This window comes from Populus trichocarpa, chromosome 16 (genome assembly GCF_000002775.5).
Source record: "Populus trichocarpa isolate Nisqually-1 chromosome 16, P.trichocarpa_v4.1, whole genome shotgun sequence".
Taxonomy (NCBI): Eukaryota; Viridiplantae; Streptophyta; class Magnoliopsida; order Malpighiales; family Salicaceae; genus Populus; species Populus trichocarpa.
In genome coordinates this window covers 14537947-14608310 of record NC_037300.2, presented here as the reverse complement: position 1 = coordinate 14608310, position 70364 = coordinate 14537947, and the positions used below count along the sequence as shown (strand labels likewise).

At 35.1% G+C, this 70364-nt stretch overlaps 7 protein-coding genes across 11 annotated transcripts in view; 4 read left to right on the top strand and 3 right to left on the bottom strand.

Moving 5' to 3' along the window:
• The window catches only part of LOC7472510 (uncharacterized), a 10747-nt gene extending 8108 nt beyond the window's left edge, over window positions 1–2639 (top strand). Inside the window, exons 10-14 of the mRNA XM_002323667.4 lie at window positions 67–306; window positions 648–814; window positions 963–1077; window positions 1425–1505; window positions 2016–2639. Coding sequence (XP_002323703.4) covers window positions 67–306; window positions 648–814; window positions 963–1077; window positions 1425–1505; window positions 2016–2219 — 807 coding nt within the window. The 3' untranslated portion in view covers window positions 2220–2639. The remainder of the gene's footprint in view (window positions 1–66; window positions 307–647; window positions 815–962; window positions 1078–1424; window positions 1506–2015) is intronic.
• Window positions 2640–3381: 742 nt separating this feature from the next.
• Window positions 3382–8771, top strand: LOC7472509 (leucine-rich repeat receptor protein kinase HPCA1). Its single transcript, XM_002323666.4, has 19 exons — window positions 3382–3688; window positions 3910–4033; window positions 4162–4233; window positions 4410–4484; window positions 4570–4641; window positions 4743–4904; window positions 5030–5104; window positions 5189–5260; window positions 5356–5427; window positions 5529–5597; window positions 5688–5762; window positions 5856–5927; window positions 6014–6148; window positions 6246–6715; window positions 6809–6961; window positions 7077–7216; window positions 7333–7552; window positions 7735–7970; window positions 8085–8771. The coding sequence occupies exons 1-19, from the start codon at window positions 3592–3594 to the stop codon at window positions 8628–8630; spliced, it is 2937 nt and encodes a 978-aa protein (XP_002323702.2). The 5' UTR covers window positions 3382–3591; the 3' UTR covers window positions 8631–8771.
• An 8660-nt stretch (window positions 8772–17431) lies between these two features.
• LOC112324535 (probable galacturonosyltransferase 7) lies at window positions 17432–25409 on the top strand. Its single transcript, XM_024587940.2, has 9 exons — window positions 17432–17992; window positions 18226–18263; window positions 18389–18457; window positions 20592–20643; window positions 20768–20817; window positions 20906–21204; window positions 23014–23371; window positions 23458–24003; window positions 24431–25409. Exons 1-9 carry the CDS (start codon window positions 17848–17850, stop codon window positions 24707–24709), a joined length of 1836 nt encoding a protein of 611 aa, XP_024443708.2. The 5' UTR covers window positions 17432–17847; the 3' UTR covers window positions 24710–25409.
• A 1780-nt stretch (window positions 25410–27189) lies between these two features.
• Window positions 27190–31605, bottom strand: LOC7472508 (protein SCARECROW-like). Its single transcript, XM_024587528.2, has 2 exons — window positions 28456–31605; window positions 27190–27847 (listed from the first exon to the last, which is right to left on the bottom strand). Exons 1-2 carry the CDS (start codon window positions 30402–30404, stop codon window positions 27328–27330), a joined length of 2469 nt encoding a protein of 822 aa, XP_024443296.2. The 5' UTR covers window positions 30405–31605; the 3' UTR covers window positions 27190–27327.
• Window positions 31606–51251: 19646 nt separating this feature from the next.
• On the bottom strand, window positions 51252–58749 carry LOC7472506 (uncharacterized). Of its 2 annotated transcripts, XM_002323075.4 has the most exons (15): window positions 58349–58747; window positions 58124–58251; window positions 57918–58035; window positions 56707–56863; window positions 56349–56427; window positions 55653–55693; window positions 55385–55501; window positions 55148–55228; window positions 54013–54075; window positions 53885–53936; window positions 53403–53477; window positions 52181–52228; window positions 51924–51959; window positions 51739–51813; window positions 51252–51547 (listed from the first exon to the last, which is right to left on the bottom strand). In XM_002323075.4, exons 1-15 carry the CDS (start codon window positions 58509–58511, stop codon window positions 51473–51475), a joined length of 1308 nt encoding a protein of 435 aa, XP_002323111.4. In that variant the 5' UTR covers window positions 58512–58747; the 3' UTR covers window positions 51252–51472. The 2 variants fall into 2 exon arrangements, with proteins under 2 accessions (XP_002323111.4, XP_024443223.2); XM_024587455.2 differs by lacking the exon at window positions 53403–53477 and having other exon boundaries at window positions 58349–58749.
• A 344-nt stretch (window positions 58750–59093) lies between these two features.
• Window positions 59094–67358, top strand: LOC7482627 (ethanolamine-phosphate cytidylyltransferase). Of its 4 annotated transcripts, none has more exons than XR_002978360.2 (8): window positions 59094–59791; window positions 59930–60111; window positions 60589–60660; window positions 62484–62551; window positions 65330–65450; window positions 66481–66546; window positions 66636–66766; window positions 66915–66941. XR_002978360.2 is itself a non-coding variant. In XM_002323663.4 (8 exons), exons 1-8 carry the CDS (start codon window positions 59212–59214, stop codon window positions 66984–66986), a joined length of 1284 nt encoding a protein of 427 aa, XP_002323699.2. In that variant the 5' UTR covers window positions 59119–59211; the 3' UTR covers window positions 66987–67358. The 4 variants fall into 4 exon arrangements, 1 of the variants encoding a protein (XP_002323699.2); XR_002978361.2 differs by lacking the exon at window positions 66915–66941 and adding an exon at window positions 65740–65894 and having other exon boundaries at window positions 59096–59791; window positions 66644–66724; XR_002978362.2 differs by lacking the exon at window positions 66915–66941 and adding an exon at window positions 65740–65894 and having other exon boundaries at window positions 59096–59791; window positions 66636–66704.
• A 730-nt stretch (window positions 67359–68088) lies between these two features.
• On the bottom strand, window positions 68089–69343 carry LOC7482626 (protein LURP-one-related 5). The gene is made up of 2 exons (XM_002323074.4): window positions 68728–69343; window positions 68089–68626 (listed from the first exon to the last, which is right to left on the bottom strand). Exons 1-2 carry the CDS (start codon window positions 69043–69045, stop codon window positions 68201–68203), a joined length of 744 nt encoding a protein of 247 aa, XP_002323110.3. The 5' UTR covers window positions 69046–69343; the 3' UTR covers window positions 68089–68200.
• Window positions 69344–70364: the final 1021 nt, after the last annotated feature.

Sequence of the window (70364 nt, the reverse complement as noted above, 5' to 3'; positions counted from 1 at the left end):
TTGAAACACTTGAGCTGGTGAAGTAATTGGCATTTCAAAAGGTGAATGTGCAGTTGTGTTTTGCAGGTTGGGCAATCGGACTGTGAAGACCGCCTTAGGTATCTGGCAGATAAGTACTCATTTCGATGCCAGTGCCATGGTTGTTCACAATTAAATCTATCTGACCTCGTTCTTAATGCCTTTTGCTGTGTTAATCATAACTGTGCCGGTGTAGTCCTGGAGAGCACCATCATAAACGGAGAAACACGCGAACTTAATAACTTTCCTAGAGCTCCTGAAAAACAGAAATTTGATTCTCACTTGCAGGTATGCTTTGTCTTCTTTATAAAACCCAGGGATAGCATCAGGTGTATCACAGACTGTTGGATTCCAGAAATTTAAATGTTTAACAGTTGCTCTGGTCTTTAAGGGGCACAAATGCTCAGAAGTGAATTGTGTTAACCACGCACAGCTTCTTACTTTGAAGAAGCACCAAAAGGATAACAAACAATTGCCAGCAAAATGAAGTTGGCACAACTTTATCTGGCTGTCAGAATGTGCTCATATCCAATCTTATAATTTATGAATATCAGCTGTTCTTAGACTGCAATACATTAAAAATCATGTACTTTTTCCTGTTTTGTGACCAAATTTTCTTTTCTTAATAGGGTCACAAGCTCAATATTGTAGATATAAACGATGTGGCAAGCCTTGCTCTCAAGTTTAACAATAGCTCCCTTCATATTCAACCTGGATTTTGTTTGCATTGTGGCACACATCGTGATCTGGACGCTTCGCATGAAGCCATCAACAAAGCTTGGAGTTATATCAAGAGGTACATTTTTATTTCAGCCTAGCCTTTTCTTTGAATCATTTTTAACTATATCCTACAAGGAACTTGCTCTTCAGATATTTGCAGAAATATATAGATATGCAATTTGTTTAGTTTGGTTATGTTCATGAGAATATTCATTTGTTGACAGGTTGCAGGAAGCAATCATTTCAAAAGATATCTCAGGAACCACCCTTTTAGATGCTTCAAGGGCCCTTGGTATTTTGAGATCAACCTTGCATGCATATAACAAGAGTGTTGCAGAGGTGAGTTCCAGTTCTCTACTTCTAGGCATAACTTGATGCATTGTTGTTTCGCTTTAGTGCAACTCTTTTTACTTTATCTTTTCTATACATTTGTTTTCCAGGGCACAACTTGATCCATGATTGTGTACTTTTTTCTGAGCAGATATTTAATCTATATATTCTCCATTGTAAATAGATATACATTTAATTGTGCAGATACTACGTTAATGTGAAACGAACACTTGAGAGCAGTACTATATCTGCAGTTAATGTGAAACTAACACTTGAGAGCAGTACTATATCTGCATTTCATGTAGCCAGTGCAAGATGGGATTACCATCCTTTATTTCAATGTTTATCCTGTGCAGGCTGAGGACAATCTTGCACAAGCATTTTGTTTGGTTAGAGACTTCCAATCTGCTAGGGAACACTGTAAAGAATCAATCAAGGTAAACTAATTGAGATTGCTATGCTTTCAGCATTTCATAAATGTTGTCAACAGAATTATTTTTCAAATTCCCACATCTTGATTTCTAAAGAACGAGAACCAGTTTAGGCATATGTGAACAATGAACTGCATTAGTCAAATTGTAACATCCGTTATAAACGTTTTAGATGTGCATATACATTTTCATGTGTGCATATCTTAGACCAGTCGCATCAGGAAACGTCCTGTGGTCTCAAAAGAAAAATAATTTTCTCACCTTGTGTTGCACAAAATGTTAGGACAGAGACAGCAATCAGGACCCGGGATACTTCATAGGACAGCTTTCTTTTCCAATACTGAACTAATTCAATGCCCTTTAAACTGCATTTCAATTGTTTAGTGTCATTGCAATTTATTTGTTTCTAGAAATAAATTGAGGTGTGTTATTGGTTGTCATATCACTTGCTACTTTGATATAATTTCTTAGAAATGAAATCTGACTGACATTTCCATGTTTTTGATTAAATGGTAGATACTCCAAACACTCTATGATCCTGATCACATTGTCATTGGATATGAACTGGTCAAGCTTGCAAGCATTCAGCTATCCTTGGATGACCCTGCAGCTGTGGACAGCACAAACCATCTGGGCTTGATATTTGCGCGGTATTTTGGACCGCATGTAGACTTTATTGTCCCATATCAGCAGTTCCTGAAAAGAGTAGCTCACCGGTAGATGTTAATTACTGTGTACCTAGTTTAGTTTTTTACCTCCTATATCTAAATTCCGGGGGGGGGGGGATAAAAATGAAAGGGTAAAACGAATTCCCAAATAAGGATGAAAACAGAACAAGAGAAAAGGCACGGGTTTTTAGTCAGCAATTGATGGTCATATTTCCTAAACTAAGTAGAGATGAAGACAAGGGAGAACAATTCGAAGGTTCAAGGGAAATCAGAATCAGTACGTCGAAGGATAGGTTTCATATTTGCCTTAAACTGATGGGAATTGAGATTACGTAAAAATCTAATGTTTACTTTTCTAGTTGTTTTCTTATGAATGGTTGCCGAAGTATGAGTGCTTTTTAAGTGAACTAAGCAGTTGTCAAAAACATATAACCTTATTTTACAAGTAACTATACACAAGTGATTGTTACAACTGCATATACTAACCAGGAACTCTTTCCTCTGACAATCTCATTTTAGGTTTTATTAGATGGCATATATAAAAATGGATTTTGGTTAAAGGGTCTGAAGAAAACCATCTCATATGGATGGGACGGAAGGACGCAGTAGAAATATCAATCTCATTGTAGAAAACCAACTCAAAGGGGAATGACTTATAGTTTGTAAGGGCTGCGGATCAAATTGCTGCCTAGTTAATGGATCAAGAGTTTGTCTGTACGTGGCCTGTCGTGTTTCTTAAGATTTTGGAGTGCATACCACCTAATACCCAACTGTCCAAATTAGAACTTGTACCAATGCAAGTCTTTAAGTGTTTTGATAAAGTTATGGCATATATTTTGATGGAATGGACATCTGTAAAACATATGATGGTGTGTTTGTGAGCAGCAAAAATAATAATGATGATGATGATGATGGCATTCTTACAATAGACTCAAGAAAGGAGGAAAATATCCGACATTGGGCCGTTCATAAAGATGCTGCCATGCCTACGTACATGTATTATCTCAGTAGCAAAATAAAAATAATAATTATCCAAGTTGGTGGAAGGGCGGACGAGACGGCAAAACGTGAAAATTAAATATGCAGCAGAGACCTTCTAAAGTGATGAAGAAGATGACATTATCAAATATCATTATAGCTACTTAAATTTGCTAGTACGCATGTTAGTGGGAATGGTTAGGCCATAGAGTGGCTTCTAAGACAAGACAAAATCAATTAAAAGAAAGCACCATAGGAGAGGGGACTTTTTTCTTTTTTCTTCTCTCTTGTTGATATGACAGAGCAGCAGAATCCACCTCGTTCCTTGTTCTATCGTCCTCAGCGTAGCATTTGAGACCAGCCCGGCTCCACTTTTAGACTTGTTTTTGTACGTGGCTGATGTTGGAAGTTTAGTAGCCTGACATTAATTCAATATTGTAGCAGCCATGGGACTGGGCGGAGGCACTGCCCGGTTGCTCTTCCTTCTTACTTTCTTTACTTCAGGAATTCATCTCATTTTCTCTGACACGGACCCAAGTGATGGTAATTCAACTGCTTTGCTTCCTTTCTCCATCTCCTTCTTTTAACTTCATTTATTTCTTCGATATTGCTATTATTTATTAACTTCTTTTAACCTCATTTATTTTTCTGACAGTTTTCAGAAGTTGTGGCCAGACAGGAGTACTGTTGCTCTATTGTATTTGTCTCATTTCCTACACCCACTAGTTCATAATTCTAACAATGATTTCTGTGTGGTGGTGCAGCTGCAGCACTCCAATCCCTCAAGAAGCAATGGCAAAATACACCACCAAGTTGGGGGCAGTCTCATGATCCATGCGGAGCACCCTGGGAAGGAGTCACGTGCTCCAATTCAAGGATCACTGCATTGTCAGTACTGGATTCCCTCCTCGTGATTATGATCAGTAACTTATTATTATTCGTTCATCGTCTCTACTCTAATAATCCATCTAGAGCAAGACCATTTTGTTCATCACTAAGCATTTTATACGTTTCAGGGGGTTATCAACCATGAACCTCAAAGGGAAGCTAAGCGGTGATATTGGAGGACTCACCGAATTGAGATCCTTGTGAGTTTCTTAATATCTATCTTGACTGGAACAAGTTTATTACAAGCAATTCAAATCGTACTTCTACGTTAGCAAGATTGCTAATAATTAAGCACACATTTCCACAAAAGGGTCCGGTGCATGCAACAATCAATTTTAAATCTTAATATTCAAGCTTTGAGGTTATTTTATTGCAGGGACCTATCATTTAACACAAACCTCACAGGATCCCTCACTCCTCGGTTTGGAGATCTGCTAAAATTGAACATCCTGTAAGATGAAATACATACCCAATCTTCTACTTGGCAGGCCGGCTTATGTGTCTTTTATTTATGTGTCTTTCCTACACCTCCTCAGAATCCTTGCTGGTTGTGGCTTCAGCGGTAGTATTCCAGATGAGCTGGGCAATCTTGCTGAGCTATCCTTCTTGTAAGAGTTGTTAAACCAGTAACAATTATGAATGCATGAATTAACAGGGGCACTATATGTATCTCCTTCCCTTTATTCAACAGTGCTACCCTTCGTCACAGGGCTCTCAACTCAAACAACTTCTCTGGTGGAATCCCTCCTTCTCTAGGTAAACTCTCCAAACTCTACTGGCTGGACCTTGCAGACAATCAATTGACAGGACCTATCCCAATCTCCAAAAACACCACCCCAGGCTTGGACCTACTACTAAATGCTAAGCACTTGTGAGTATATATTTCTGAAACACCTCCAATATAAATGATTAAACATATTGTATTTAAATGTGCCTAGCAGTGCAATTAATTAAATGGGTATTGCACAAAGAATAATTAATTTTTTGAGTTTGCAGCCATTTCAATAAAAACCAGCTTTCAGGTTCCATTCCACCTGAACTTTTCAGCTCTGATATGGTGCTGATACACGTGTAAGTTGTTAATCAGACCAATTTTTTTTATCTCTCATTACCCCAGTTCTTCCCTTTTAATTGCTTGTGATTCTTTAATGACAGATTGTTCGATGGGAACCAACTTGAAGGAAATATTCCTTCCACATTAGGCCTAGTTCAGACTCTCGAGGTTCTGTGAGTAAAAACTGTCCCAGTTTTATCTTCCCTTCTTAAAGTATTGCCCTCTCTGCGAGCTCAATTAGGACTCTGATTCATTTTGTTTGCTGCAGTCGACTTGATAGAAATGCTTTATCTGGCAAGGTCCCAAAAAATTTGAACAACCTCTCGAGCCTCAATGAACTGTGGGTACTCTTACTCTCACAGTTTAACAAGGCAGTGGTTTCAGTCTGTTAAACTTAAATGAGCTTAATCAACCTTTTCCTTCCTAAAATGTTTCTTTCAGGAATCTAGCACACAATAAGCTGATAGGCCCTTTACCAAATTTAACAAAAATGGACGCCCTCAATTATGTGTAAGTCAATCAAAAGGAGGTCCCCTTCGGTTCTTCTAACTTGTTCTTTTTCCATGTTAATGAATCCTGATCTATGATTTACTTTTGCAGGGATCTTAGCAACAATTCTTTCTATTCTTCAGAAGCTCCTGATTGGTTCTCAACCTTACCATCTCTCACCACCTTGTAAGTCTCCAGCACATCAGAACTGTACTATATATCTGGAAATGTTATAGGTCCGTAGTCTCATTTCAAAAATCCATGATTGATATGCTGCAGAGTTATAGAACATGGATCGCTTCATGGGACTTTGCCATCAAAAGTGTTCAGTTTTCCCCAGATACAGCAAGTGTAAGTTTTGACCAAATTCCAATTGAGCTCGTCAAAACAATTTTAGAACATGCAAAATTGATCATTCGTTTCTTTAAATTTTGAAGGTTATTGAGGAATAATGCACTCAATGGCTCCTTCAACATGGGTGACAGCATTAGTACACAGCTTCAACTTGTTGATCTTCAGAACAATCAGATTTCCTCTGTAACACTGACGGCTGATTACACAAACACATTAATGTGAGAAAGTTTCTAGAAATTGCATTTATGTACATGGAAAAATTTATTCTTTCAACCACTCACCATCAATCTTAAATTTTCATTGTCATGCACTCAGACTTGTAGGAAACCCGGTGTGCACTGCTCTCTCGGATACCAATTACTGTCAGCTCCAACAGCAGTCTACAAAGCCTTATTCCACTAGCCTAGCTAATTGTGGCAGTAAAATGTGTCCCCCTGAACAGAAGCTGAGCCCTCAGAGTTGCGAATGTGCCTATCCATATGAAGGGACCCTGTACTTCAGAGCACCCTCCTTCCGGGAATTGTCCAATGTGAATATGTTTCACTCACTAGAAATGTCTCTTTGGGGCAAACTGGGCCTAACTCCTGGTTCCGTTTTTCTTCAGAACCCTTTTTTTAATGTTGACGACTACCTTCAGGTGCAGGTCGCACTATTTCCACCCACTGACAAATATTTTAATAGGTCTGAAATTCAGAGTATTGGATTTGACTTGACCAACCAAACCTACAAGCCTCCCAAAGATTTTGGACCCTACTATTTTATTGCCTCGCCTTATCCTTTTCCAGGTAACTTAATTCATCTTTTTATTCATGCATGCAGTTTCTGTCTTATCATACTTGGAATCGATAATTGACTAGAAAAACAAAAATATGTTTCAGATGCTTCCAGAGGAAGTTCTATGAGCACTGGTGTTGTTGTTGGGATAGGGATTGGCTGTGGCTTACTGGTTATGAGCCTTGTTGGAGTAGGGATTTATGCCATTCGTCAGAAGAAACGTGCAGAAAAAGCCATTGGATTGAGTAAACCATTTGGTAATCAATACATAACATCTTTAATATTCTTGCTAGCAAATGAATCGTTGAGATGCTGGTTAAATGCAGCATGAAAGAAATTTTGGATTATACATAAAACCTTGTGTGTTTCCAGCTTCTTGGGCTCCAAGTGGCAAAGATAGTGGCGGGGTACCTCAGTTAAAGGGAGCAAGATGGTTCTCATATGAAGAACTAAAAAGGTGCACTTACAACTTTACAGAAAGCAATGAGATAGGTTCTGGAGGCTATGGCAAGGTATATCGATCTCCAAGATTAATTTTGGTCATGATTTATAATTATCAGAAAAGTTGAGGAATAGTTGCTGCTTAGTCATCTCTTATATTATTAAATATGCGCCATCTTGTATCCAGGTGTATAGAGGAATGCTTTCTGATGGCCAAGTAGTGGCAATCAAAAGAGCTCAGCAAGGATCAATGCAGGGCGGGCTCGAGTTCAAGACTGAAATTGAGTTGCTATCACGAGTTCATCACAAAAACCTTGTTGGTCTTGTGGGTTTTTGTTTTGAACAAGGAGAACAGATGCTAGTTTATGAATATATGCCTAATGGAACACTGCGGGAATGCTTGTCAGGTATATATGCTCACTCTACTTTAGCTATGCAAGTAAGCATCGAGAACAATGCATGCTAAGACATTTAGTAATTTTCAGTTTAATTTTTTCTGGCCCACTAATGGACATGTACAAAGATACCCAGGGGAATTTTCCTTTTAATCAGTATGCATATGCTGATACGTGAAGTGGATTGATTATAGGGAAGTCTGGCATTTATCTTGACTGGAGAAGGAGACTTCGCATTGCTCTTGGGTCGGCTAGAGGATTAGCTTACTTACACGAGCTTGCAAATCCTCCTATAATCCACAGAGATGTCAAGTCCACCAACATTCTGTTGGATGAAAATTTAACAGCAAAGGTCGCTGACTTTGGCCTGTCAAAGCTGGTATCAGACAGCTCGAAAGGACATGTTTCAACCCAGGTTAAAGGAACCCTGGTCAGCATTTACTTGCTTTTGTTTTCAGTATATTGATCAATATGGGCATTGCATGCCATATATATCAAATCTTAATGGTCACATATATTGTGTTAATTATAAATTTGGATGCAGGGTTATCTGGATCCTGAATATTACATGACACAACAATTAACAGAGAAGAGCGATGTGTACAGTTTTGGGGTGGTCATGCTTGAGCTGATAGCAGCTAAGCAACCTATAGAGAAAGGGAAGTACATTGTGCGGGAAGTAAGAATGGCAATGGACAGGAATGATGAAGAGCACTATGGATTGAAAGAAATAATGGATCCAGGCCTTAGAAACATGGGAGGGAATCTGGTAGGATTTGGGAGATTTTTGGAAGTGGCAATGCAGTGTGTTGAAGAGTCAGCAACAGAGCGTCCAACAATGAGTGAGGTGGTGAAGGCAATAGAAATGATATTGCAAAATGATGGGGTGAACACAAACTCAACAACATCAGCATCTTCTTCAGCAACAGACTTTGGAGCTTCAAGAGGCGGTGGTCCCCTTAGACATCCTTACAATCATGATGTTGTAGCTGCCAAGAATAAGGTGGATGTTGTCGACAATATTAATAATAACAATGCCTTTGATTATAGTGGTGGCTACACTCTCTCAGCAAAAGTTGAACCCAAGTAGCTGTAGCGACCAACCCTTTTTTTTTTTTGTCTATTGTTTTCCTTCCTTCATGTTGATTTATAGTGTGTTCAATGCGATATGAAAACAAAAGGCCATTATTTTATTTGTAGTAGTTTATATATACATGTGTAGTTTACGCGCAACCCTTTGTTAACTTTTTTTTTTATTATTATTATTATAAAAAAAAAAAAAAAAAAGGAAGGGAAGAATTGGTCATTCTAGTTGCGTGCAAAACCATCATTTCATATAAGGTACAACAATTTGATATCACTTTCTTTTTCCATTTTTTATTTTGAAACAAAATGAAAATATAAACAAAAAAATTTGTTTATTTTTTATCTTATCTTGTAAAACATAATAAAAACTAATGACGCATTATTAAAATTTTCCAAATCAAACAAAATAGTTCTCAAAAATTATATTAGTGGTTGTTGGTTTTACTATTCAAGAAAAATAAAAAAAAAATTCAATTTTGTTTTTATATCTAAAAGTGTGATTCTGGTTACTTTTCAAAATGTTTTTTACTAAGAAACATATCAAAATAATATTTTTTTTATTTTTAAAAAATTATTTTTGATAACAACACATCAAAATATCTAAAAACATCAAAAATATATTAATTTAAAGTAAATAAAAAATAAAAAAAAATGAAATTTTTTTAAAAGCACATTCGTTTTTCAAAAACCTGAAAACGTGTAAATGAAAAGAAAAGAAACTGCTAAAACTTACTGCAGGAATTGGGCTTCTTGGTTGCTACTTTAGAATTGGTTTTAATTGTTGGGCTCTTGATTTCCCCTAACTAATTTGAGCTTCATTAGCAACTTGTGATGTAATTGGTCTAGAGCCCATATCATGTAGTTCAACATATATAGCATGGAGTATTTTATTAAGGAGTATGGTCTAGATCTGGTTGATAACCTAAAATGATGTGTTTTATTATAAATACCACTAGATTTTTGTATTTTATTATGGAGTATGGTGGTTGATAACCTAAAACGATGTATATTATGATAAATACTACAAGATTTTTCATTTAACAGTTTTTTTTATCTGTTTTGGAATATGCTTTATGATAGTAATATTCTTTATTAAATTTTTTGAATAAATCATATTAATATAGGATGTGATAATAAAATTAATTTCAATTCACATGGAAGATATATATTTTATTAAAAAATAAGATAGCATGTTTAAACTTTTTAGCAAGTATATATACGAGTAAGCACTAAATTATTATTAGATATTAATAAAATAAAATAAAAAGTTAACGAGCTGTCTTGGAAAATAAAAAAACAGGTAATGATTTGAAAAAGAAAAAAAATGGAAGGGGAAAAAAAGAAAAGCAACAATAATAAGGGTGGGAGGATGAGGGGAAAAGAAAGTAAAATGAAGTGTGTAAGAGTATGAAAATAAATACTAATTACAAGAGGAGGGGAATTATTACAAAAAAAATACTAAAATAGCTCAGTTATGTATAGTAGATTGTAAGTGTTTCTTATTATGGATTGAAGCAATGTTATCACAGAGAAATTATTTAGTTCTCACGATAAATTGTGAGCGGTTTGCTTTTTTTTATTTTGTCATGGCATGTTGTGGGTTCATCTGTGATTTTAGGGGCGGCTTCAAGGCTGGGTTAGTTGACATGTTGGGTTTTTGGTGAGAGATGGGGGTTTCTGGTCTGTTGGTTGTTTGTTGTGGATTCATATGTGATTTTGAGGGCAGCTTTGATATTTTATCATGGCATGTTGTGGGTTCATCTGTGATTTTAGGGGCGGCTTCAAGGCTGGGTTAGTTGACATGTTGGGTTTTTGGTGAGAGATGGGGGTTTCTGGTCTGTTGGTTGTTTGTTGTGGGTTTATATGTGATTTTGAGGGCAGCTTTAAGGCTGGGTTAGCTGGCGGCTTGGCTTGGATTCCTGGGTTGTTTGTTGTCAATAGGTGTTTAATGAGCTGTCAATCTCCTGATTTGTTCAATGTGGAGGGCTGATAGTTAGATACAGGTCTTACTTGGAATGTACCCGATTGCATGGTTGTTCTTGAGAAAATGCGGATCCAGTGCAGTTGGATGGGATTTTGGTTGATTTTGCACGGGATGGCAATGGTTTCTTTGTTGTCTCTCTTTGTTCTGGGCAAGTCACTACGTTGGGTTGTTTATTTTAATTATTTCTTTTGGATTTTGCTAGATTCAAGGTGTAAACCCCCGATTATAATTTTTCTAGGTTATTAAAATATGAGAAATTTAATCAATATAAAATGGGTTAAATTAAATTAAATTAAATTAACCTAAATCAAGATAAAAATGGTGAAATTAATAAAATGAAAAGTGAATATAGTGCTAAATTGTTAGAGAGAAAAATTTATGGGAACAAAATAAATACGTAAGACCAAGAAGGGTCAATGTTCAAATAACAGAAAGTTAGAGGTTTTATGTACAAATGATAAAATGACCCCTAGGGTTTAGAGGATTAATGTATATGTTTTATAAAAGGGTTAAACAAGAAAATTTGGATTTTTCTTGCGTAAAAATCACATACTGACCAATTTAGCGCTATTAAGCATAACGTTCAATCTGACCGTCAGATTGGACTGAAAATTTACGAGGGACTCCTTCATATATATTTTCATAAATATTTAAAATTTTAAAGCGATCAGAGTTTGGTAAGGTTGTCAAATAATGTCGACAATTAGACTAAAAAATAGCATGAAAATCATTAATGGCAGTGTTGTAAATATGCTTGATCAGCTGGAAAATTTCAGCAGCTCTCTTCTTTATTAAACCATGGATGGACAAAAAAAATAAGAGGAGAAAAGAGAGCTTGGGAGAGAAAGAGAGAAAAAGGCAAGGAGGAACCCAAAAATTGTGTTATGAAAAGTGTTTTAAGTTAGAAATTAACAAAAAACAATAGCTTTAAAGGATGGCTAATTAAAGTAAATGCAATGATGAAAAGAAGGAATAAGGGAACTTAAGAGACAAAGAGAAGTTCTAAAGGGAGAAAGTAGACTTTGAATGAGGAAGATGATGAATAGGAAACCATGGTAATGCAGTGAGCTTTGATTCTTGCTTAATACACTTGGGTAAGTTGTTTTAAAGTGATAGTTGCTTAATTTGTTATGTTTTACACATAATTATTTGAAATTCCTAAATTTTGGAAAAGTTATGGTTTGTGTTAATGTTGGTATAATATTCTTAGATATTGGGTATTTATGGTTTATGTTGATATTGTGAAATTAGATAATGGTAAAAACAATTGATGGAGGAGAAACAAAATATTATGTGAGAAAAGTAAATGGGCTTAGGATATTGTTGACTTATAGGTTGGTACTAATACGAATGCCTTCCGATAAATGTTAGAAGTAGCATTCAGAGTCGGGACATCGACGAAAGAAACTCGAGCATTAGGAACTGCAGGTAGGTGTTTACCACCTCATATCTTTATATTTTGAAAAGTTTAATACATTATGAAACTTTATTTGTTTATGTTGCATGTTGATTTACGATAGTAAAGGATGAGAAATTTGATAGTGGAAACAAGATTAAACATGACGGCTGGTATCATGAGTGTTGCCAAAAAAAAATTATATAAGGTTATTGTGCTTGTTATCCTAATTTCTAAGGACACTCGGATTGATATAAAGAGCCGGCCACATGAGTGGGGGCAAGGAAAGTTAGCCGGGCATATGAAGAGCAAAGAGAAAAAGGGAGAAATTATGGTTTTCCTTAATGAATTTATTGTAATATGTTGTTTTTTTTATATGAATATGTGTGTGAATTGAATGAAATTAGCATGAAAGGAATGAGGGAACTCATGGTTCTTTAAGGCCATGCTTTCAGTCAATTATGCATCAAAGGGGGAGGATATTTAATTTGACATATTTAACTTGATGACGTGTATTTAATTGTGTCAAAATAAGAAAAAATGCATGTTGAAATGTCAAGGATTGTGTTTAGAAGAATATTATTCGAAAAGTTCGCAAAATCGATAAAAATGCTATATTTTGACATTAAAAGGGAAGATTGAAATAAATAGGATAAATTGGCTCTTAAAAAAATATTTTTAACACTCTTATATGGTATGTGATATGACTAGGGGTTTAGATAAAAGAGAAAAAGTTGAATTGTGAATGTTGTGTGTAAATGGAAATGTTAATGAATCTGGACAAATTCATCTCCTGACTTTTGGAGAGAATTCGAGTAGGAGGGTAAGGGAATTAGGATTAGGTTCCTTCATAGTAATTATATTTTTGGATGTTTACTAACTAAAGAAACTGGTTTTACTCAATTTAGAGCTATAGAACTCCAGTTATAGGTCACCAACCGAGACTGAGTCATGATAGACCTTATAGGGCAGTAGGTCTGATTTGTTGACAAATAATTTTGAGTGTCTTGGGGGCAGAACTGGGTTCTCCTCCCTTAATAGGACTTGTAGCCTCGTGTCTTAGCTTTCCAACAAGACCAACCTTGTTTAAAACGAAGTCCTAAACTCTGGATATGGTAAAAAAATCTGAGGAGAGGTCGCAATGCGATCTCTGCTGGTAGATTCGGAAAGTCGCTAAAACAATTATTTAGACGCGTTAAAGGGTGAAAGTTTGGGTCCTTTCCCTTCAAGGAACATGTGATATTATATCTTAGCTTATAAAAGAAACGAGACATGTTTGAAATGAAAATTTGTAATGATAACTATGGTCGGACAAAGAATGACAATATTAATGGGTGGAATTGGCATGGACTAACATACATTTAATGTATGTTAGGATCCCGAGTAAGGGAATCACCATGCATCGATACCTATGTGGCATAGACTAGCATACATTTAGTGTATGTTAGGATCCCGGGTAAGGGGATCACCATGTATTGACTAACATACATTTAGTGTATGTTAGGATCCTAGGTATGGAGATAATCATGCATCGACTAACACACATTTAATGTATGTTAGGGTTTCGAGTAAGGGGATCGCTATGCATCGACGCCTACAGGGTGATAATGATACCGGTGAAATTGGTATTGGCAATGAGTTAGGCAGAAATAGTTGTGGTTGATCTTATGGAATCTTGAATGGAAGTTGAAAATGAAAGATGAAACGGTTTTAGTTGTTGAATGAGAAAGAGTTCCAATGAAAACAAAAATGGAGAAGTGAATAGAATATGAATACATGTTTGCCTTTTTAAATTATTGGATATTTGTGCTACTATACTTATTGTGATATTCATGTTTCAATCATATGTATTTTGTTTCAGGACCTTCGCTTGCACGACAAGAGTAGATCCTAACTTTTGTTCACTTTTTGTTATCTAGTTATAGGGAGTATATCCTTGTATTTTGAAATATTAAAACATTTATATAACTTAATTTGTATAATTGATGTTTAAACTTGAATAGATGAACTTAACTCGGAAATTCATATAATCATGTTCCATGTATGCGTGTTTATCTCATTTATTCCTCTATAATGATATTTGTTGTTCAATGAATGTTATAAATATTATGGTTATGATGATGATGATGATGTTTGTGGGATTGAGACAAACTTTATATAGTTTCGCTGTCAACAATTGTTTTGTTTCTTGGGGCATTTTTCAAGGGTCTGGTCCTGTTTCGTTCTCTATGGTTTGGAATTTTAGGATGTTGGAATCTTTGTGTTCTAGTCGGGTTCTCAAAGATTGTTGGTGCTATTTATGATGTTGATCTATTTTGCAGTTTTGGCGTTGGGGTATGCTTGGACTCTGGCAGTTGTTGCAGTTCTTGGTTAGTTAAGGGTCTTTGTACTGATCAGGTCGGTTTCCTGTGCCTTTTCATTTTATTTTGTGTTGCTTGGTTTGATGTTATTTCTAATGTTTATCTATTTTACAGTTTGGCATTGGGGTGTGCTTGGGTTCTAGTGGTTGTTGCAGTTCTTGATTAGTCAAGGGTCTTTGTACTAATTAGGTCAGTTTCCTATGCATTTTCATTTTGTGTTGTGTTGTGTTGTTTGGTTTCTGTTTGGTTCGTTTGATTTTTTGAAAAACTTGGAGGTCGGTTTTTGTGATTGGAATGCATGATTTTTATTATGTGATCAGGTAATTGTTTTGGATTTTATGGTAACTGTATTAATATGCTTCTTCTTTTTTGTTGCTTACCTTATCTATTAGGGTTTCAATTGCTTTATGTTTTTTATAGGGATGTTTTGATTGCCAATGTTCGTGGACTTAGAAGTCAGCCAAGTTCACATGACGTGGATTTGACATGTTGTCATACCCAAAACCCCTGGACTTGGCAGACTTTCAAGTCCAAAATGCGTGGACTTAGCAGGACAGCCAAGACCCAAGTAACGTAGGTTTGACACGCTTGTCAAACCCAAGAAACGTAAGTGGCATGCCAGACCCAAGCAATATGGATCTGACGTGCTTGCCAGACCCAACCAACATGGGTCTAGCATGCTTACCAGGCCCACAAGTGTCTGACTTGGTTTTTATATATATATATTTTTAATTTTTTTAAAATAATGCATTATTTGTGTATATTTTTTCAAATAAATTTTTGGTTTATGTTTAGGTAGGTATGATTTATCTGTGATTTTTTTTTAATTTTATATAGATTAAATTGTTTTTTTTCTATTGATTTTTTTATAAGAGTTTTTTGAATATTGATTTTATATGTTATGTGCAGCCTTGCATTGTTTTTTTTATATATAATAATTGTTCAGTAAATTTTATGTGTATGTTGGTTTCTATTACAAATTTTATGTGTTTTTCTATTATAAATTTATTTTGATAGACGAGTTTATTAAACATGACCAAGTAAATTACCTTTGTTGCGATGTGAGATATCTTGATCTTCATTTTTCGTTTGGTTTTCTCAATTTCATTTTTGTTTATTGTTGATGATTTTTTTTTCATTACTTTGCACAATGGTTATTGGGTTGTTTAATTAGATGCGTACATGAGTTTTTTTATTTACATCTAAGAGTGTTTTTTAGGTGGAGGAAACTATTTGGCCAATGCTTGCTCAAGAAAGTTTAAAGGCTTTAGACGCTTTTTCTTGGAGGAAAAATTTACCTTCTAAGACAAGTGTTTAAGGTATATACCATACTTATTTTATACACTGGGTCCAGACACATAGATGGACACCTAAATGTTTTTTGCAGATACTTAACTAAGTTATCCAGGTCCTTACAGTAACAAGGAGTTGACAAACATTTATTACTTTTTATTTGCTAACAGTTGCCGAGACTTCACTTATCACTCAAAAGTTAGGCTTACATACTCCTTTTGTTCACCATGCCACCTTTTTGTTTTGAGTTGCTCAAACAATGCTTATGTTAAATTGATGTCCCTTTACATTTTATAATTTAATTCTTTATATGAAATTTGAGACAGTTTAAGCAAGTTTTTTACATGTTACTTATCTGTTGCTTGAAAGTCAAATCATATACCTTTTAATGTTATCAACTCTTAATTGCATGTTTAGAAAATGTTTTTTTTTCAATTGTTTTACAATTAAAAGCAACGTGTGTTTCAAGAAGTAGGACGTGACAACCTATCTAGTAAGAAACTATAAAGTGTGTAGTTTCTTTACTGTAACCACTTTATTTTTTTTACTCTCATATTTTAATATGGTTTTTAATAGTGAGATTTTTTAAAAAAATTAATTTAGTTTTGAATTTTTTTTGGAACAATTGAGTTTTTTTTTTTAAAAAAAATCCAAGTGAGAGCCCAATTGCATATTTTTTTAGCCTACTTATTTGAAAAGTTCATTTTAATCTTTCATTTTTTAAAAAACTATTAGATAACTAGTCCCTATAATTTTTATACATTACATTTTGGTACCATACTTTATTTTTTCTCTTTTTTAGTTTTTTTGAAATGAAAGAAAGAAAAGGGGTCATCAGATTATGACTTAGAGAGAGTTGTCGTTGGCGACGATTTTGACTACTAAAACGGTCAATTTTTTTTATCAAATAATTTCATATGATGAAGGGAGTTAACATTAAGTCGTTTCTTATATTGAAAACACCTAAAAACATATCTGAGCTCTTAAATATTTTTATTTTCTAGTTGATTATGGGTTTTATGGCATTTTTTTTTGCATTTTTAGAGGCCATGGATTAGTTAAACAATGTTTCAAGGATGTTTTCTATGTGTTTTGGATGTTAAAAATAAGTTTTTTAGTTGAAAACACAAGAGCCTTGTTTTTCCAGCCACCAGAATGGCTGGATTATGGGCAATTGTAGGTGACACATCTTTTTTTTTTTTTTGGAAAAGAATGGGGCATAATTTACTCCAAAAAAAATAAAGGCCCGCACGCGAGTGCTTTTTTTATGGGACAGGTGCTAGGCCTGACTTACTTGGCCCTCATGCCTGATCTTATTTTTTTATTTTTTTTATATATTTTTTTAAAAATCATTACATTTTTATATGTATTTTTAAAAATAATTTTTGTATTTATGTTTTGATTAATACATATTCTCTATGATTTTTTTTATTTAGCCTTTTTAAAATAATAATTATTTTTTTATTATATTGAGTGCGTTTATTTTTTTTCATGAGATTAGTATAATTTATCTATAATTTTCTTATATTTTATAGAAATTAAGTTTATTTTTAAAAATAAAAACATTTATTTTCTTACAATATTTTTATTATTACATATATATATATATATATTATTTAATAAATTTTATATTTTTGTCAATTTTTATTATGTAGATTATTTTTATAAATAAATTCATTAAATATAATATTAAATATTTTTTTCTATATTCATCTCTCTATTTCTTTCATTTCTGCGGTGGTAAAATAAAAGACGTTAGTTTGAGAAAAGGTGTTACGTGCAATTCTCCAACTCTGTGTGCGTGGGCGATTCTCTCGCCTTTTCTTTCCTCTCTCTCTCTCTCTCTCTCTCTCTTTGCATCCAGAAGAGGATCCATTTGCATTGTCGAGTTAGAGTTTGTATCTGTAATTGTATCTGTAATTGGATAACAAGAGGCAGAAGAAGAGTAGAAGAGGAGAAGCGGTGCAGTGCATAATAATAATAATACTCGTAATGTTTTGATAATGTGAATGATTTGTTGATTGCGAGGGAAGGAAAAAGCCTGCCTCTGCCTCTGCCTCTCGTAAATGCAATTGAATGAAATTTGAATCTGACGGTCGGCCCTGCAGCTGCATATTAGATTAGATTCGATAGGAGCGGTGGTAGAAAGGAAAAAGAGAGAATCTCCTCGGACGAAGAGAGGGAAGAGATGAAAGGCTATCATAATAATCACAATCAAGGGAAAAGGCGATGGAGATGTCTGGTAATAGGAGTGCTATTTCTGGTGCTGCTTTCAATGCTCGTTCCTCTCGTCTTTTTGCTCGGCCTTTACCACAACGGCTTCCACTCCACCGGTAACTCCTTACAACAACATCTCTCTCTCTTCCCCGCCCCCCCCCCCCCCCCCCCCCCCCCCCCAGATCCAGCTTCCCTTTCACTTTTTCTGTTGTTTTCTTCTTTCGAATCTAACTGATACATACACACTTTGCTTTTCACTAAATACACGCCAACCAGATCTCTTTCTTTCTTTTTTTGTCACATCAAATGAATTCGATTACTAAATTATGTCATTCATCTTCCTCCGCAGGACATCTCTCTGATCGACAAACTTCTTCTGCTTCTGCTGTATGTATTTCTTCAATTCAACAAGTTTTAATTGAATTGAATTATTAGGGTTTCTTTGATATGATATTACAAGGATTCTTTTCATTTTACGGACTAATTTTATTTTTATTTGCTTGTAACTGTAGACAGACCAGTCAAGCCACATAAAGGAACTTATCAACAACTTTGCACCAACTCTTCCTAAGATTCATCAAGTAATGTCCTTTACTTTTTCCTTGTTTTTCTTGCTAAACTTTGGAACCTTACTCTTATTTACCAGTCTACTTGAAAACTGCCACCGTAACTGAGATTGATAGTTCGGTTTTCGTTTTTTAGGATTCAGCATTAGGCAGTTTAACCTCCTGTCACTTTCTTATACGTATACAACAAGAACTTTGAATGTGTGCGTGCGCGCGCACGCTTTTCGATCAGTATGATCACTTTCTTATTCTCTGGCATGCTCAGCCTCGTCCTGCAATATTTTATTATTCATATTTGAGCTTCCCAATTCCCATTAGGTTTTTATTTCTAACATTAGTAAGGTTGAGTGATAAGTGGCATATTAGTATGACGCAGTCTTCAAGATTCAAGCTTCATTATGTATTGCTAAATGGGGTTATGGCTTTTAAATAAAATATGATATTAAATGCTAAATAGACTAACGACTCATGAATGGGGAAATACCTGCAAATATCGTGAAGGCCAAAGAAAAAGAAACCTAGTACAGAATTGCAGAAGTACCAACTCTGTCCCTGCCTACTGAGTTGCCTAGATTTGAAACTGAAACCTCTAAACCAAGAAATTTACCATGGACACTATACCTACTCCAAATAAACCTATCAATTGCTGAATGGAGTTGCTATTGTGTTAATCAGTGGAAAAACATTGGAAACAATTATGTTGAGTTTGCTATATGATTAAAAAGTTGGCAAATGGCGATGGGTTATTGTCTTTGGAAGACGTTTGTTGTGGTATGGACCTTCAGAATGTGTATTTCTAACCTGTTTACAATTGTATCTGACAAATGTGATCATTGAAAATCCCCTCACCATAAAAACAAATCATCCAACCCTGATAAATAAATTCGTTTAGAGATAAACAAATAAAATTACAACAGGAATGAAACTGTCAAGTGTATTTAATGAAGAATAAAACAATAAGATGTCAAAAGAATTCTCTTTTAACTATTCACTCAAGTTAAAAAGAGATCTCAGAATCTCTGAAAATTCTCTCTTAATACCATGGTTTCTGTTTCTGTTTTTTTCTCTTGGCTTAACATCCTCATTGTATTGTTGCTTTGTAATCCAGCAAAGTTTTGATTTGTAGCAATGGTCCATGTATGAGACCAGAAGCATGCATAACATGTGGAATTTTGGAAAACTTAATTATTATGCATAATCTTCAAAAAGTTCCCCTTTAATGTGCATCAATAAAAATCATATTGATTGATGATGATAGCTTTGTGCTAATAGGATTTGACCTTGGTCAATTATTTGGATTTCTTCTTTCTTCTTTTTCTTTTTCATTTTGTTTTTGGCAAAATAGGAATTTGATGTTTGACAGTAAATCATTCTGCTGAGAAGTTGTTTGATTTTGATCAAGTTTTATATCTTCACACAAATGCAGAAACAGTAACTGAACTCTGATTGTCAGGGACATTCTCGATATATTGTATGATAAAAGAGAGATTTGGTGGTTCTCTCTGTTTGATTGAACAAGATTTTATCTTATTTTCTTTACCGTGCTGTTCCTGACCTCCTAAAATGGCATTTCATTTCTACTATTCTTCTCTTCATATAATCATTGTTTGATCTGGAGCGATTCACCAATACCATTAATACTTCCACTTGTTACTCTCTTCATGTATGTATTGAAGAAATTCAGGGCCTTAATATTTTCTGTTCATCTCTGGCTTCATATAACTTTAGCAACTGATCGCTTTCATTTGTAGTTCCTTTCCATGTCCTGGAGTCAAAAGTTTTGCTATCCATTGTTAAGGGGTCTATAAAGGTGCATCATCTGGTGCAAATATCTCTCAGTGTAATGGCTACAAAAGAAGCTATTACAAATTTCATATTTCAATTCAATTCAATTCAATTTCATATGGAATTGCTTCTGGGCTTCTGCACATATCTTGTGCATCACCTTTTCCCCTGTTCCCTTGTAGTATTAGATTTATTATGGTTCAGTTCCTTCAGTTATGAATGAAGCAAGATACAGATTTACTGGAAGCTTGAGCTTTTAAGGCCTACTTACAATTTGATTTAACCTTATTAAATTTTTTAGCCTATCTACAGGTATCTAAATCTGTTTTTAATCCACTGTGTTTTCTCGTATTTTGTATCTCAGGATTTAGTTATAAACTTTACAAGTGGAGCAGAAAATAAGACCGCAAGTTCAGGTGTTGTTCATGGCAGTCAATGACAAAAAATCTCAAGCGTTTCTTTTATAATTGTCACTTCCCAACTAAAAGACTGATTATTTAAAAAGAAAAAAGGCTTATTCTCCTTTCCAATCATTAACAGGTACTCCTGTGGTGCTTCCTGTTGTACCTCAACCACCTCCCATTAGAAATGTATGTATGCAAGCATCCGAGTGCTTTCTGAAAAGTTAGCCATTTATAATGCTTTTAAAGACTGGAGTTTTTTAATATGCTGTGGCAGGATGCTGCAGCTGCTGGTACAGATGAAATCACAAAGCATAAAAGAAATGCAGTTGAGGAAAGTGAAAAATGTGAGCTCAGATTTGGAGGCTATTGCCATTGGCGTGACGAGCATAGAGAAAATATGAAGGATTTTATGGTGAAGAAATTAAAAGACCAACTTTTTGTGGCTAGAGCATATTATCCTAGCATTGCAAAGCTTCCATCTCAAGAGAAGTTAACTCATGAACTGAAACAAAATATTCAAGAACTGGAGCGAATTCTTAGTGAAAGTTCAACAGATGCTGATCTTCCACCACAGTAAGTCATTTTAAGTTTCATGTCTTTATCTTCCATTAGTTTGAACAGTGCATGGAAATTTTTTTCTTCGATGAAGCGAGGAAATAATCATACCAATTACTACCATTTTAACTACATAATAAACGTCAGTCGAGTGAATGGAGCTTATTATGTGTAAAGCTAAATGTTTCAATGCACACAACAAAGGATGTGTGTTATGAGAGTGCTGTTGCACTGTCCTGCCTTTAAGGAAAGCATGCCACATGAGATTACAGCCTCTCCTCACTATTGTGGGACAAACTCATTCAGGCATGATTATAAACAATGATATTGACTCTCTGAAAATTTATAGGAAAGAACAATGCAATTTGGTATCTAAATCTTAAACTCGAAACCTAAAGGAATGTGCATACATAAACTATGCTGACTTTCTGGCTGTGAAGAATTTTGCAATGATGACACTCTTCCTCCCACTGCTGCTGATTTCCACCCGGTATTAGAAGTCTCAGGTCGTTATTCTTTGTTCTTCCTAGGTGTCATGCTTTGCCTATTTTACACACAATTAGTGTTCTCCACATTATCTTAGCTCATAGAAATTTATGCATTTGTGTTCCAATTTGTACTTGACTCACCTTAACATGTTTTTCCTTTGCTGTCTCAACAAAATATATTGTTCTTGTGGTTTTACTCTTTAACATTACTGGCTTCCTGTTTGTCTATAATAAAATTCTAGTGCTAGTGGTAAGCTCTGAGGATGTCATGCACATGTGCATGTTACAGCTTCTGCACATGTTGGGTTGCTGGATCCTCCTAGTCCCAATTATGGATCCTCAAGGCTTTGTCCATTCTGACATCCTTCTCTAACAGCTTCAGCCATTTTCTTTTAGGGGACTTAGTTTTCATTTTCATGTTTGTCCTGCAGCATCAGGTGTGGTCAATGCAGATGTAATCCATCTTTTCAGTACCCTAAAATTTTCATTGCATGACACTTGCCTCCCCCTTTATTGCCTTTTTAGGATTTAATTTTTGACATTTTGATGCAGCCTATGGATATAACTATAAAATTGCATGAATATTTAAGCAAAGACAAGTTTGTGACTGCAGTAGATTTCTGTGAAAGATCAGTATATGGCAGCTATATTAGGAAATATAAAGTATCAATTCCTTTGATCTCTCCCATAGTTAAAATTGGAATTTTGTGTTGCTTATATTCTATTCCATTAGGAGTAAGAATATTTCAAGTTTATAAACATGCTTGTAGTCTTTCAATTCTAGAGATTTTATGAAGAAAGGTGCAACTGTTTGATTTACCTTATTGAGAGTGTGGTGAATTTTAATTCAAGGTTGATGATTCCTTGATCCCTACAATCTGATGCTTAGTTTTTCCATTAAAGGAGTGGTTCCTTGAACCTTATGATGTGAGCTAGTAGCTTTCCACCATTTTCCCCTTGATTCTGCATAAATTGAACCTGTGGTCAATTTCCAAGTCTCAAAATATCTAAATTCCACAACCTGATTCTAACAATAAGTATCAGTTTGTCCTGCATCACTTTTTGAGCAGCTTCACCCACGTTTAACAATACTACAGAATGTTGAAGCAGAAGTTGGTAAATGATCTGTTGAGCTTATTGTTGATTAAGGTGTTGGTGTTCCCTCCCTTGTTGCTAAATGGCCTCATTGTTTTTTGATGAAATTTATGCTCGAATTGTTGCTTGCTGTCTCCTTTTGATGTGGACTGTCACTCTTTGATACTTTGTCTCTTGTAATAGATACTGCTTAACAATTTTACATAATTCCTGCTCCAGCACACTAATTTACCTGTTTCATCAGAATTCAGAAGAAATTACAGAAGATGGAAAATGTGATATCTAAAGCTAAAACATTCCCTGTGGATTGTAATAACGTTGACAAGAAATTGAGGCAGATACTTGATCTAACCGAGGAAGAAACTAATTTTCACATGAAGCAGAGTGCTTTCCTTTATCAACTTGCAGTGCAGACCATGCCAAAGGGTTTACACTGTCTCTCTATGAGACTGATTGTGGAATATTTTAAATCTTCTGCACATGATAAGGAGTTCCCTCTGTCTGAGAGATATTCAGATCCATCATTGCAACACTATGTTGTATTCTCCACAAATGTACTTGCTGCTTCAGTTGTAATCAACTCCACTGCTGTGCATGCAAGAGTATGTTGCCAGTATTCTTCCATGTACTCTTTACATTAAAAAATTTCTGAATTCTGATTATCTAATCATTTTCCTGCATGCTTCAGGAAAGTGGGAATCTGGTTTTTCATGTTCTGACAGATGGACTGAATTATTATGCAATGAAACTATGGTTCCTTAGAAATACTTACAAGGAAGCTGCTGTCCAAGTTTTGAACATTGAAAATGTTACCCTGAAATATTATGATAAGGAGGTTCTGAAAAGCATGTCCCTGCCAGTGGAGTATCGTGTTTCTTTCCAAACTGTTACTAATCCACCAGCATCTCATTTAAGAACGGAATATGTATCTGTTTTTTCCCATACTCACTATCTTCTTCCTTATATATTTGAGAAGTTGAAGAGAGTTGTGGTTCTGGATGATGATGTTGTTGTCCAGCGGGACTTGTCTGACCTGTGGAACCTTAACATGGGAAGGAAAGTGAATGGTGCTTTACAATTATGTTCGGTGCAGTTGGGTCAGCTTAGAAGTTATCTGGGAAAAAGCATTTTTGATAAAACTTCTTGTGCTTGGATGTCTGGATTGAATGTAATTGATCTGGTCAGGTGGAGAGAGCTAGATCTTACTAAAACTTATTGGAAGCTGGGACAAGAGGTGAGTGATTTAGTTTTACCAAATTTATTTTATGAGATATTTCTTTTGTGAATAATTTGTTGTTTGACTGTTTTAATCATCTATGAGGAGAAACTAGTTGTATAGTATATATGAAATAGTAACCCAACCCTCTTTTGATCCAATGATCCAAACATAAAGGTATATCAACTTTGGCAAAAGGATTTGGTTGACCAATTTATGTGATTTCTAATCTTATGCAAGAAAACTAGCTGGATCATAAAACATGAAACTGTAATCAAATGCATCCACTATATTGCTATAACAACTTCGGTAGAAGGATATTGACCAGTATGATTTCTGTATTTTCATGTGGTGGTTCAGTGAATATTTAAATTTTTACTATCATTAGATTTTGACCACCAGGTAGATCTCATTTGTTTTCCTACATTTCAAACATGGAAACCAGGTTAGCAAGGGAACAGAGTCAGATGAATCTGTTGCATTGAGCACAAGCTTGCTTACCTTTCAAGACCTAGTTTATCCGCTTGATGGTGCATGGGCTTTGTCTGGACTGGGTCATGACTATGGGATTGATGTCCAAGCCATTAAGAAGGCTTCCGTGTTGCACTTTAATGGACAAATGAAACCTTGGCTTGAGTTAGGAATCCCAAAGTATAAACATTATTGGAAGAGGTTTCTAAACCGACATGATCAATTATTGGTGGAGTGCAATGTGAATCCATAACGAGCCAGTGGTATAGATACTGCCATTGTTTGTGGAGAGCATTCAAGAAGCATGAATGTCCAGATGTTTGTTTTCTTGGTGCTCATAATTTTTCTGAGCTTAGATTCCTGAAAAAGATATTGGGTTGCAACAAAGTGCCTTCTGATTTTTTGGTAAATAAATGGACTGGAATATTTTATCTAGTTTCTAGCAAGCAGAAGGGAATGAACACCTTGGAGGCGCCTGTAGTTGCCAGGAGAGGAGAACGTATTGGAAACTGTAGTGAATGACAAGAAGAACTGCGTTCTCTGCTTCTTATTTGGTAAGTTGTTGTGGGATACAAATGCTTAGCAATATTACTGGACACAAAAAGGGTTCAGCTGTATGCTAAATTTCAAGAAGATTGAATAGCCATCTGTGTTGTTACTGGTGGTGGAGAAAGCAAGTTGTCTTGTGCCTAGCAAAGTTAATTCTTTTCTCGGGTTGTTTGTTATTTGATTTAAAGCGTGATTAATTAATTTTGTGATGAGAAACTTAAAGGGATGATTTACCTTACCCTTTGTATCGATATTTAATTGTCAATTTGTTCATGCATTAACCTAATTGACATTGCCGAAATTGTGGCCTGTCAATTGAGGTCCTGGCATGCAGCTGGACATAGCATTGAGGAATTTTTAGTGTCGGCAATAATTATTTCTGAGGGCCCGGGGCTCCTACTCTAGATTTTTCGTTTTTGGACTCCATCTTCTGGAGTGTAAATGTCAGAATTCAGATATCATGCTAAGCTAAATTCCAAAGGCAGGGTGAGCATGATATAGTGACACATCAACTTGGGATGTTCCCGAAGGCCAGAAGTTGGAGGATGACAAATTCCTGTGTAATTTATTGTTATCTTGTGATATGTTGTGATTGATTGGTATGCTGGAAAGTTTGTGTCCATGCTAAAGAGTGGTTTGACAAGTTGTGGATCGACAAAGTCTGTCCATGCGACTAGTTCGAGAATGAATAACAAGTTTCCACTAGATTGTTGCATTTAAGAGAGCAAGTATGCCTGCCTGATAGAATGGTTATGGATAGCGACAGGCTATTAAATGTGTGAAGGGCAATTGACTTTATTTGTGTGATATTGGATGTGATGGTGTAATGGCTGGGTTTGCTGCGGTGGTAGATAGGCAGCTGCAAAGGTGACTATTGTAATGGGAACGTGAGGCTGCGCCAGTAAAGATGGGGTTGCCAGAGCTAGGTGACCATCTTCGATGCCACCAACCCTGATATCAGTTAAAATCCATGTGAAGCCTGCTCGAAAGTAGTTGGACTTGCACACGGTTGCGCAACCAAGGGTCTATAGAGAATCTCTCTTTCAACCTTGCATAATGACGCGGCTTCTGCTCGTATGGAAAGCCCATTCAGTGTGAAGCCTTTTCCCTGCTCTCCTGCTAGAATACTTCCTCAGCCCAGTAGCTCTAGAAGATCAAAGCAAGTTGTTCCAGGCCTTGAGCCCTCTCTCCATTAAGATATGCTTAAAGAATTGGTTATCTTAATTGACAGAATGGAGGAAAGGAACCTGCACCAAAGCGCAAAATTGGAATTAGAAGAAAACGCATGACAAGCTCTAATTGCTAGGGCCAAAAGTAACTAGCCTAGTGCGCCATGAATTCAAACCAGAAAGGAAGGGGGAATCGCACTCCTAGTTCTAACAAAACCACCTTAAAGGAACCAATTCGACCCTTTCTAACCGAGCTAGGTTAGAAGCTATGGAAGCATGGAAAACTGGTGAAGCTTTGGACGTTTGTGCTCTAAAGGATAAAACCATCATTAAGGATTTCGTATTCACCAAAAGAAATTCTATGGGTTTAGGATTAGTTTTGCCTAACAAAGCAAACCTTATAGGATTTCCATTATGAGACATATTTCCTTTAAATATGTGCTTTAAGCCTGTTTTTCTAACCATATGAAATCTGTGTTATGTGATTTATTTTTTTTATTATTATTATTGTGATTCCTTTTAGATGGTAATTAAGGATAACGAACCCAATTTTGGTCTTGTATTTGTAAGTTCATAGGCTGTTCAAGTCCACATCAAGCCCCTTTTCTAAGTTTGGGATGTCATGGAACGGTATCAGGTCAACATTCACTTCAACTCCATGAGACCTTAATTTGGCGTGTCTTATGGACATGTTAAACCGTGATGTTTTTTAAGGCAAACCCCCTCGTGAGGACGCAAGTTCTTACATGAAAGATTATACCATTGATATTTTCCAGTTCCCTTAGCTATACATTTTTTAATTTTTAGAGAAATCTCAACATATTTTTATTTTTTTTCTTGATTAATGTATCAATTGATAAAAATTAGTTTTAATTAACAAAAATGTTAAATAGTCACTTGAAATTTGCGTGTTTTTTTCATAAAAATTATGTGAATTTACTTGTAATTAACTTATACGCGGAAAACGGATGAAATTTTTTTCTTGAAAAAAAAGCATCTGGTTAATCTACATGACGAATAAAAACTCTGCAAGCTTTTTATATCCATAGTCCAATGTAGAAGACAAATGGGATGGAGACAAAAAGGTTTAATTCATGCTGTTTGGTAACAACATTGAAAAGTAGGCAAGCAAATTAACCAGATAGCTAGCTAGCTAGGCAGTGACAAAGCGGTGGTGGTGGTGTTGTTGTTGTTGTTGGTGGTGGTGGTGGTGGCGAGGGGTGGTAGTAGCAGTTTCAATAGTAACGTGAAAAGGCCTCCAGGCAGAAGCAGTGAGCAAGCAAAGGTCTTTCCAACCAAGCTTGAGGGTGCCATTATCCTCCACTAATGTATAACCATCAGAGGGGAACATGCCAAGGAGCAAAGTGGCTTGTGTAGCAGCATTCCCAGCAAGAGAGATGCCTTTGAACCCGGACTGTTGTAGTTTTTCCCTCCAGTTGTGGAACTTGACATCCCCACTTCTGGAAGGACCTCCCACGGCCAATACATTGCGTATCTCTCTGGAGAGCAACTGCTGCTCCACTACATGCCTCTCCTCACTCTCCTCCCCATAGCTTGCTCCCAAGGAGTCGAACAGTGCGGAGTAGTAGTGTATGGCCTCCACAAACCTTCCCAGGAAGGATCCCGCATGGCTTAGGTCCTGTTCTACCACAGTCACTACTTTTGGTGCCAACCTGCAACAGAATCCATCCACCCCATCCCATTAGCGACCACGAGCGTGGTGCATGCTAAATTAATTTATCCATAACCTAGCTTAACTAGCTCAACATGGATAATGGAACGGTTAATATTGGCTGGCTGGGGCTGGCTCTTAATTTAAATTTATGTGTATACTGTAGTAACAAAATAGAGTATATGTGGATATCAAATCATGCACTAAATCTCATTGCAAATTCAAGATAATATGATTCATTAATCCAATACTTCCAAAATCATATCTACTAGTACAAGAAAAATAATAAATTTGAAGTCATTATCATTAGCATCTACCCTTTTGATGTATAGAATATAATATGAAAACAAAACTTTTTATTAGCTGATAAGCTCCAGCTTGCTCCTACAATATATATATAGGAAAATGTGTCTGTGTTATAAGTCAAAAAGAAATGCTTTTTTGTATAAGAAAAGAAAATCACAAGGAAAGAGAGGAGGAGAATGAGATCAGACTATATATTATGAACCCTTTTTTAGGTATGGGATCTCGTGTTATGATCTTGTGAGTAAGTAATAATACTTAGGACGTAGTCAGAGATGATGATGATGATGATGATTAAGTTAATACCTTTGCAACAGACAAAGCATATTTGTATCGGAACCGGTGACATCGTAGAGCGAGTGTTGCAACCAGTGGACGGCCACAGCCTCCCTCTTGCTCACATTAAGCCTCTCCGGCTCCAAATTTCCAACCTTTTCGGCCACTGGAATGAACTCAAAGGGAAGTCCCAGTTTGTGTGCGAAATCAGACAGACGTTTCCCCGTTGCTTCAAGAGCCTCCAAAGAGGTCCCCAGCCCGGTCAAGCGGACATATGGTGGTCCACCTGGCCTAGATGCTAGGATATGAAATAGCCCAGGCCACTGCAAACCTTGCATGACGTCCAGATCTATGATGTGGACTCTCTCTTCCCTTTCAAACGCTTCTTGTATCGCTTGGTTGGCTGTGAAATGAGAGAACTTGACGAAAGGGCCAATCCCATTGAACACCTGAAAGGCCGAAGCCATCTTCTGGGTATGGCTTTGGGGCATTGAAGGAAGCGTGGCGTATATCCCCAAGCAAGAGCTGACCAGCCTTGCTGACATAGCCTCCGAGAAGTAAGCAGCCACTCGCTGCGCTGAAGTTCCAAATGGCGTCGACAGCTCCGAGATCTCAAGTAGCATCTTATTAGCTTCCTCAAAATTATCAGCGGAGACGGCCTCCGCGCATTGGAGCAGTAAGGTCAGAAGGTGCAAGCCTTCTTCGTCTCTCTTTTGCTGCCGCATCTCTTCTTTCTTATCTCGGCTGGCTGCTGCTGATGAAGAGGGAGGGGATGTGCTGCTGCTTACCTGTTCTGTCTCCGCAGAAGATGATTTTTCCTGCTGCTGATCTTGTGCTTGCTGTTGTGGAGGTTGTCCTTGATTTAATGCTAGAATAGTTGGTGTAACATTGGAAGTAGAAGAAGGGCTCTCTTGTTGCTTCTGCTGCTGTTGTTGCAGATGCTGATCATGATGAACAAGGTGGATTTGTGGCTGCTGGTGTTGCTGTTGGATGTTTGGTTGGCAGATGATGAGAGGTGGCGTCGGTCCCCAGTTAGAGTAGTGACTAACATGTGAAGAAACTGGAGGAGCTGAATTAGAGACGATATTGTCAAGATCAAGAGTGAGCCCAGAATTAGAGGCATGACCTTGATTGCAACGCCTCTGGGTCTGAAGCGGTAATGGTACTGTTGCGGCTGCCTCCTTATTCCTACTCCTCTCCACCGGGAGAATATTGGGCGGGATTATTGGGTCTGTCAAAGACCGGAGCCTGTACTCGAGGAGGGAGGCCAGATTGGGGTTGCAAGGGTAGATGATCTCCCTCACGTTCTGAATGAGCTGAGGAATGGACACGTTGGTGGAAGTGTGGAGTAGGTCCTTTATGAGGCCATCAATCCAAGCAGTGGCGGATGTGGCATCTTCCATGGAAGCTGAAGCAAGAGTACTAGTAGTAGGAGCAGTAATAGAGGTAGTGATGAGGCCGGGCGGTGGATCGGCGGCAGCGTTTGATCGGATATTGTTTCTTTTTATTTCAGCTGGAGGGAACAAGGGTAGACCAGAGAAACCACAGACGGCTGGGAGTTGGGATTGGGTGTGGGTGTCGTTGCAGCTAGTAATTAAGTTGGTGGAAAGTACTGTAGGAGACAAGAACTCAGAAACAGACAGAGAAGCAGACACGCCTGACGTAATTGCTGTCAAGTTCGTGGAAGAAGGTAGCATAGAAGTCATAGTAGAGTAGTTGAGGACTGGATATAAGATTGAGTTGGGGTTATTAGGGTTAATATTATTGTTGTTGGAACAACTTGTAAAAGAAGAGGCACCAGTACTTCTAGTCATACCAATAACATCATCATCATCATCGTTGTTGTTGTTGTCTGATATTGAAAGTGAATAGACGTTGGTGCTACTGATGATGTTACCTCGAGATAACCTCTGATGATTTTGGGGAGTAATCGCTGATTGCACTTCCATCATCTCAGAAGCCATCCTCTTCCTCAACATCTTCCCACCTGCTGCTTTTACTTGTACTGCTAATGATATTGGTGTGGGTGTGGGGTGTTTGCTGCTGTTGGTAGTGTTGTTGCCACCGTTGGTAAGCTGCAGGGAGGCACTTGTCAATGAAGCAGTACTACTGGTGGTGTCGTTATTGCTCTAGGTACCACTGTTTTTATATAGTATTGCTGTCGCTATTAATGCTGGCGCTGTTGATATGACGGAGCAAAGATGAGGCAGCTGCCATTTTGAACCAATACACTATACTAGTAATAATAGAAGTAGTAGTGAAGGCAGCAAATACAAGAGAACCAGGAGAAGATGATTATGAGGAGATGATAGGCCTCGACTGGTTCTTCTTGATCTTCGTAGATAATATTATAAGGAGATAATTAAATACTTGGAAAGAAAAGGAAGAATTTGAAGTTGCTGTCAAATGATGTGTGTGTGTGTGTGTGGATTCTTAAATCTTGCAACATGCATGCTAGCTAAGCCCAAAAACAGTACCTACACGACCTCCGATAACTTTTTGTTACTAGAAATTTCTTCGATCGGCTAATGGTGCTGCTGCTTGCTGAAATTTAATTGTTTGAGTAAGTGGATTTAAAATGGCAAGTATGGCGTAGTCTTCTTGCCTTTTGGATGCTTCTGATCATGAGTCTTCTCGCAAATGAGAAACATTGAAAAGGTAACTTGAATGGGAGCATGCAGTACTACTGGTAGCCAGGAGGGGATGGAACTGTGTGTGTAATGTCTATGTACGTACGTATGGGAGGTGCTGCTCCTCAGCTGCTAGCTGCTAGCTGCTTGTGGGCGATGGAAATATGGGTGGTTAATTGCGGATGGCATTTAGTAAGGTGTCCTTCATGTGTGTGTATTGTATATATATGTGTGGAGATCAACGAGCATGTTCATGGATTTAATTAATTCTAGCTAGCTTGGTCACGATATGAGCATATGGCAAGGCAAAGGGGACATGCATGTTGTTGCTGTTTCTTGTTAATAATGGGCATTTAATAATATTAAATGCAAATGTTAGTTGCAGGGAGAGCAGACAGAGGGGGGGAGAGATGGGCTGGCATGGTGAATGCATCTAACAGCACAAAGGCTAGAGCAGAGCAGCATTGTTGGGGTTGATGGGATTTTTGTTTGTAGGTCGTCGTTGCTTGTTTGACATTTTCCAGTCACATTCCCATCAACGGCTATTTCTATGATCCTCGTAATTAATTTATACCACTCCTACGCTAGCTAATGCATGTCCAATCTATATTAATTATTATATTTCTTTTCTATTTAATCCATGTCAATCAACCACGTTTACCAATGACTAATCTCTCTCTTATTTCATCCATCTCTCTCTTCCTTCCTGTTAATGAGATTGATTGACGAATTTCCTTCTAAAGCTAAGAGAATCTTTGAGATTTCCCTAAAGTATATCATAATTGATTATAACATTTCTTTTCAATAAAAGGAAAATGGTAATTTCATTATAATTATATCACTATTTTTATTATGCATCCAGACAAAGCATAACTAGCTTTTTGACAAAAAAAAAAAAACAATTAAAGTATAAAATAGTCTTTTGGACATCAATAAATAGTCTTGTTGATGATTTAAAAGACAAAGAAAATCCACTAAAAATCCTAAACCCTACACTATTTATATAACAATTGATCATCACATCTTACGTACACACACATGTAATCCTAGTCATGATCATTAATCAATAAGGAAATTGTTTGCATTATAAGGTTATATATGCTGATGAAAGATCTAATTAAAAATATTAATCATTATTGATTTTCTCCTTCTAGTTAGAAAACAACCACCAATATTTATTTTAAGGAGAAAAACAAAACAATAAAGAAGACCAAATAATTCATATGGTCATATTAGATCTAAGAAAAATTTAGAATATTTGCGGCCATTTAGAACAATTGACAATAGCTAGATGTCAGCTTTAGAATAAACTAATTTTAAGGGGTTTTTTTAAAGAGAGAGAAAGAGAAGATTGTTGTTAAAAATTTATCCTATTATATTAAACTAATGTATACAAATATTTAGTTTATTATAATATGAGCATACAAAGCATAAAAGATTGTTCAAGATAAACCTACAATATATAATTTTAAATCTATAAATATACAAATAAAAGTAAAGACAAACATGCTTTCAACCTTAAATATAATAAAAACAATACTAGCATGCATACTAGGTAAATATTTAAACTTGCAATATATATAAGATGAAAGTTCTAGTAGTGAATTTTTGTTGTTGTTATCAATTGAATCATTTCATTTCAAAGTTTTATGGCTCTTCACTTATGCAATTAGGATGTTTGCAATATGTCTTCTAATATTCAACAACATCGCTTTGGTTAAAATGCGCATTTCTAAATAAGATCTTTGAATAAAAAATTATAAAAAGCAAATATCTCTCAACAAAAAGGACCTAAACTCTAGACTTAAGAGAAAAACCAAAACTTAAAAGGATAAGAAAACATTAAAATATGAGGTTAGGAAGAGTATGTAAAATCTAGAAAAAAAAAATTAAGTTTGAAACTCTTCCTTCACTTTTTTTATAGTAAATTTTGAAAGCTAAAAGGTTAAAGAATTAATTCCTATAATTATCAACTTTTAATTAGCCAACACAAATCGGGAATTAAATTTATAAAAATATCAACTATTCTTAGAGTACGTAGGAAAACCAAAAATTCTTTAAAATTAATTTTTCATTAATCCATAATTTTTTTTAATTGATCATGCTAATTAAATAAATTTCTAACAAAGATGTGAATATCTAGTATTGATTACATTTTATATTGAAATAATCATGCAGTGAGGGGAAAATGTATGATGTTCAAGTTTACATAACTAATACTTACAACATAGAAGAGAAATGGACACAAGTACGAGAAAAACCACATATAAGCCCTTCAAGTATGATAAAAATATATATCTATTTTTTTATAAATTATTTATCTTTATTTTCTCCATTGTATTTCTCCTTTTTCCCTTTTATCCATCTCTCCTTATGTTGTAATTATTGGTACATAGTTATAATTTGAGCATCATAGAAATCCCCTCCAACTTAGTAGCCAATTTCAGTTGAATCTAAGGTACTGAGGCATACCTAATTAATGTAATTAATAATCATGTTTCTTCTTATAAAAGAAATTAATAGTAAACAAATTTGTCAGTATAGATTGGGATACCAATATATATATATATATATATATATATATATATATATATATATATATATATATATATATATATATATATTAACGTAACGGGTGTTGGTTTTCAGTATACTTATTTTATATACAAAATAAATATTTACATTGTAAAGTCACAAATCTAAATATTTTTATCAACTCATTAAAGTTTTCAGTATTCACTTATTATTTATTATTAATTTAATGTAGAATAAAGGAGTAAGACACACGCCCATATTTAAGGCATGTACGTATATGTATTCCAATATATAGTTGTGGCTACTTAGATAGCTATTTTCTATGATAGCTATTTTCTATGTATGTAGCACTGTTATCATAGAGAGTAGAAAAAAGTTATGGACTAAATAAAAAATAAAGAAGAAGAAGAAGAAGACTCACTCGTAATTTAAGGTGGTTGATAGGTATTTGACTTTGAATGTCACTTTCGAATATAAGTGGGTTAACCTTAAATTACAACTACATCTGCAGACATTTCATGCCAGTTTCGAGACCATAGTACGAGGCAAAGACATGTAATTAATTCATTACAAACCTCCTTCTCGTCCTTGGCTAGATTACATTATTACAAACAAACCCGAAGGAGCTCAATTATATATATATATATATATATATATATATATATATATATATATATATATATATATATTATGCATTTTCAGTAAATATTTACTGTGGATTAAAACAATGTTTATCAGGAAAATTTGGATTTTTCTTGTGAGTTTTTCATGCGTTGCATTCTTTTTTTCTTCTAGCACGTGTCTTTTTTGGCAGCTCAAAACTTTCCATTGCGTCAAAACATTTGATTAAACACAAATATCTTACTATTTTGAAATTTGTAACTTGTATTGAAGAGATAATCTTAATAAATATTAAAAATATTGATTTGGTTTAGAAAAAAAAATCAATTCAATTTCATAGAAGAAATTCCATAGAAAAAAATATTGTTTTTTTATATATGATAATAAAACATCTAATTAATAATAGGCTAAAATATTAATATAATTTTTTTAAAATAGGTTAATCTTTTATTTTCCATTATAATCTTATATATGCATCACATAAAATCTTAAATAATATAAAGTAAGCTTCTTAAATCACTCGTGGTATATATTGTACCTTATTAGTACTTTGTTTTAACTATCAAGATTGTAAAAATACTTAAAACAAGTCAAAAAGAGTCAATAATTAAAATTTTAAAAATAATAAAATTAAATCAAAATTCATTAAATTAAATCATTATTGTTTCTCTTAATTATGTGTGTGGAAACCTATGTCACGGTCTTAAAATTATCTTTAACTCCTTTGGACTAAAGAATTCATAAAATATTTATTACTTTGTTTCTTGTAATCCATACTAATATTAAAAGAAGTCTCCTTCGAACCAAATGATTCATAAAGTTTTTGTTTATACTTGTGTTTTTAATTTTTATGCACCCCACCTATAATTATAATTAAAATAATAAAACCTTTTCGATAGATATACCAAAACCTTTTCTTCAACTACTTATACCCTTATTAATATAGATTAAAAAATAGGTATTTTATTCATTGAATAATTTAAAAAACAATCCACAGAGTTTCCCATTAATGGAAGGTGGTAACACCAATTGATTACTTGATTATTTTATGAATAGCATGGAAAGTAAATATTATTTCAATTGGGCGGTGCAGGACAATCTATGTCTCACAATTTAATTAAGAGGAACAGGGCAGGTAAGGGACTCAGGAGGGGAGGAGGGTAGGTAAAGGTTGTGGCGTTGGAGTCGAGGTGAAGTCAGTTCCGTAAAATGGAACGTAGCTTTTGAACTTTCATGGTTTCTCATCGACATCCCATCAGTACTTATCAACTTTTCACTATTTTCTATTTATTTATTTTTATTTCTAACTATCAGAGTAAGGGGAAAAAAAAAAAAAGAGTAAAAGGGAGAGGAGCAGGGAAATTCTTCATTAACTAGGAGCTGGGGGTGGGTGAGTTTGAGTCATGCTCCCTCCACGCAAGGAAAGGAAGGAAGACACAGCATCTTTCATCGATAACAAAGAGATGACAGACAGCATGTAAATGTATATACCGTGAAAGTAATAATTATTTTGTAGCGATCGACATGGACAGCACGTAGCAGCGAATCATGAAGGGAGAGGAGCATTTTACGAGAATTACAGGACCAATTTTATCTAGAGAAAAAGTATACCGCTGCTCGCTCCACAGCACAGTCTACGTACTAGTGAATTATTATTATTATTATTACAGAGCGAGGGACAGAGGACGTGTAGTTGGGTGTTCCATGTTTTGACTAGCTAGCTAGCTAGCCAGCTAGCCATCTCCACGACCAAGTCTTTCAAATTCAGGAGATGAGTGGGTGGATGGATGGATCAGATGTTACTTCCTAGTTTACTTTTGAGAGAGAGAGAAGGCGGAGATTGAGCGGGGAGGTCACAAAAGTCGTCGTCGTCTTCTTTGTTTTTCTCCTCTGGCGACGACAATTGCAAAGCACAACACATGAGGGTGAGATAGAGAGAGGTGGCACATCCTCCGAAACTCACAAAATGTAATAATTAATTTTGTACTACTATAGGAAACTCTTATAGGCCTCTACCGCATCAGTCATTTTCATTTTCACTTCAAACCCTCTGCAGTTGGTTTCACTTGCCATGATTTTCTTACCTTTCCATCAGATCGAAGGATCAGAATTCAGATGAGCCAAAGGCAAGGGTACGTGGTGGTCCCCTTCCTTCTGTCTCATTACCTTTTCGATCGTTTCCATATGTACATATTTCCAATTTTCCATAGGGCTGACTGACAATCAATATATTTTACACCCCTTTTCGACGATTTTGAAAAACAGGGTCTCTGTTTTATTTTTTATTTTTTATGGTTTTAATTTTAAAGTGACACGGTTACAATAAAGTTTCCGAGGAAAGATATAATTTCAAAAAGTTACAAGTAAATAGAATAGTTTGAAAACAAACACGTGTTTTTTTTATATATAAATTGCAAAGTTTCAGAGGAATGATCAATGATGTACTTTGAAATTTTTTATATTGAAAAATATTAAAAAATAATTATTTAATTATATTAATGTTGTTAAATGATAAAAAATAATTGCTTACATTGATGTTGAAATCTTTTTTATATTGAAAGATGTTGTGAAATAATTGTTTGCGTTGATAAAGTAAAAATTTTATATTCTTGGTAAAATAATTGCATAGGTTGATGTTGGTAAATCATGGAAAATAATTGCATTGTTGATATTTTAGTAGGTTGTGTGGAATCTTTATTTAGAAGATGATATAACAATTGCTCCTCTTATGAACATAGTTGCCCTCCTAATATTTTTTGAGCTTGTTAATATGCATTGCATTGTTTTGACTGTGTAATGCGGCAAGATGTGGCAAGTTGACCTTAAGCAACACATCTTGCCTGACATAGATACAAGCGATCAGTTGCATTCCATTAACTGTTCAGGTAGGCACGCTGATTACACTTGGATGACTCACCATCTCCAGTATATATTGATGTGGGATGCATATAGAAATCTTATTTTTAGAGAGGTGCATCCTATAATCTCCAAGGAGAAATGCATGGGCTGGTACCTGAGTATAACACGTCAAATCATTATACCAAAATCAACGCAAGTTCCTCCACGCGAGAAGATGGAATATGAGCCACATGCATGTCAGATTCAAAATATTGTAAGTATTTGTTAGTTTTTATAGACTTGGACAAAACCGTTTCATTTTATGTATGGATTAATAATTTCTATTTACTTTATATTAGGTTGGAAAATTGTTACATGACAATCGATGTGCTATGCCTAATCTTCATGATCTTGATGATGATGATGGACTAACTCGTTATATGCATCTTCTTAATTTGAGATATGTCGTACTACACTTGACCTGTTATGAGAGACGTTGAGCCTAAATGATGCTGTCTTTAAGGATAAACCACAAAAACTGATGAAAGTCATGCTATTGATGAAGCCGACCCATCAACTTGCCATCGTAAAAGATATAAATAGACTTAGATGTATTATTATGTTGGGTTTTTTTTTGGTTTAGAGTTATTTTTATTTTTATTACTTTTGTAATATATTTTTAGCTAATTATGATGTTGATTTTAATGTTGTATTTTTCACACTTATTTTAGATAAACATGATTTAAAATCATTAATTGATAGGTGAACACATGAACAAGTTGCTTAAAATCTCAAGTCATCCTTTTACAAGTTAAAAAATGCACATTATTATGTTTTGTTATTGTCATTATCAATTATCTTTAAAAATAATTAATAAAAAAATATTAAAAATAACACATATTAATTTGAGATTATAATTAACAAATAAAAATGATGTTAAAATATCGTACTCTCAATTATGGGTTTAAAGTTTGATAATGTATGGTTTTTTTGAGCTTCGGTTGTGATGATTTAAGGTTTGTTTCATGTCAAATTTGGGGTTGGGACCCAAGCCTATAGTGTTTTTTTAAAATAACATTATTCGGTAAAGTTTTAGAAAAATGATAGAGGATAAAAAAGTTTTAGAAAATAACATAATTTGAACATAATTGTGTTTTTAAATATTAGTTTTATATATATCTGCTATTAAAAATAGTGGTTGTTTAGTCAAAAGTCAAAATGCATGTTTTTTACAAATTAATTCAAATGTACAGAAGTCAATCTCATTTTTTTTTTATTAAGATTCAATGACCAAGAAAAAGAGAGGCAATAAGCTGATGTGGTAGGAGAGAGAAACGAGGGAGGAAAAAAGAAAAAGAAAAAATAGAAAAAAATAATATGCCACTGGGTACTCATCGATGCTCTATTTTCAGCATGTCCAATATTATTAGAAAAATCTCGATGATATGATTTTAACCACATCTTTTTTAGACCACCAAATGATTCTAACCCTAAATTAAGCTAAAATAAAACCCCTAAATTACCTTAACCCCAAATTAACTATAGGAAAAACTCCTAACCAATTATGATATTATTTGATGGTTTTTCAAAGTATGTTTATAATTGTCTCGTTGAAATCTTTTTAATAATAACTGAGTATCTGTAAAAAACAAAGCCCCAGTATTCTCGATAACAGTTATGTATCAATATTTAGAAACATGATTTTGTTCAAACTATAATATCTCTTTAAAAATTCTCTAATCCACGCTATCTTACCAAAAACTTTTATGAGAACATTTATGAAAATAGTAATCCATGCATGGGCTCTTCATATAAAATATTATTAGTCAGATTCAAGAGGGTCTAGCGTAGCATGCATCAAGCTAAGTAAGAACCCTTAAAATATTCATCAAAGAAAGAACCCTCTGTTGTGTGCGCGCGTGCGGGCGGGGCACACATCTTTTCTATATATCGTTCACGTGATACAAGAGCTCATAATTCATGCAAGGGGTCCACCAAGACGAAATCCGTGGATTATGTCTTGTGTTTAGATTCTGTAATAGACTAGCTAGCAGTGAAGGTACGGGATAGAAGCAACCAAACACTCGCATACTTTTAAGCATAAATATCCAATAATGACCAAATTATTGGTGGCCTTTTTGGTTGTTTCTGTCCAGTTGACAGTCGGATCTCAGTGGCGAAGAGGCGTTAATCAGAGACTAGATAGCTGCATGCAGATGGACATGGGTTGTATCTGGGAAGGGAGGCAAGTCAAGGACACAGTTCAGACAGGATTAATGACCATGTCTCTCGGTGATTTGAAACGCGATGCCAGGCGGGCAGATCATCGTGCATAGATATGATATGATCGTTTTGAATTCAATATATTGGAAATCATTCACATCACGTTAAGATTTATGAATGTTCATACGCAGAGAAGGATCGTCTGTTGATAGGAAAAAGACGGATCATCCCCCCACCAAACATTCGAGTTTTACAACAAAACAACGGCATAACTATAAAGCTAACAGGGAACAAGTGGATACGGCTCGCGGGATACGTCAAATTTCCCTCTTGCATGCCAATCCATCCATTAATTAATTTGTATATATCACAATATCTTTAATCTCCAGGATGATTAATTTCCATCTAGTGTACTACGTACAGGAAATCAAATGTATTAAGTTCATGCATGCTTTAATATAAAATCAATCCCCCCTCGGTTGGTCTGACCATTTTATTTTAAATATTCGTGAGTTGATTATAATCTTTATTAATGATACCAAAAATAAAAAAGAAAAGAAAAGAAGGGGATCGATGGCTCTTTCAAGGGTTGAATTAATAAGAGTTTGGAAGGGAAAATTATTAAGGCTCATGTTAAGAAAACTAGGCTAGATTCATAGAAAGATAAATAAATCAAAAGCAACAAAAAGCCTATTAAAACAAAAGCAACAAAAGTAATAAAAAGAGGAAAGAGTTAGGATAACAATAGTAATAAGTTGAAGGAAAAGTACTCTATATGCTTGATATTAATAGAGGAAGACCTTAAAATTTCGATGTTGTATATATATCAAAACCTAGTGAAAGAGTCTATGAATTCTACGTATTTAGGACTCACATATATACCAATAATTAATAAAATATTTCAATGACATCATATTATGAATTAAGATTCTTTGATTAATACTTGACATGCATGTATTCCTTTAGTCCAAATGAAGTTCTAAAGCTTATAGGTTGCAAGATATTTCTCTGAACCCTAAAGTAGATCAAAGTCAAAAAAAGAAAACAAAGCAAGATAATTATATCACAAACAATACAAAAAAAAAACCAAGTTATCAATGACATGCATGCAATCAGAACTGGAGTGTAGTTCATATTGTCAAGTTTAGGAATATAGGCACTAGCAGTTGTTTTGACAATTGAGTGGAAAATGGGCCAGAAGCCTAAAAATCCACTTTCCCAGATCCTTGAGAAGAGAAGAGAAGAGAAGTGAAGCCCAGATGGAATCTCACAACCTGCTCATCGTCATTCACAAGCCAGCTTTTCTCTTAACAAAAAGATCGATCGTTGTATATCACTACTAAAAAATGGAGCAATTAGCAACTAAATCAATTCCAAATAAAACTAAAATCCATTACTAAATAAATTTGTCAATGAAATCAGTAATAAAAAATATCAAATGCAGATATGATATTGCTGATTTTTCAGTAACGGATAATTAGTTGTTGACAAATCAGCAGCGGATCATCCGTTGCATAACATTCTGTTGTTGGTTTTTTGAATCAACAATGCATTTTTTATTGTTGATTTATGAATTATTTACAATTAGCAACAGAGCTTATCCTAATTGGGTATTTATCTCTATCTCGCTCTCCCAACTCATACTTATGATAGGCGGGCTCAATGCCAGACTTTAGCAGTGTTTTGAAATCCTAATTGCCATGGTTATACTGCATCACAAGACTAAGTTAATTGAAATAAGGCGTTAAGCTCCTCTCTTTGTGGAATTACCGTCGATTAAAGAATATGTTATTCCACATCTGTGGAACATCTTTAAGGATGAGTAGTTTCATCAGGAACGGAAGGAAGGGTTTTAGCGTTGGGCGAGCAAGGGCATGAAGGAGAAATCCTCTAACTTTTCTTAAGGCAACTTATTTTTTTAGAAACGCAAGAGAGAGGACCAAGAATGACTAATTATCTCCTAGCTTCAAAGTCTCCCACTGAAGATCTTGCTTGGGCTAGTGCTTCCCCTAAGAGAGATGGATATGATGCCGTCGTAAAAGACCTAGTATAAAGATATGCCCCTTAAGTTGTCCTAAAATCAGGCGTGAGTCGGTCTTCACTCGCTGCTGTGCTCTCTCTTCAATTTCTGGCTAAGCAGGGTTCCTTACCCAGGGGACATATACTAGACCTTATACAAAACATCTTTTTCACATAGAGCTGATTTTCCCTTATGATTTGGAATTGGTCATAGTCTGTCAAGAGGGCAGCGCCTTGCCTGACTTCCTGACGAAAGCCGAGCTATGGTATGGGCCTGCATGCATGGGTGCTGTTCGAAGATTTAATTTTTGGCCCTATTGAGAAATCAGCTGTTGCCCAGATCCAGGGACAACAACCTTAACCTCACAAGCCGGGACTGGGCCTACCTCCATCCCTATCCCTAGAAGAGCCGTATGAGGCAGAAGCTCCATGTAAGGTTTTGAAGCGGACCCTTTCCAACAATGGGGCTTAGGGGCCGATATGATGATTGGTTTAGGTAAGGTCGGCCTACTACGGGCACTTGTAGGGATTAGTGCGTGAGACTGCGATCCACAAACTGACGCATGAGACTCACCCTTTACTTGAAAATAAAGAGGGGAAAGATAACATGGCACCGTTACTGATTATATTATTTTTTTTAAAAAATAATTTATATTTTTTTATACAAATGACTTTTTTTAATTAATTATTTATGGATATTTTGAAAGTTGTAGAATATATAAACAACATAAATTAATATTTAAAATTACTTTATCACCACTAATAAATGGAATAAAAATAAAATTCTTAATATAATTAAAAATTTAGTTAAACTTGCACTAATACAAATAAGTCAAAATACAATAAAAAATACAATCATGGTGCTTATTGTGGAGACTAACCATGATACTGTGGATCAATGTAAGATGAATCAAGATATGATAGTTGAGGTGTAGGTTGATATATTGGTGAAGATGAGGGACCTATAAGTGTCATTATTTGGGGAGCCACATGTGGTAACATTGATGGGCCATAATTGCTGGCATACCTTGGCCAATGTTTGATGTCCTACCATGGCATCCAAGATTATTCATAAGATATTCTGTCATGTAATCCATCTGTCGTTTCGTTTAAAAAATAAAATCATTTGTTTTCTTTATCTCCTCTTGCAATGCCCGATAAGATGAACTATGATATGATGACTTCACCGAGTAGAAATGTGATGAAGAACTTGTATTAACTATAGATTTTGGCATACGAGGTGCACCATATACCCTACCTTTTGTAACTCCTCCTGAAGCCACACATCAATCTGCAAAATCAAACGAAGGATGATTTTCTCGATCAGTTCCATACTTTGAAATCATCTCCTTCTTATAATTTCCTACCAAAAAAATACATGCAATAATAAATTCATTTGAATGTCAAATAATATTTAAGTTATATAAATAAATAAATAAAATACATACAACCACTTTTTTAAACTTGTTGTCTACGAAGATGTTAAATTACTTAGTATTCAGATGCAAAGCTGAAAAGACATCATCCCATGGAGGTTCTTTTCCACCAATTTGCTCTTGCTTTCAAGATTAATAAATATTATAAAAGATAAATATACAAATTTTAATTTATTATCTTAAGAAAAATAAAAATCTTTACCATATTAGCTCGATATGATTCAAATGACATTGTTCCTTCAGAATGAGTACTTATTTTGCCATCCGTTTTGGTTAACCGATTCCTCCTTACAAATTCCGATCTCCTTTGAAATTCAAGGATGGACCAAACATCTTTAATCATTTGATTCCAGTCGTTATTGTTTATCCAAGCAGGACCTTTATCAAGACAATCTATAATATTTGTAGTGTTTTCATTTAACTTGGCTTTCTTGCGAGCTCGTGTCAATTATTGATTCAAAGAAATCCTAGCTTTATCTTCCTAAATATTACGAACAATCGATTTATTTTTCTCAGGAAAGATATATTTTTTCTACCAAATAATATATAATAAGTAAAAAGAGTGCATAAAATTTCAAAGTATGGAATTGATTAATCATATTGTGTTATCTTGTTAAGAATTTGCAAGATTATGTGTTGGGCCTAAACAAGAGACACCATGATTGAAATAACTAGAGAAATTAAATGAAGCAATTAAACAACATACAACGATGCCCGTCAACATCAGATTCATTATAGTTAACACCTTGCAAAATCAATATTATTAATTAATTAAGTTAATGATTTAAACTAAAATATTATAGTGGCCTGACTCAAATAAATAAGTTGTAAAATATATATAAAAGGATGCCTATAAATTTTCATAATGCTACATTAAAGTGATCAAAATTGAAAAGAATATGGCAAGTTGCGTTGGTTCATACCTTAAACTCTTTAAAGAGTTCATCCGTACACATTGAATCTACTTTTTTTTTCTAAAAGTGTCATGCTCCCTTAAAATTGGACCTTAAAATATCTCCGATTGCATGTCCACATGATACGTTATTGAACATGAAAAAATATAATAACAAACTTTTATTAAACAAATAATTACACAATAATAAATACTTTTTTTCATACTTGAAAATATAACCTTAATAACTTAGTTTTTAAAAGTCTCAACATACTCTGTTGTTCCATACAAACAAACCTTTTTTTTCCTTGTAATTGGATCCATTGGTGTGTCAAAACCCTTCATTTTAACCCTTCGATCATAATTGTACAGAGAAGAGGTCAAACCGTGGTTTGATGGGACCATCTTGATCCTCCACGCCTCTCACATTATAATCATCCCCCTCATCACATACGCCTCTCTCATTACTACCGTCTCCCTCATCTTCATCTCTAATGTTCGCATCATCATCATTATCACCATAATCACCATAATCACCATCTATTCTCTGATAACTCTTATATAAATTATGTCCTTCATAAGCAAGTTGGTTATCTCGAGAGAAACTTATCTAATTGACATCTATATGGGTAATTCATGGGTAGGAATCGTCGATGACAATAAAAAAAATATAGTTTTCCCTCTATTTTTTTAATCTAAAAGCCTTGTTATGCTTCATATAATAAGGACAACACAAATTTTCATGAGTGCTCTAACTCGATAATATGCCATATGCTAGAAAGTCATTAATGATCCACATCAACGCTGTCTTTAATTGAAAATTTTCCTTTCTATATACATTATAGGTTTCAACACCAATAAACCACAAATTATTTAACTCATCAATCGAAAGTCTTAGGAAAACATCAAGCTTTTTCCCCGGATTCTTTGGCTCTGAAATCATCATTTCAAAAAACATGAATGATCTAGTCATGCATTTTCACGGAGGCAAATGATAAACAATCATAATTACTAGCCAACGAGAGTATGCATTTGAAGACATGTCAAATGGATAAAACCTATTAGTGCATAACCTTAATTGAATATTTCTTGGATCATATGTAAAGCTTAATGGACATGATTAAACTCCTTCCATACCTCCCCATCAGATGAGTGCACCATAAACCTATTATCTTACTTATAAAAATGATGTTATGTCATATCTTTGGCATGATGTGGAGACATGAATAATCTCTAAAGCCTTGGTGTCAAGGGATAGTATCGGAGTTGCTTCTCTGCCTTATCAGAACCTTTACTAGTTGCATTTCTAGGTTTGTATCGTGAACTTCCATAAAAGTCGTAATTTGTTTTCATTGCATCTGCCCCATAATACAACATACAATAATTAGGACACACATTATATTTCTCATAACCAAGTCCAAGTGGCCGCATAAATTTCTTGGCATTATAAAATTTTGATACCAAATTTTCATTATTAGGCATGCAACTTTTTATAAAATCAGTAAATTTGTTGGAGGCAATCTAAGTCAAATTTAAAGTTGACTTCATATTAAGCAATTGTACACAAACATATAATTTGGATTGCTTGGTACACCTATCCCATAAAGGCTCCCTTGCAACTTTTAAAAGTTTATAAAAATTAGTTGCTTTCAGATTTGGAAGTTCCTCTGCTACCACAGGACAAACATCATTCACAACATGACTAATCCCAACCGATAAAGGTCCAACCAACATTGGTTCTATAACATAAGGCTCCCCATGTATAATATATTTTTCATAACAAGGTAAAAAACCTTTTATCAATGGGTGCTTACAAACATCATCTTCTTTTAAAAACTTTTGATTTTTGCACCTCACATAAGGACATCTAATTTTTCCCCGGATATATTTTTATCAATTGAAAATGCAAAATTGATAAATCTTCTAACACCCACAATGTATTCAGGATAAAGACGACCATTCATAAGATGATGATACATCCACGATCGATCATCCATAATCTAATTAACATGATAACACCAATAAGCATTTTAGAAACAAACATTTTAGAATGTTATTTAATATAATATTTTTCTTAATCTAAAAGTAAAACGTTACGTAACAAATTATCAAAACAACTCTGTTAATTACTATTTTAAATTGTTTTTAAAATTTATTACACATTTAAATTAACCCCAACTATGTATCATATATAAATAAATCTTTTTTTCATAAACAATACACAATACTCCTAAGTAGGTAGAACTTGAATCAACTTGCTTGTTGATCAAAACTAAATTCCTTTTAAGGCAATTTTAAAAACATACCCCTAAATTTAGCTCTGTATACTTAAAGAAATTTATTAAATTCTTTTAAATGTTGGCTTCAAAATTTGACTCAAAACATCATAAAAATAAGCATACTTCCTTAACTACTAGTATTTAAACAATCATTTAAAATAAAATATGTACCACATAAATCTCTAGTCAAAGTTCATAACATGGTCCAAATATAGAAATTGAATTTAAGACATGTACCTAATGTAAAATAATTTAAACAAACTCTTTATTATTTTTTGAACTACACATGGCAATTTGATAACAATATGGTGGATACCATATCCTTAAGATATACAGTCACCTCCACATCAATTAATATTTAACAATAATTAACTATTCTATGGACATAAATTTATAGTTAATTGATATATTATATGTTCATGCACCTACAATGTCATGGTCAGTTTCAGGAACACTTATTTTGGCTTCCTAGACTTCATTTTGGTCCTATAATTTCCATCCAAAAAGAAACTCAATATCAGATTTAATGAAAGAAAATCATTTAATTGATATTCTATACAAACTCACACGTTTAATTAAATTGGGGGTTTTGATAAATTTTCAATTAAACATGCATAATTAGGTTATAGATCATGGTAAAAACATTTCATAAACCCTCAATTTTATCAAATGAACAACCTAAAACCATTATTCAAAGTAATGATAATTTTTTTTTTTGTTACTAGCATTCTTGAGTTCTAGGCAAGCGAGATGGAATCTACACGAGAGAAGAACACATGAGATTGGGAAAGTTAGGTAAAAACCTTTTAGTGTAAGCTAAATTGCAATAGATAAAACAATAAATCCTAAAATTACTTGAATTATTGAAGAGAAGAGTGTAAAACCCAACCCATATATAAAGAGAGGGGGTAAATCAAGGATGTTCGATGGTGATAATTATGGGTCTAGTGGGATGTTGCCATGGGTCGGTGTTTTTGGTGGTTTACAAAAGAAGATTAAATTTATTGAGATGAAGGAGAAGAAAATGAAGATAAAAGTTAGGGACGAAGGAAAATAAGATCGATGAAGAGAGAGTGCAAGTTAATTATTTTTCTAGAGTTATGGATGTTAGGGACGAAGGAAAATAAGATCGATGAAGAGAGAGTGCAAGTTAATTATTTTTCTAGAGTTAATAAGATCGATGGATGTTAGGGACAAAGAAGATGAAGAGATTGCAAGTTAATTTTTTTTCTTTGTTGTGTTTACGTTTCTGAAGGGGAGAGAGTGCAATATTAGAATTTTTCTTTTAGGCTAATCAATGGTTGAGAACTTATAATGTCAAAGCTAATTAACAATGTGTATAATTTTAGTTTTAGGTTAAGATTTAAATAATTTTTTTCCAATCAGCAATAGATAATCAGTTGTAAATTTTATGTTGCCTTCAACAATGGATTTTTCATTGCTAAGTCTGTTACTGATATTAAAAAAATAATATATATAATCCGTTGCAAATCTATTACTAAATTAACAACTGAATTATTCTATTACTAAAATCTGATGCTAATAGCCTTATTTTTTTTAGTAGTGGTAGTCTAGGTGAATATATGGGTTGAGGATTTAGAGTTTAAAGTTTAGAGTTTAGCTGAGGTGTCAATGACTATGGAAAGGATGGCGAGTCTTATTACTAATATTACGAGCCAAAGAATAAATACCAAGTGCTTTTCAATAACTACTACTATTGGTGTATAAGTGCAAGGAGCAACAATGCTATTCTTAAGTTTCCTTCATCTCTGTTCTCTCATGACTTCCTTGACATTGGGCCTCCTTATCCTTCATCAACCCCACCAATTATTTATTGTTGTATATTATTTTCTTTACCTCTTTTTCTGTACTAGCTAGTAAAATAGATATTAATTCAATTATTATACATTCATAAGCATAACTAATGAAGGTCCTGCTTCTCTTACTACTCATGCTCTTGTAATTGATGGCAAGTTAATTACGGATGAAATAAGCCTCAGAATTGTTGAACAAGTTAGGAGGATGAGGGATTTCATTGCTAGAGTGCCTGGCTTGACTGACATTCTTGTGGGCCACCAAAGGGACTCTTAAACTTACATCCATAACAAGGTTAAAGCTTGAAAGGATAATGGAATCAAGTCACTTGTCACTCAGTTCCCCTAAGATTGTAAATAAGATGGTGTTATCTATGTTGTGTCCACTTTTAATGAAGACCTGTCTATTCATGGTAATTTCTGTTCACCATCATTTTAATATTTCTTTGACTACCTGTCTTTATCTTCTGATCATTCTTTTATAAAATTGTTATAATTATAGAATTTTTATTGCATCAAAATATTATTTCTAAAATGTTTTCAGTCAATACTCTATCAAGATTGAATATTAATTAGAATTGTTGAGATTAATACATATTATATTTTTTATGAAAAGAAATAGTTGTTCATATAAACCGAGGTATGAGGAATACTTAAAACTAATATATACATACTTGTTAGATGACATGTGCACTGAACTGGCCCACATGAAAATTCCAGATGCAAAGATCACCTGTGCCCATAGAAAGGCTCACATGATGATTGTGTTGTTATGATTTGATACCACTACATGTTATCCTAATCAAGCGTAACAAATGAGCAAATATTAGGCTTAACATGAACTATATAAAAATATATTTAAATAATCAAAAGAGGATTCATCATCCTAAGTGAATTAGAAAAAATGTTCCATTTGTTATCAAATAGTATTGATTATAAATCCTTGTGTAAGGTGAAATGAGATTTGAAAAGATTTTCAAATCATATTTAAAGAATAAATGACTATGATGTTGAAAACAAAGATGATTCGACAAAGTAGACAAACTACATGCTATAATATCTAAATCAGAAACAATGTTGATGAAATGATAATAATTACACTAAGAAATTAAGTCAAACCACTTACGACTTTTCTAATAATTGAAGAATTATGATAGGTTGCTAGAGATTATACTTGATCTTCAAATATAAATCAATCAATTGTTGAATTGATAATAAATTACTTGTTAATTTACTTAATCTTATTTTATTTAGGATCATGATTTATATTTGAGCCACCTTATTTGGGAACCTAATGGGTCATATATATACGAACCATTAGTCAAAAATTAAAATGTGATGATTAATCAAGTGCGACTTGATTGTAAATAAGTTTTAGAAATTAAGGACTATAATGTAATTTATACAGAAAATTACAATTCTAAACTTTAAAAAATCAAGTAAAGACTTGATTGAATAAATTTATAAAATTATTCTGAAACAATATTTGTGATATTATTCAGGAGGCAAATTGATATTTTGCTATTTATAAGGTTTTCAGGTTGAAGTTACTGAATACTTGAAAAACACAAAAAAAAGCAAGCACTTAAAGACACAACAATTCCTCTCTCCTAAAAGGGTTAAAGATATTTCTCATTGGTGGTTCGTGTGGATTATTATTTGAGACCGGATACTTGAATGACTTATAGTTTGTGACAATCTAGTCTTGAAAAAATTATTCAAAGCCGAAAAGAATATCTAATCTTTAGATAATCTTTCTATAAACACTAAACAACTCTTGGCCTGTCTATAGGATCTTGAGACTCCAAATTTTTTTTGTAAATTTTTTTCTTTTGCTGTATATATGTGTTTTGAAAAACCCAACAGACCCGATCTCTATAACGTTTGTAGATTGCATATATCCTTACTGTTCTGTGCTATACATGCCCATAATTTGATATGGCATAGGCTTGGTTTCATTCCTGTATTTGATGCTAATACATGAATATCGATATTTATCCCCGTAATTGGCTGAGAATTGTGATTTTTTAAGTGTCATTACCTTCTAGTAATGCCTGATTTTTGGTGCTAATACATGAAGCTTTGTTCTTCCATACTTCTCATGTCAAAGCAATTTGTTTCGAAGATTAACCTTGAAAATAAGATGATAATCTTCATGTTACAATTTAATGCATTTTCCTGTAAGATATTTGATCAGGCCATACAAAACTCCTTAAAACGGCCTAATGAATTAATTCTTCTTATGGGATATCTAAGACCAGATAATAGCTTTTTGTGGTAGGTAGGTGGTCATGTATTTAGCTGCTTATGTATAGAATTGAAATAGTTCAGGATTTGATAAGGCCTATTTGAGATGCTGGTGTTCTATGGATGACTTAAGAACGAATGTGCTATGGGCTAGCATATGGATGAGGGAAGGGTTTTGAATCTTCTTAAGTTAGAAAAGGATGTAGATATATGGCTTCCATCCACTCAACATGGGGAATCTTGCTGTGAGAGGCTCTCCAAAGGGTTGCATTGAGCTAGCTATTTATCAGGTCAGGTGTGTGTTGAAATCATGGGGAAAATGCGATGGAGTTTGACCCATGACAATAATTACCATGCTACTCGGGATCCTGCGAAGCGGGCTTCTGGTTTCACTTGACCACATACGTAGTTAGTAAATAATTGTGTGTTTAACTGCTTTCATTGATGCATATAATCCAGTGATAGATGATGATGCATGCTCATGAAAGGTTCCTTGTTCAATCAAATACCCCCTTCCCGGTCGCTGTCCGAGCTTCAATTCTGGATATCTGCCTCTGTGCTCTGGATACTGGATTCACCGGCCTGGCCATCCTTATCGGACCTCAAGTGGTTTGCTAGGTTTCAAGCATTGGTACCAGCTGCAGCAAGTAGCTTTTTTTTCTTTGGTCAAGTAGCCCTAAACAATAGTTCAAGATTGTCTTCTACATGGTTATTTTGGACAAACATTGATCAAAATCAAGATCACTCAGGGCCCTTTGTTCCCAAAGTGGGCAGCCCAATTACGACTACTATATATGGACATTGCAACAGCTTCTGTTACTTGTTACGACCATGTTGAAGGACGGAACTCCTTAAGGCGTGTTTGGCTCTGATATTGCAGCCTCGATCACCAAATCAGCATCACCTCAAGAATGACCTTTCTGAAATCCTATCCGTAAAGCAGACAACTGCTTCATGCAGCTCTCAAGCATCAAGAACAGTAGAATCATAATCAAGCGGCCATTGCCACTAGTGATGTGCAGTAGCCTCATTTGGTGTAGCGAGCAGTTCTCAGGAGATGACAATTTCAGCTATGCATGCAGGCACATCCTACGATGCCATCTTTTTGTTTTTTAGAGTCCATGCCATCCTTGATCACGTAGGAATATCAGAAGTAATAACTTTTGTGTTGCAAAAACCTTTTAAATCCAAACATTTTCTTTATCGAGAGGGATAAATTTTTTTTTAAAAAAAGGGACCTCCCATATTCTTTGCTCTTGGGAGTTTGTTATTTGCTAGGCTGCTCTGGCATGGATTGCAATAATTAGAATGGGTTATACTGATTGTCAGGTAACATAGAACAAGTTAGTGTAGTGGCGGATTCATCCAGCGACTACATGAGCAAGCTTTCACAGCATTCCTTCATCGGATGTGATAAAAAATAATAAAAAAAGGCAACAAGTACAAATAAATTTGATCCAAATCACCATGAGACAGCATCTTGGCGCAAATGCTAAAGCTAAGGAGGCGACAGTTATTCTTCCATTTCACCTGCAGATTGCACTGGCTCAACAACCGGGGGTATACAGTCCACCTTGTAACGCAGGACCTATTACAAAAATTGAGATGGCACGAGCAATGTTTAAATAATTGTGAATGCAGCACAGTAGCTCACTACTAGTCATTGTTTTTAACAAGTCACATACTGATATCACTATAAGTAGGTTATGTTAGTCTCGCAGAAAGGGAGTAAATTGTCCCAAATGAATCATGTTATTAATGCTCAGCATGCCTTCTCACCTTTTTAAAAAATGCAGAATATGAATTATCCCAAATAAGCTTGTAGTTTCCAGATACGCACGTGGAGAAGTTCCCCTGTAACAACATCAACGTCATGGGTAAGGGATCTCCCTGTATCAGCATTTATATCATGAAGAGATCCATCCATCATATTAGAAGGTGTGGTAAAATAGTCAGTAACTCACTTGGTCAGACTCATAACGTCGATATGGTAGTATCAGCTGTGGAAGGACCACACATGCCACAAGGTACATGCAAGGACAAAATACATAATTAAAGAAATTAATACAAAATCGAAACCAGGAAATCAGAAATTAGCAACAATAGGTCAACCACAATCTTTTGTTTTTGTAGTCCAATATAAGTGAAAGGTCTAATTGAAGAAATTTTTTTTTAAAAAAAAAAACTACAAAAGTAGTAAACATTTCCTAGTTTAACTTACAGTTTTTTTCCCTGTAGGGTCTGTACACTCCACACTAAATCCAATATCCTGACCAGCAACATATAACCCCAGTAAGATGGAAAAGGCAGTGATTGAAACAAAAAAGAAAATAAAAAAGGCTAAAACTATGAGATAATAATAGCATCACAGTTCAACCCTGGCTTAAATGCGAATCAAATCTCTGATTTTTTACCTTCCCTTTTCTAGTTTGATGACTACATCAGATTTTCTCAACATTATAAGGCACAACCAAAACATACCAGTTTAACCAGAAAGCTTTAACATAACCGACCCAAATCTTCAAATTAATCCCAAACCACCTAATTAGCACTAGATAAATGGAGACCCCCTGTGAAAACAGGAAGCATCCAACTGCTTTCATTGCATCATGCAGACAGTACCACAAAAGGCATCTTTCTTGGAAAGAACACACATGAAATTGATACTAATTTCCTAGTCATCAATCTAGTTTGTCATCGGTCACATTCCGAGTTTCTTATTCAATGATAAATCCCACTTTTGACACCTTTTTTAATCCCATAAAACCCTTCAGTAAATTTGGAGAAACTCAACAATAATTGATTTAAAGGGAAAAAGAGAGGAGAAAAAAGGCAATTGAGTTCTTGATATGAATTTAGGAAAATGAGTAAAAAGGATAATTAAAAAAAAAATGATCAATAAAATTCTAAAGGTGTTACTGCTCTGACATTTTGACATGCATTGTGACAACACTGTAGATGGTGATGTTGGCATGGGAATAAAGACAGTTCCACTTACTATCATATTGGCATCCACTAAGTGTCTAAAACAATAAATGAAAACTGAACGTTGCAATTGAAATAGGAAACCTCATTTCTAGTCTACATGACAACTTCTGTAGGTAATTCACAGAATACTGACTGTGACATAAGGCCTGATAAAATAATTTCTAAAAATGTGCTTGGTCCATGTCACCCTCTACAGTTGAATGGATATAACTAAGAGAAAAACAGTTTTTCTTGTACTGCGTAGAGGAAATGGGAAGTTAAAACTGCAGTATCTAATTTTAAAATACAGCAGACAAAGTTCAAAAGCTTGGAAGGATTGACAGCATGAACAAGAAGATTACCACGATGAAAAATTTCGTTAGCTAAACACCCCAGAAGCTAAAAATAATTGAAAGAGCAACAAAAACAGATTTCGTGTTAAGAACCCAGCTCAAGAAATAGTTTGAGAATACTACCATGTTAATTTTGCCTTGTATCAAACTGAAATCCCAAGCAATGTATGAGTTCACTGATTCCACAGACAATGAAACCTAGAAAGGTAATGCCCTTACCATTAGCAAGTCAACATCTGAAAAGATGTAAAAGATTCCAAGCAGCTACAGGAATTGCATTTAAACAATGGAAAAGAGAAAACATTTAAAAAAACAAGCCAGTCATCTGAGCACACAAATGAACTTCTCCAGTGCAATCTACAGTTGAACTCTTTTACAAATTCCTGTTCATATGCTAGCAGGCACAAAGTCTAGAAGGAGATTAATATAGACTTGTGCATTTCAAAAAGAAAAAAAAGCTTTCAGCAAATTTCAATGAAGCTCCTCCCAAGTGTGTAGAATAATTAGCAAGCAACTATGAAAGATTTAACTTCCACTTGATTCATTTATGCGTGCGCGCGCGCACAATATGAACAGAAATCCTGCAAATAGTGCTTAAAACAAACCTCGTGAGTTTTCCCAGCTGGAACATTTATCTCCTTGTAGTCATCATTGTTTCTGTATAGAACAAAATAGAAAAGTTCAAATTGAAAGTACTGATGCTAATTAGAAGGTGAAAACCTGAAAAACTTACCTAGCTTCTAATGCACCAGCAGCTTCTGCTGAAATAAAGAAAGGGGAATTTGCAAATACCTCACTGACAAAACAAACATTCAAATGAACATGAGAACAACTAATATAGATCACATAAAACATTAATTATTATCTATCATATTAAAATTGAAAATCCCAATTTTCCTTCTCAGTGGATTTTCTTTTATAAAAACAAACCATTGTTTTCCACCAGTAAAAAACAGGGCATACAAGCCCTATCTCTTTTCATGTTCAAGTTTGGTCATAATTAGAGAATTTTTGCGTAAGGAATTCCAAATGAATATAAACAACCACATACTCTTGTAATATTGTAGAGTTTTGTTAATAAATTAATGCATGTTTTACTTTAAGTTTGAATGAATATTTTACCTCATTATGCTCAAGAAATGTTCTTTTACCATCTCTATTCTAAATCAGTATCACCTCTCTAACTACTCATATCACAATAACCTTATTTCATCAATAAAAAGTTACACTTAAATCTTGATGTCTTCCTCCATCATGTAGCACCAAAAATCCCAAGATTCCAACCCTGACAATGCTCCCATACTGTTCGTAGCACAGTGCAGCCGCAAGAGTTGCTCATTTTCTTGATTTTTCACCCAATCATATCCCATTTATGGCACCACTTAAAACCCTAAACTCCTGTGTATTTTCCCAACAATTTCTGCATCAATTGATCTATCAAATTTGGCCCCCAACCTGATGATTTGTTGGTCTCCATTAATAATCTAAACTCTATCTTAATTTCTTGTAGCTAAGACAATCGTAAAAGAGAACCTTTTCAACAAAATTTCATCAACATGCCCCAAGAATCTTTGGTGACCTTCAACAACCCTGTAATTCCAATTTTACCCAACCTTAATCCACATTAGCAGTTTGTGTAAGCCCCTCCTACATCTCATTTTTCCTATTTTCTCTGAACATAAAAAATCACTAGTTTATGGAAAGAGAAATATCCCTTTAAACTCCAAGAGCATTTATCAACAGGATAGCAAAATGATGATGGTGATGGTTTTAGTAAATAAAAAAAAAAACTAACAACAACGGCGATGCTAATGTAAATAATTGTAGAAGTAGCATCACCACCATCACAATAGAAGCAGGAGCAATACCTGATGAAGGTGATGAACCTTCTGAACTCATAAGTGTAGACATCAACAGCTTGTTCCAGGACAGCAACTTGATCCCTGGTTCTGATAAAATATACACCACAGCACAAAGGCATAAAAGCAACCCACGGAAAATGTCACAACAGCACTGGCTAAGATACAGTAAAACATATATCTAGCTTATGACAACATACTACATCTAAACATTAGAAAACTCAGTAAAGGCAGCAAGTTACCCACAATTTTTTTGCCTCAAATCTCCCCCAAGCAAGTTGAATGAATAGTCTAATCAAGAGAACCATTGCTGTCAGACTGTATAAAGATGGTCCGTAACGCTGTCTTTGCTCTTCCATGGGCCTGTACATTTAAGATTTTGATCAAACATTATCAATTAGGTACCAGATTCATGATGATTTCCGTATATCTATTTGTCTGACAAGTGGCACTGAGCATATACAGTAATGTAAAGAGGAGTACAAAATACTTCCAAAAACATAAAGGTGCATACCCATTGTCATCATTTATTTGGCGAATGAAGTCTAGTAAAACCTGCATCAGATGAAGGGAGGAAGGCATCACGTCAGTTGCATGTGAACATTGATGCTTAAGTATGTAAAAAATGCCCAGGGCAAACAAAATTGATATTGCTAACCATCAGCTCCCAAAAAGATTAGACCAAGGATACGTGTGGTACAGGGGTCAAGTTGTAAATTTTCACCTCCTTTACTTATGTTTGGTACAAGTTATAGGGAACGAGTTAAACATTAACCTCATGGGGAGGGATAAGGAAATTTTTTGAGAGGGGGGTTTTGGGTTCTGTGTCCTTTCTTTCTTTTTTCTTTTTTTTTTCCATTTAATACTATTTTTATTCTTTTTTTCCACATCTATTTTGGACCACAACTATAAATTATCTATTTTCTTTTTACAATTGCATTTAACCTAAAATTTGATTTTACCTTCACTAAGACCTACTATTATCTCTAATTTTCCCACCTCCAACTGAACATCCTTAACACTTCATCCCTTAATCCTTTTTCACACCTTCAACACTTCACTTTTAAATCTGCCCCACTTAACATTTCCCCTTCAAAATTTTCACCCCATACCAAACACAACCTAAAAGGAAATACTTCGATGCCCCCACCAAAAATAAAAATCAAACAACCTAGGCCAAAAGAGAGGTGAGGAGAAGGTAGGATTGTACCTGAGGAACTCCTACCAAGTACTTCACAAGAGTTTTATATACACCTGTTGCTGAACCAAGCTGTGCTAACTGTCTCCTCCTGGTAGGATACAGCATTTGGGTCAGAACTGTATAGCCCCTTGCATCATTTTTTTTAATTACAAATAAAAAATATATACTTAACAATATGAAAGGTCATGCCGGCACACAACAAAGGATAAGACATCCTCCAAATAACCAAAAAAGAAAAAGCTAAACAAAATGAAAAAAACAAAGCGTTCTTATCTCTCGGCTTATCTTCTAATGAAATCACTTCAAAGATAGCAGGGCAGAGCACCTAAGTACCACAATCTGTAAAACAAAAACCAAGGTGCCTCACCTATCCATTTGTTGTCTCCACAACAGAGCGTATCGATCACGTATACTTCCACCAGAATTAACGAGCGCATCAACCTCTGCTTGCTTATTCCTTTCTGACCGCTCCCTTTGCTGTCTGATAAGCGTTCCCCGAAAATCTTGAGGCATGTAGGTCATGACTGAATGAAAGCAAGTTCTCAAACACCTTAGCAAACATCAGTACAAAAATCCTGGCAGTGGCCTAAACCATTCACCTCTCAGCTGGTATCTTGAATAACCAACAAGATAGGTTGAAAACCATGCATAACTATGATCCTCATGCCTATCACTAATTAATGAATCAATTCTATTCCTTTGGCAGAGGATAGCAGCCTGCTTGTATCAAGGTAATCCTCAAATAATTCTCAAATAAAAACAGAAGAAAGAAGAGACCAAGTCAACAGTTTCATCTATTTTCTCCACTCATAAACTCAAAGTTAGTTAGTGATCGAATTATGAAATCTGAGCGTTTGAGAAGTACAGTATAACTTCTCAAATTAAACTCAGTTCTGTGATTTATATCAAAACTTTTCCTGTTACAAACTTAATCCACACTAATTATTAGTATTGAGTACATGTAATTCACCATTTTAAGATGGTTTGCACTCAGAGATAAACATTTACTAGTGACTAAACAGCCTACAACCTTTATCAGCAACCTGCTAGCAAGAATACAAAAGGAAAACTCTGATTTGCTAAGAAGTAAACTGCTGGCAAGTAACCCTGATAAGCTAGCATATTGCTAACCTAATGTCCCATTTCAGAACCGCATTGAAATTTTTTTTTAGATATTGCAAAAAGTAATCTGAATTAGTATAATCCTGTATTAACCCAAACTCCCAAAGGCAAAAAGATAACCGCCGTGATGCCATCTCTTCCAAGGCACTTAAAATCAATCTCAGTGACCACATAAATCTGATTATAAAACCAAGCATGCATTGAATTCTGGTGTACCTTAAGAAGATCATTCATTTATTTAATGCTAAGGTCAAGATTGGTGCACCGAGAAGAAATGGTAAATGGGATCAAGATTGTGAATAAGATGAATCGCCGCCGCAGAAGTTAAAAAAAGGAAATAAAATGATCAATTCAGAAAACTCAAAGCATTTCAACAGAACATATGAGTCAACATAGGCAATGCAGCATTCTTCTGAAAGATTAAAGTGGAAAATAATTGATGCATGGAGAAATAACCTGTGTTGAACACATGATCAGAATTCACAGCTTGGAAATCTTGCAATACGTTCAAAGTCTTCTGAAACTTATATCTTATGTTGTTAAAAACAGTAGAGAGTTCACTGTCATCTTGAAGCTACAATTCATAATAAATAATGTAAGATAATGCAAAGAATTTGTGTAAAAAATATAAGAAATTATAAAAAAAAAATATGGAGGCTTACGGGCTGAGGGCAGCGAGATTCATGAAGCAAAAAGATAATTTCTTCCATGTGTTCTCGGTTCTTCCACATATTCTCATCAATTTTATGAGGAGACTCTCCTTCAGATTCTTTTAGCAATAAGCTTTCATCTAAAAATCAATCACCACCCACCCAAATAAATAAATAAACTGAACAATTATTGTTGTTGTAATTATTTAAAAAAAAGGGAAAAGAAAGGGAGTGAACCTTGAGAGGAGGGAGGAGAGTCCTTGAGCAAATCGGAGGTCATGGAGCGGATCTCCGAGGAAAGGCGAGAAACGTCGTCGGGGAGAGGGGTGAAAGGGTATTTGTCGTAATAAGATGCCAGGAAAATCCTGGTTATCGGCACCAGACCCTCTGTTGATGCCATTTCTAATCTAATCTGATCTCCAGGAAAGAAAAAAAAAAACAACTTTCTGCTGATTTGAGTCAAATAACCAAACCCAATTACTATCAGAAAAATAAAAAAAGCGGTGAATTTTCGATAGAAGAAGATCGAAAATAATAATTCAATTAATTAAATGGATTTCAAGTCCAAGCTGCTCCTACTCCATCCTCCCTCTTATGCCGTAGTATATTCCTTTCTTTCTTTCTTTTATATCCTTTTCCTTTGTTTTATTTTCCTTTTTATATATTTATATTTTCATGTTAAAAATATTTAAGGAATTAAATTTAAAAGAGGCGGCGTGTAGTGCAAGGCTGTCGCTTCGCTTCAATTTTCCGTCATTGGAAGTTCGTTACTAACAGAAGAGTTGACAAGCGTTGCTTTTCTGTTCTTCTTTTTATCTTTTTATTCAATACTCCTCCTATTGATCAAAGTAGAGTTACGCTCTGGCGCAAAACAGCCCAAGTACAGCTGAGGTCCAAGGGATTTATTTGTGGGCCAATAAGCCCAATTATATGCCTTTGGATTTGTCATAATAACCGAGCAAAGCCCATCGTCCAATTGGGGAAAAGAAGAGAAGAGAGCGAAATGGAATGAAGATAAAAAAAAACCTTCAATAGAGAGACGTTAGAATATAACACACCCAATTTTTCTTTATTTTCGAAAACAAGCAAAAATAAAAGCAATGGGTGGTGGTGGAGGTGGAGCTGATGGTGGTTCAGACATTGCACTGCATCCCGAGAAGGTGAAGATTGTAGCCACATGTTTGGTGGTTGCGGTTGGCGTATCCCTCTTAGGGTTATATCTCAAGTCCGGCGCCGAATGGAGGTCTAATTGGTCATTATCTTTAAACAAGAAGAAGAAGCCAATTCGAGTGTACATGGACGGCTGTTTCGACATGATGCACTACGGACACTGCAACGCCCTCCGCCAAGCACGCGCCCTCGGAGATCAATTGGTGGTGGGCGTTGTTAGCGATGACGAAATTATAGCCAATAAAGGTCCTCCAGTGACACCTGTCCATGAAAGGATGATTATGGTGAATGCGGTGAAATGGGTGGACGAGGTGATTTCAGATGCGCCATACGCTATAACTGAAGACTTCATGAAGAAGCTTTTTGATGAATATAATATTGATTATATTATTCACGGCGATGATCCTTGCGTCCTCCCTGATGGCACCGATGCTTATGCGCTCGCTAAGAAAGCTGGCCGTTACAAACAGATTAAGCGCACTGAAGGCGTTTCCAGCACGGATATCGTTGGTAATTTATTTATTTATTTATTTTTATTCTTTTTTAAAAGAAAAGAAAAGAAAAAAGATATGTGTGTCTGTGTGTGTATTTCATGGAATTATAATTGTTGTTGTTGTTGTTGTTGTTGTTGTTGTTGTGAATAAATAGGTCGCATGCTTCTGTGTACTCGAGAGAGATCCATTAGTGACAGCCACAATCAGTCGTCATTGCAAAGGCAGTTTAGCCATGGGCACAGCCAGAAATTTGAAGACGGTGGATCTGGAAGTGGAACTCGGGTTTCTCATTTCCTTCCTACTTCACGCAGAATTGTACAATTCTCCAATGACAAGGTATCCAGTTAGTTACTCATCATTCGGCCAATAACAGTAATTTCATTATTAGTTTTCCACATCTTTAGTGATTCCTTGCTTGCTGCACTTTATTGGGTATTGCTGCCAAGAGCCGGTAAACCTTGCGCCTTTTCCTGTGTGGAATCATGTTCTGCAACTAACTGGGTGGCGTTCATTTCATCTCAAACAAGCACTAGGCATCATGCAATGCTTGAGTCCTCATTTGTTGTGCAACTTTTGTGCCTCTCACAAAAGCTAGGACCTTGTAACCTGTTACCCACCATTTGTTCAAATAGAAGCTGGTAAAGTTCTATCGTAAAAGTGGATTACTTTACTGATCACAATGAAACAAGATTTATATCTAGTTCGTCTTTAATGCGTTCTCCATATTCTAAGTGAATTTCTGCTGTTTTTATGCAAATATTATGATATCCACAATGCCATTTCTCAACCAATTTTCTACACAAGTGATTTCAGGGGCCAGGGCAGGATGCTCGCATAGTTTATATTGATGGTGCGTTTGATCTCTTCCATGCTGGACATGTCGAGGTGTGTTATGCTTTTCCTGTGTCTTCTCATGCCCGTGCCTGTTGAGATACAAGTGGCTAATTTTTTGGACTTCAAACTTTTCTTCTTCTGTTCGTATGGAATAAATTCAATCTACCTCTGATTTCTACACCTAGTTATTCTTCCCCAATTATGTGTGAAGTGCATCTTTTTATTATCCATTTACACTTGCCTTTTTTTACTCTTTCGTGCTTGTGATGATCCTCTGACTAGTTTAAGAAAAATGGAAGGAAAGATGAGCTACTTGCAAGTCATGTCAGCCTTACACTAGGGGTTGGGAGTGAGCCTTGTGTTGTTTACTCTGAGCATTGATATGTCAGAGAATCATGTTTAAGATGATGTTGGTTGCTGATCACCATGGTTTTTCATGGATAAACCAATATAAAGAAACTTGTAAATTAGATTGTTGGGAGAGACATTTTGAACTCAATGTTTTAAATTAGAAGCAATAAAGCTGTAATATGTTGATGCTAGTTTGTCATGACAAGAAATGGAACATTGTGAATGATGGCTCGGAGGTTAGAAAAATTGATATGTTTCGCTATATTATCAATATTTATTAAGAAGGCTGATGTTGATTAGGGAGCGGTCCATAAACTAGTGAAAGGTGGATAAATCTAGAAAAAGCATCTTTGTTGTTGTTTGATTATGGGTCTTCATTGATATAGTTAGGTCAGGTTTGAGCCTATAATTGTATCATACCTAACTTCTAATATTTTATAAATTGTAAACCTAACCCATTCAAATTTTTTTGGACCCAAGCGAGTTGGATATATCAGGTTGAGTTAATTTTTATGTAGATATTACAGATATTCACAAGTTGGGATTATATTGCTAATTTTATAAGTCCGTATTTAGAGGCGGATCTACGGTATGTATTGTAGTTGCCATGACATCCTCAATGTTAGGTCTAATTTTAATATTTTACACCATTATTAAATTCTAGTTACCGTCCCTAGCAAAGAGATGAGCTTTTTTTTTATCACGTTAAATAATCTAATAGGAAGCTCACTAATAATAACTTTGAAGTCAAAACATTTCTAAATAAAATAAAAATAAATGTTCAATACACAAACTATCAAATATAAAGACAACAGAGTATAGAGTATACAAGTTGGGTCGGGTTGATCGGGTTTTAAAAATTATGACCTGCCACCTGACCTGTGATATCCATTTTTTAGGTTTTTTAACCTGCTATCATCTGTAATATCTATTTTTTAGGTTTTTTGACCTGCTATTATCTGTAATATCCATATTATTCGACTTTGATGGGCTGAGTCAAGTTAGATAATGCAAATATTACAAATATACCAGGTTTTTTTTTAACACCCCTAGTTTGATGTTTGCTAATTCATGAGCATTATGTTTTAAGAATGCTGTAAAATGAAGTTATGATCTACGAACCTAGTGTCGGCTTTGGAAAACAGAGGGGTAATGAGTTCAAAAGCAAGCGCAGGAAGGCAGGGATGCCTTGATAGATGAGTGAAAAATAAAAGACAAAAAAAAAAGAGCTTAGTATATGTTAAAAGTGGCACCACTTGGTGCTGAAACAAGGGAAACATCCATATGCCTTGCACTTGTGGTTGCTCAAATTATGTCAACAGTTAAAAAAAATAAATTAATGACAGAAATCGTAGTAACTCGTGACTAGTACTCTGGAAAGAAAGCTTTTGTATGATAATGTCCTGGATTGTATGAGATGGTGCAAAGAATTTTGTCCAGTTTATTCCATCTAGCTAAGCTTAGTTGGCTAAAGTGAGTGGTGTGTGCCTCTATGTGAATAATGACCATTATCTATTGTTTAGATTCTCAAGCTTGCTCGAGCGCTTGGAGATTTTCTTCTTGTTGGAATGCACAATGATCATATAGTCAGGTAGCGCCCTGTGTTCTGATATCTTTACACCCTATTTCCATACTTCCTGGTTTTGTCTTTGCTTTCTTGGAATTTACTTTGCTGCTTTTATATTTATATTATGTGCCTTATGCTAGCTTGTTAAAAAAAGAAAAAAGGGAAGTGTTCTGCTTCAAGCGCTAGAAAATAGCCTCTTGTAACATTATAGGGACATTGATCTCCTCTTATGGAGACTAAAAGATACAAATAGGTAAACCTTCATGGTGTTACTGTTTAAACATTTGCTTTGGGGACACTGATGAATATACTAGGAATGCCCCTCCATGCCTGGGTAAAGACGTATAATTTAAGTTGAATGAGACTAACAATTCTAAACCAGGAAGGATGATTTTCTGCACCATACAAAATGTTGAGATGACAATGAACTAGGAAAAGATGCTAATTATATTCATCTTATGGTAATTAAAAGATTTGAATGGGCAATGCTTCACAACTTACTGTAACACTGTTGAATGGACTATGAATGTTGGTTGTTAGCATTGGTTTGCAATGCCCATAGTTGTGTTTCTCACTAGCCCTGGGCAAGAAATACGGAAGCCACGTGAAAATTTCAAAACTTGAAAAAAACAACATTCCGGAATATAAAAGGAACCTTAGGATTCAATAAGTCTATAGTGACAAGAAACTATTAGTGAGACTCATTCTTTATTCAACAAATTTTTGAAAGATCATAGGAATGAAGTGGCTAGAGGATGGGAACAGTACCCACTTTTATGATCATTAATTCAATCCGTTTCTAGTAGTGCTGCTTTTTAACAACAAATTTCAGTCATATTAGTGGTAAAATTATATCTTAGTAGTTTCTTATTCAATTAAATAAATAGTAGAATTGACATATTGGGAACAAATTCTTAAAAGTGCTAGAATCCAATTGGAGTGCATCTCATCATTGTTAAGAAATTCAATTGGAGTGGATCAATCAGCTCTAAAGAAACTGCCAAATTTTCCAAAGCACTTTGATGCAGGACAAAAGAAATTTAAAGCTAAAGAAAAAAGAAAAGAAGAAGCTTAGAAGAAGAAGCCAAAGAAAGAGAAGAGAAAGTTGAAGAAGAGAAAGAATGGGGTTGGAAAAGTCTGCAACTCTGCAAATTTTATTTAATTCATCAAAAATTGTCTAACATTTAGAAAAATAACATATAAATATTAAAACCCTAACTAGAATAGACAATTGGGCTTATAGCCCACTAAATAAAATATCCATCAATAATTAAATCAATATCAACAAATAAACTTAAATAAAATCCTAACTTTTGTTTAGTCTACATTTAGGCTATAGTTCTACCTTTCAGTTGTGTCAAGCACTTGCTCTGGAAATTTGAATTTGGTTGCTCACCCGATCTATGGTTGCAGATATTTAGCCTCAAGGGAAGAATACAGAGTTTTGTGGAAATATTTTATGAATACACTTGGAAGTTGTATATTCTCAGAATCATATGAGTTCTTAGAAATTCGGCATCACATGTTACTATTGAGAAAATTTTGGATGACCTTGTGCTTCAGTGATGGCTGCTTGATTTTAAGTGCAGTTATGATGCTGCCTGGAATTATAGTGCTACTATATATAGAAATTGAAATTCCTCAAGCTTCAGTAGCTTGTTAAAACTTGTCTTCAGATGTCATCTTATTTGTGTAAGTGTATAGTAGGGGTGTTCACAGTCCGGTTCAGTCCGGTTTTAACCCAAAAATTCAACCGAACCGGAAAATAACATTCCTGGTTAATATAACCCGGACCGAACTGAGAACCGGTTTTGTTCGGTTTGGATCGGTTTTCTAACATTAAAAATCAGAAAAACCAAAATGTTTTTGCAACTACCATTGTTGCAAGGCGACCATGAAATAAACCAGAGAGCAGGAGGCCGATTTGCCACTCATGATAAGTGTCCCAATCAACGAGATTCTAATAAGAACCGGTTTGACCTGCTTGTTCGCTAAAGCCCGTCACGTCAGGCTAGCGATCTTTTTTCAAGAGATGAGCGGTATGGTATAAAATAAACCAGAGTGATGAAATAAAGTAAGATTTAATGTAAACATATGAGAGAGAAGAGCACGAGGGAGAGGGAGGGAGGGACGGGTGGGGCGGCTTGAAATGGGGGAAAGGGGAAGGGGGAAGGGGGAGGGGGAGGGGGGAAAGGGGAAAGCCAATTGAGAGCTGTTTGAATAAAGTATGGAAATTAGAGAGGTGAAAGAGTGGGATCCAGAGCTGTGAAAGACAAGAAAGGAACCTGGAGCTCATTAACAAGATGTTAGAGTACATGAAGCGGGGGGAAAGGGAAGGAGGGGCGGCTGGAAAGAGAGAAAGGGTAAAGGGAGGGGGGGGTTGGAAAGGTAGTGTTAGGGTATTTAGGTTTAGAATGTTTCTTTTTATACCTCTCTTTTAGATTCAATTAAACCGGTTCGGTTTGGTCCGGTTCAATCGGCTTAAGCTTTTTTAAACCGGAACCGGACCAGACCGGGTGATTTTTTTTATTTTTTAATCGGTTTATTCGGTTTTTTCTATCGGTTCGGTTTTTTCGGTTATTTTTTTCTCAGTTTTTTCGGTTTAATCGGTTGGTCGGTTTTTTTTAACACCCCTAGTGTATAGTGCTGAACTTTTCTCAGGAAAGCTACAATAATATTATTGTAATTGGATAGTAGTAAAATTCTATAGTCTATGAAGAATCATTCATGGATTTTACTTTGTTATGCTTAATTGTTTAAGCCTCAATTAGTTGACTAATATCTGATAGTGTTTCCCGGCAGTTCAAAAAGAGGTGCACACCGTCCTATTATGAATCTTCATGAAAGAAGTTTAAGTGTGTTGGCATGTCAATATGTGGATGAGGTGATTATAGGTGCTCCATGGGAAGTATCTAAAGACATGGTTAGTATGTTATTAACTTATTCTTTGTTCTTGTTTTTCCATTTGTGGAATAAATAAGTGATCTTTTTTTAGTTTCCTTCATCTTTATAAAAATGCCAAGTAATTTTTCTAGACATTGCTGACTTTGTCAATATGCTTGAAATCCCAGCAGATATACATATTACTGTTCATTTGTAATGTCCTTAATATGTAATAATGCCACAAGCACACATCATATAATTTGAATAAGCAGTAACAGGCATGAGTGCCATCTTCTTATTCCTGTCTTGGCATGTGCTGTTTTTCTCAGTTTGTAGTGGCTGGCTATTTCACTACCTGATTTGGTATTTTAAATTCTTGGTGGAACTTGAGCTAGCAGGGGAAGACCTACACAGGGGAGGAGAGGAGATCCTTGTCTCCTCCTCCTTTTCTCCTCTTCTTCTTTTCTATGATGATTTTGAATGGGTAGGCTCTCTTTCTAATGCGTGAGTGGAATCCAAACATAGGTGATAAGCGTGCCAACTAAAACTAACAGGCACCCATGACTTCTATGGGGAACCTATGTAGATTATTTCGGTGGAAAATAAGTCAAAGCAAGATGAAGGGTGGCCCTCCTCCTCTGCTCTCCCCTCTAGGAAGGGGGGAATGACCATATTATGAAGATTTGGCCCTGATTTGGCATGCATCCTTAACATTAAACATTATAGCTTGAGTTCATCATGTTATCTAGTCTTGAACTTAGTTTACTCACCATCTGGTCTTTGCTTTCCTGAGGGAAGCAGACCTCAAACTGCCTTAAAACTTGCAAATCTGGCTCCTAGCAGTTCTCAGATTGTTCAATCATATTCTTGGCGCGTCGTGCTTGAGAAAGTTTTTGCTCTGGTAGTCACTACCAGTGTTAAGTCAGATGTGCGAGGCCTGTTATGATTTTTATTCCTTTTCTTCTCTCTTTCTCTGCTCATAATTGTGGTGATCTTTTAATTAGTCAACTTTTTGATTTCTTGTTTAGCCTTTTTTAGCTGATTTTTCTAGACTTGATGCAAATCTGCAGATTACAACCTTCAACATCTCTTCAGTTGTCCATGGGACAGTTGCAGAGAACAATGACTTTCTGAAGGTAAATCATACATGTAGCTAGAAGCTCAGCAGGACTGGAAACACACAATCACCTACTAATTAAGAAGTTGCTTACATGCTTCTCTTTAGCCTTGCAGGAAAAAGACAATCCTTATGTTGTGCCAATCAGTATGGGTATCTTCCAAGTTTTGGATAGCCCTTTAGATATTACAACCACCACGATAATTAAGAGGATTGTATCAAATCATGAAGCATATCAGGTTCACCTATTCCCCTACCATGCTATCTTCTGTTGACAAATTGTAGAGGAGTCTTTTGATTATAGAGACATACTCACAAGAACAAATTGTTTCTTTAGTGCGTGCTTATTCTGGTTAAAGCTCACAGAAGTGTATCTTTGCTATGCAGAAACGTAATCAGAAGAAGGCAGCAAGTGAGAGGAGGTATTATGAGGATAAAGCTTATGTATCTGGTGATTGAGTCTCCACCAAGCCTTATGGGTTGTTGACTGAGCGTTGATGTAGTTAGTGGTACCGCTATAAAGAAGTTACCTGAGCGCTAACATCACATGCAGCCCAATGAGGTTGTGATTTGTGGTCGAGATCACATGCTATTATTCGCTTCTTTGTCGGGCAAATGATCTCTTGGAATTAGATCCAGGATACCAATAGCAAAATTGAGGGGCTGGATTGTTGAGTTTTTTAAGAAATCCACTCGGGCATTATCTGAGGCACTCTCGGTTGGACGTTCATATTTGTTAGAAGTTGATCATATATATGTTGCCCCTTATGCTGTACCTAAACGCAGGCCCAGGTTGGGATTTTAAAGAATGTAATTCTTCCCTTCTCTCTATCTCTTCCGCCCAGTTTCTTTTCATGTTTCAAAAATATTCTTAAAAAAATTTAAATTTTTTTTATTTTTTTCTTTACTTTAAATTAATATTTTTTTTAATATTTTCAAATTATTTTGATGTATTAATGTTAAAAATATTTTTAAAAAATAAAAAAATATTATTTTAATATATTTTCAAGCGACAAACATTCTAAAAAAACAACTTAAATTACATTTTTAAACAGAAGAAATATTTTTGCGTCCCCGTGCTAGTCAAGCGGTTGTAAATAAACTATCAAACCTTGACAAATTGGCAACATTGTTTGATCGAGGGCGTGAAAAAAAACTTTTTTCTGCTAAGATTTTGTTAGTTTGGGCTGGGCTTGAATCGGTTAGAATCGGGTAGATAGTTAGCTGCTAGTGGGCGATGTAAATATGGGTGGCCAATTGCCGGTAAAGAAACGATACCCTTACTATTACTATTGTTATCATATATAGGGTAGATAGTCATGGTGCCTGCATGATTTACCTCTTTGCAATCTCTAATCGTGTGGAGGCAATATGTGCCCACTTTTCTCTGGGAATCCATCCTTTCATGGAGGATAATTACTTCTCCGCTCAGGATTGGAAAAAACTTCCTCCTATATATATATATATATATATATATTATGCTTTATATGTATGTGTGTGCGAGAAAACCATGATCATTGTATGAAAATCAATCAAAACCTTGAGCTAATGACTCAAGAAAAGAGCATGAGTAGAGAATATTATTAGTTTTGAATTCTGTTGCGTGTTTTAATTAATTGGTTTATGCATTAATATATAAACTACAAGATGGGTTTGAATCCATATATGATTAATTAAGAACACAAAAAAGGAGAAAAGGGCTTACTGCTGATGCGATCTAATACAATCACAAAAGCCATGATAAGGTGTGTGTCGAAACCAGGCTGTACCACCAAGCTGAACACATCATCGCTCAGTAAAATGGTAGTGTTGTTCGCTCTCTTCCTAGATATCCTTGCCACTACTTCTCCGGTACAAGTCTTGACGATCTTGCAATCTCTCGACCGGAATGATCCCTGAATCTTGAAATCTGGCATGTTTTGATCATGACGACGACCACCTAATCGTGTTCCCATGAAGATCTCTGCTACATGTTTGCGGCCTGCAGCGTGGAAATCTGAAAGCACTGACGGGCTCCTCATTGAGAACACTTTGGACGTCCTTTCACACCCGTCTTGATCTCCTCGGTATGCATTCCACTGGTATTGCATGCTTAGCATCTGATAACATCAACAACATCGAATCAGGCCATGACACGAGGAGTTGACATAGCAAAAATAAAGCCTTGATGAACTAGTTGATACACATTATACGTACGTACCTTGGGTTTCAAGGAAAGTAAGGCATTGCCAACCCCGTCCATGAGGACAAGACCATAACCATTCTTCCTGGAATAATTGTCAACCCTGAAAACTAATGTCCCATGTGGGTCGAAAACAGTGAATCCATCGGTACCCTGGAAGCTCATGCTGGATCTCTTCCATACGGTGAGCATTACAGATGGATCAGCTGATAACTGATCACTACGTTTGTCATCATCATCATCATGAAGTGGCCGCGTCCTGCTGCCTAATTTGTGATTCTTAAACAACAAATGGCCATGGCATCTGCTCTGATCAGAAGGATGAATCCTGGACATGGTGTGATTGATCTGTTTCAAATTAATTTATTAAATAGGCGGACTATATATGTATTTGATACAATTAAGGATATATAGCAGATCGAAGGTGAAGGGTGATGAATGCAATGCAAATATGAAGTTATTGTGCAAAATGGGGAATTGTCCTTTGTTTTATACTGAAACTTAGGATTATGATGATGGGCAACAGCAAGTACGGAGGTGGAAACAAAGACCCTTGTCTCGGATGAATGTCTAGCTCAGTGGCTTACACAACCACTTTCTCCGTAGGGTCCCTCTCTTTATGTATAAAATATGCTACTGTATGTGCCGCCGTACGTAGCTGACTTAGTTTTCTTTTTTTCTTTTTTTTTCTCCCGTCTCTTTATTCAATAATTCTTATTTATTAACTACCACGGAGTATACTTAGAAGAGTTGTAAAACGACTAAAAGGTATGCCTTTTTTTAATTTGTTTTTTAGATTTAAGTTTTAAAATTAGCATTCAACAGAAATTACTTTCCTTTTAAATACATCAGGTAAAAAACACCCTCTTAAGAATTAAGATACTCGAGAGAGATAACAAGTTGACACTACTATGATATTTTTTTTATTAAGAAAAAAAAAATATATATATATAGTATTATATATACAACCCCCGGTTAGTTTAGAAACTATAGATTGATGGGAAAAAAGAAAAAAAAAGTTTCTAATTAACTAAAATACCATTTAATTAAATTCTAGTTAGGAGATGTACTCTATTAATTTAATTAATTTGAATCATATATATCATATAGCATATGCGCAACTAGGTACGTATCTCTATGCATATTACTAATTAATTAATTAATTAATATTATGCGAGAAAGGCCTTGCATGCACAATCTGGCATGAGCTCCATTGCATAATCATGAACTGAGATAAAAGAGTTTGCTTGTCGACAATATTGATCTCTTTCTCTTGTTAAAACAGGAGCAAAATTAATTTCTCTTAATTATGACTGAAGTGTCTGCCTCCCTGCCTGTGTAGTTCCCGGTCCTTTGAACTAGCAAGTGCTTGGAGATGGACATGCATAATTATGTTGTTTCGGGGTCGGGACACCGTGAGGCGCATTTTGGTCGAGCATTTAGCCGGAATAATCATCTCCCTTTTCCCCATGGCATCATCATAAAAACACTAATACGCTGTCTTTTTTTAATCCTCATTTATCGATCGTGCATGGCCCTAGCTAAAACCATAATGGTTTTCCACCCTTTATAATTAATTAATTAATTAATTAATAATTAAGCTGGCTCCAAGTCCAGGCATAATACAGCCCGTGACGACCCCTTTGTCGTGATAA

Bases quoted from the DNA above. Each gene is read 5' to 3' on its own strand.
- LOC7472509 (XM_002323666.4), top strand. From the start codon at position 3,592: ATGGGACTGGGCGGAGGCACTGCCCGGTTGCTCTTCCTTCTTACTTTC. The intron at 3,689-3,909 runs GTAATTCAACTG...GTGGTGGTGCAG, and splicing joins TGACACGGACCCAAGTGATG to CTGCAGCACTCCAATCCCTC. The intron at 4,034-4,161 runs GTCAGTACTGGA...TATACGTTTCAG, and splicing joins AATTCAAGGATCACTGCATT to GGGGTTATCAACCATGAACC.
- LOC112324535 (XM_024587940.2), top strand. From the start codon at position 17,848: ATGAAAGGCTATCATAATAATCACAATCAAGGGAAAAGGCGATGGAGA. The intron at 17,993-18,225 runs GTAACTCCTTAC...CTTCCTCCGCAG, and splicing joins CAACGGCTTCCACTCCACCG to GACATCTCTCTGATCGACAA. The intron at 20,644-20,767 runs GTGTTGTTCATG...AATCATTAACAG, and splicing joins AAATAAGACCGCAAGTTCAG to GTACTCCTGTGGTGCTTCCT.
- LOC7472508 (XM_024587528.2), bottom strand. From the start codon at position 30,404: ATGTTGAGGAAGAGGATGGCTTCTGAGATGATGGAAGTGCAATCAGCG. The intron at 27,848-28,455 runs GTATTAACTTAA...ATTCTGTTGCAG, and splicing joins ATGCTTTGTCTGTTGCAAAG to GTTGGCACCAAAAGTAGTGA.
- LOC7472506 (XM_002323075.4), bottom strand. From the start codon at position 58,511: ATGGCATCAACAGAGGGTCTGGTGCCGATAACCAGGATTTTCCTGGCA. The intron at 58,252-58,348 runs GTTCACTCCCTT...ATTGATTTTTAG, and splicing joins CTCTCCTCCCTCCTCTCAAG to ATGAAAGCTTATTGCTAAAA. The intron at 51,814-51,923 runs GTGAGTTACTGA...ATGTTGTTACAG, and splicing joins GACGTTATGAGTCTGACCAA to GGGAACTTCTCCACGTGCGT.
- LOC7482626 (XM_002323074.4), bottom strand. From the start codon at position 69,045: ATGTCCAGGATTCATCCTTCTGATCAGAGCAGATGCCATGGCCATTTG. The intron at 68,627-68,727 runs GTACGTACGTAT...TGATGTTATCAG, and splicing joins TACTTTCCTTGAAACCCAAG to ATGCTAAGCATGCAATACCA.
- LOC7482627 (XM_002323663.4), top strand. From the start codon at position 59,212: ATGGGTGGTGGTGGAGGTGGAGCTGATGGTGGTTCAGACATTGCACTG. The intron at 60,112-60,588 runs GTATCCAGTTAG...AAGTGATTTCAG, and splicing joins TACAATTCTCCAATGACAAG to GGGCCAGGGCAGGATGCTCG. The intron at 60,661-62,483 runs GTGTGTTATGCT...TCTATTGTTTAG, and splicing joins TCCATGCTGGACATGTCGAG to ATTCTCAAGCTTGCTCGAGC.